Below are 72,089 nucleotides of genomic sequence, written 5' to 3'. Positions count from 1 at the left end.
ATCTTGTTACACCTACAGTCAATAACATTTACATGATTAATATATTCAAAACAATTCAAATAATATTACTGAACTGAAATAGAAGACTTACCATGACTTTCAAACAATCACCAAACAATTCATCATCCTCAAACAGACATGGTCACATGGTGCAGGCACCATAGTACTAGTCTCTCCAAAAGGGGGTACTTTTCACAGCACTTCCATAGAAAGTGATTTTTTTTAGCAGGTTAGTTTTTGCTAGCTCTGACCCAAATCCTTTTTCTTAACCTTAACCTCAGTCTCCTAACGTGCTACGTTCATTTTCCTAATCTGCTGCGAAAAAGTAATTTTGCGTGCAGTGAAAAGCGGTTCCCCTCTCCGAAATTGCTGACTGCTGTTGCCTTTTAAAAGGATAGCAGGTCATTGATTTTAGCCCTTCATTACCTCACCATAGTGGTGGACATTCAAAAGGCCCCACCTGTTACAGTTCATGTTGATCATGCTGGTCTGTATGTATATCTTATGTACAGTATCTTCTCATTCACACTGAGCATGACATCAGAGATACACGTACTAACATTCATTTTGCATGACTGTGGAGCTATCAAGGAGAAGAGGCAAACAGTATATCTAACCTCATATTTGATTTATTAAGTTATATGAGTAGCAACATTTAAATAAACATGATTTTAACAGTACAGTAAAAACATCATTAAGAGATGGAAGACATAGAGGGCATCTCAGAAGGCAGGGATACATTGAATCATTAGAGATGGTGATGAAAATGTGTTGGCAATGTACATAGCTTTAAAAGCTGTTTAAATACATCATGTCACCAAAAACGTTCAACTAAAGTTTAAATGTACTTCTACACCTCAACACTAACTATTTGGTTAAATAGTTTAAATCTTTATCCCAAACAAAGAAAACGATCATATTGGGGACTCAAAGGGTACTCCTGCACTGTAAAAATAGAGCAAAACCATTTTTGGTTTTTCAGAGGACTAGAGACAAAATATTCACTTTGAACTAAAAGTAAACTACTGTCCTCTTTACATATGCACCAGATATATTAAAATACAATTTTCTCTGAAAAGAAAATGGGAAGAAAATGTACAACATACAAGGCCACAGAATGAGGATTGGTCAAAGTAATTTCATGAAAAATCCTTTCCTCATCCTCATTCAATGAAAAGCTCTATTGGCCATTTTGTGTGGAGGTTATAATTAGACATACATCATGTTGATTAAGTGCAGATCTTAGAGGTCCTTTCAATAGATCAGCATTCTACCAGAATTCAGGACACAGTGTTCCGTGCCAGTGCATATCCATATAGGAAGTGTATGTGATCTAATGGAGTGGGTGGTGGCTGGTGGGGGGAGGGGTGAAGGCACGTGCAGTATCTAATGGCTTCAAATTTAGGTAATGACCTTAACATAAGATGCAAGAAAGCATGTTATAATGTGCCTTGTATAGGTGCCTTCATTTAGGGGGAGTGCGGTTGTCTGTTGGATTTCCGTGGTAATTCCATGGTCCAGCAGGACATGTTTGGGTGGTGGTGTCCTCACACCTCTGTATTTAGCTTTCACAGTGTTCCACAGAGAAGTTGGACTCAGATCTGTTAGGAGCAAAATATGACAGAAAGTGAAACACACATTTTTTCCTACACTATTCTATCCTGTGGAATGATTAGTCATTACAATCAACAGAGAACATAATGGTTTGAAAAAAGATTGGATTATCTATAAACAAGTACTGTATTCAAAACGGATCCTTGATTATAACTTCAACAAATCACAAACTAGTTTTGTGATATGGTCAAACAGAGCATGCTGAATGGACTTACAGGTCTTGCTGCTTGTGGATCATGTGGTTGTTGTACTCCAGAATGGGAGGGATGCTCTCCTGATGCTCCTCCTCTTCATCAGGGAGCTGTGAAGAAATCATAGGTGATTTAGGTTTTATTTTCATACTTGTGTGAAATGTCTTCAGTGTGGTCAATGTAATGCAATAGTTTTATTGACTACTATAGTTTTTTTTTCTCCATTTAGTCATAAAAATTCAGATGAAGATCTCAAACGTGGTCTGTAGTTCATCACGTGAGACTAAATCAAAGACAATGGCACCACCCAGTGGTTGTATTGTGAACAGCACTTACCTCCCAGTACACCTCATCATCGAAACAGTTCTCATCAGCAGGATCTCCCCAGATGGGTAACCTCAGGATGGAACCTGTGAACAGAGGAGATAGTGTCAACTTCAGTCCCTCTCCTTCAGGCACGTCACCCTCTATACGACCCATGTCACCTCTAGGTCACCCTATAAAATGCCCATGGCTGGCCAAACTCACCGACTATAGCTCCGCCTACAACCCCAAAGACGATGGACACACACATTCCAGCGGCCTGGTATCCACCCTGAGTTAACACGGTTCTGTCCTTAAAGTCTCCAGTGAAGTCAAACGTGTTGATCAACCTGGGCGGAAAATAACAATGCACAGAATCAGATTGTGTCCCATATTTAGGCTTTATGTTGAGTCTTCTAATGACTCTGTATATTTCCAACTAACTGTCAGATTACAGGCTAAACTGTGACTGTGACATAATTTGTTTGGTGTAAAATGACATTAATCGTTTAAGATATGACCTGTGACATACAGTAACTGTGTGATATGATTGGTTGATGAGAGGTTGTGGGGGAATATGTGTTCTGATTGTCTGGTAAAAAGGATGCATGTTCAGGTTGATGTGGTTTGGCTGTGTAGCCTTAGACCCTCGGGTCTCCTGACTCACCCCTGCTTTCCGTAGACTGACTCGCTGGCAGCTGCAGCAGTGATGGCTCCAACTATCCCGCCAATCACCCCAGGCATGGCGTGCAGGTTGTGTATTCCACACGTGTCCTGAATCTTCAGTGTCTTCTCCAAGAAGGGCTGGGAGGAGACGGGGAAAGGTTTAAAAACACACCCGCAACACAGCCAAATAGTGTATTACTGTTTATGGCAAAGGAATCTGCCCAATAAAGATTAGGCAGCCATTTAGAGTGCTATACCTTTTTTTGTGTGTGGCTCAACATCATTCATAAGAAGAAAATAAGAGTTGTAAGAGTTGTCATGACTTTCTTTGGACAGAACCTACTAAGCCTACAAAACAAGCTGTGAGTGACCAGGGGTGAGACTCACAGAAATGAAGATGTAGCCCATGGTAGAGATGATGCCGCAGAAGAAGCCCACGATCAGAGCGCCGTAGGGAGAGATCATAAACTCAGCCGCTGTCCCCAAGGCAACACCCCCCGCCAGGGTGGAATTCTGGATATGCACCTGTTAAGCAAGAGAGAGCACCAGTCATGACACTCGAAAACTTGTCAGTCAACAAGATGAGCGCAGAGGAAGATTGTGCAGACTGAGAGGTTGTCAGTTAGTGTCACAAATACACAGTTACAGAGAATGTACGTCCAAACACACACACACACACACACACACACGCACGCACACGCACGCACGCACACATACACACACACACGGTTCCTTGCCATGTCAAGCTTGCCAGTCTTCTGGGAGAGGCTGGAGATGGCCACTGTGGTGAGGACAGTGGAGGCCAGGCACAGGTAGGTGTTGATGGCTGCCCTGTGCTGACCGTCTCCATGGTCAGTAATGGCCGAGTTGAAACTGGGCCAGAACATCCACAGGAACAGTGTGCCTGAGGAGAGAGAAGGGACGACACAGTTAAAACACACCGATCATCACACACACTTCAGAACAGGAACAGTGCCATGGCAGAAAACTTCTACAAACTAAAGATAGGTCACCATCACCAGAGGGAGTGAAACCCACACAGAGCCAATCAGAACCATTCATATGTTTATGCAATGAACAACTAGCTCACCGATCATGGCGAAGATATCGGAGTGGTACACAGAGCCCTGCATACGCTTGCTCTGGTTTAAATTAGGTCGGTAAAGGACCCAGGATATGGTCAGACCATAATAACCTCCAAAGGTGTGAATAACCATGGAGCCACCGGCATCCCTAGCCTGTGGGGACAGAAACAGTCATTTGTTACCAGGTGTACCAAACCATGTGATTACGTGGCTGCAGGCCATTGAGGTTAGATAAATAAGTTACTATATCAGGGTTATAGGGTGAATTAAATGAATCCAACCATGGCTAATACAGTGTGTTTAATTTAATAGTTGTACACCCAGAGAGTGCTTGATGGGACTCACATGAAGTAAGTTCAGAATGATGTACTCTTCCACAGCAAACAGAGTGACACCAAACAGGGTCATAACCAACAGCTGAACCGGGCTGACTTTGCCCAGCACTGCCCCGTAGGCTATGAGACAGCCCGCCACACAGAAGTCAGCATTGATCAGACTGCAGATAGAAGACACAGGTGGGTCGGGTGGAGACAGATTATTACTGGAGAGTCATGTGAGAGAGTCAGTCATGTATACAGTTGTAAAACCTGAATGACTAGATCAGTAAGTAATCCTCCTTCAGGTAATCCTCCTTCAGGTCTTTCAGGGAAGCCTAGTGGTTAGAGCGTTGGACTAGTAACCGAAACGTTGCAAGATCAAATCCCCGAGCTGACAAGGTACAAATCTGTCATTCTGCTCCTGAACAAGGCAGTTAACCCACTGTTCCTAGGCCATCATTAAAAATATTAATTTGTTCTTAACTGACTTGCCTAGTTAAATAAAGGTAAAATAAAAAATAACCATTCTGACATTGTTTCAGTATGAGTAGCAAGTCACTGATTAAGCCTCCCCTCTCCTATGTGTGTGCACACCTCATCAGTTCTCACTCTAATTACTGAACAAATTGCAGCCTCATAGATGCACATCAGTGCGGTTGCATACCTTTCAACACCGATGAAGATCTTTCCTGTCTGGGGATCGAGAGAGTGGAACCAGCCTTGCATGAGCAGAGCCCACTGCAGGCCGAAGGAGGCAACGAGGAAGTTGAAGCCGACTGCACCGAAGCTGTACCTCTTCAAGAAAGTCATGAGGAACCCGAAACCCACAAAGATCATCACATGGACATCCTGGAAGCCTGGAAAGAGGAGGGTTAGAAGGAGAATGAGAGAGAGAATTATTCAAAGTGTGAAATAAATCCTAATAGTTAATGCAACATGTTATTGCATCCAATGCAAAGGGGCCTCAGTAGTTGCATAGTTTTTTAAATAAAAAATCAGTCCTGATGTACCATTTGGTCAAAGTTTTATAGCTGTTAACTCGACATGTTCAACTGGATATGTCATCATCAGATTAGCACGTTTATGATACACACCCTATCAGTTTTACACGCCAGAGCTACAGGTAGGATATAATCCCTGACAAATCAAAACACATCATATTACAAGAGGAAACAGATGCCACATAACATCACAAGTAAACTTAACTTGTCACTCATTCAGCCTGGCTATCAGCAAAGATGCACCATCAGAAGCTGGCATAAACCAAGCTTGAATCAGACAAATTGGAAATAACCACTGACCTACATTTGGTAAAAAGGGTAGGTAGTTTTAACCCACGTTAGAGAGGCAAATTTGGACTGCCACTGCATTTGTCCACTAATGAATAGATGCTTTCAAAATAACTCAGACTGAGATCGTTGTCCAGGGGATTTCACAGGGGAAATCAAACATCCTAGAGATCAAAGGTTGTCATCTGATCAAACAGCAAGCATGCTTCTTATTAATAACCTGATTCTTTATCATTTCAATGAAGATGAAACCATGAATCATACATTTACTGTATATTGTCAACCTAAAGGATGCACCAGGCAGACCGGTGATTATGAATGTACTTACTGGGGTATCTGAAGTAGAAGTCATTCTCTATGTCGCTGGTGATGTTGTCATGGGCCTTGGTCTCTACCCAGTGTGTGTCCGACTCCTCGTCGTAGCGGATGAAGACTCCGAAGAGGATGATCATGGCAATCTGCCAGACGAAGCAGACTACCGGCAGTGTAAGACGGATGTTGGTGTTCTTTTGCCGAGAGAAGTAGTCTTTGCATCCCTGGATGCAATTCCCCATGGTGGTGGCTGAGTAAGTACTGAGACAGTGATGCTCTTTGACCTGCCCTGAGTGTGGCTGTGACCCTGAAACTACAGGCTGTATCAGCACAGGTATATATGGACCAAAGAGAGGTGTGTCCTCAGTGTGAGCCAGCTGTTGCCCTACCCAGCGCCAAACCCTCCCTCCCCCTTCCTGCCCTTTGGCACCTTGATAGATGACATCTGGCACGAGGCAGCAGAGAGTCCCGTGCATTTGATTGTTTGTCCCAAACAACATGTTGCATAAGAGGGGTTAGAGGAAAACCTGAAAAAAATTAATTTGGTTGCCATTTTTTGTTGTTAGAGGAGATCTCCTTTGTTGTTACTGGGCAACAAGCAACCTGGTCTCAGAGAAAGAAGTATAATACTATACATCCTCCAAGATGTATGATAAGTTAAGTCATCCAATTTGTATGCTATTGTACTGTACAACCGGGTAAGACATATGATTGTACACAGTACCAGTCAAAAGTTTGGACACACCTACTCATTCCAGGGTTTTTCTTTATTTTTACTATTTTCTGCATTGTAGTATAATAGTGAAGACATCAAAACTATGAAATAACACATATGGTCTAGTAACCAAAAAAGTGTTAAACAAATCCAAATATATTTTATATTTGAGATTCTTCAAAGTAGCCACCATTTGCCTTGATGACAGCTTGCATACTCAAGTGGAATGCATTTCAATTAACAGGTGTGCTTTGTTAAAATGTAATTTGTGGAGTTTTTTTCATTTTTGAACAAATCAGTTGTGTTGTGACAAGGTAGGGGTGGTAGAAGACCAAGTCTATATTATGGTGTTAGTTTCTCAAAGAACCGAGTAAAACACAGAGACGATTAGTAAAGCTTAAACCAAGTTTATTCACCCATTGGGTCATACAGCTGCATAAGACAAAAACATATGTCCACCAGTGGTAGTATATATACCCCAATTTGGGAGGAGTCTCCTCCTTCCCTCTATATATTACACCTTTATTACTATTCAGGATGTTAAGTGATGTGGGCAATAAACTCTTCCTTCTCCCTTAATGTGACCTGACCTCAACCCCCTTCCTCACTAATCCACGGCTCTCCATTTTCAGTGACCACAATTATGTGATTGCCTCTCCTCTACTCAGCACCTCCCAAAGCCCCCTAGCTCCTCCTGACCCAACCATATACATTCCTCCAACAGATACCCATTAACTTCTGGTGTATAAACAAGACTAAGGCACTCCTCATGTCTCTAGTGTAAGTGATTATTAACAATATTTAAGTTTAGAAATCCGAACCTATCAATAGCAAGAACAGCTCAAATAGGCAAAGAGAAACGGCAGTCCTTCATTACTTTAAGACATGAAGGTCAGTCAATCTGGAACATTTCTATAACTATGAAAATTGTGCAGTTGCAAAAACCATCAAGAACTATGATGAAACTGTCTCTCATGAGGACCGCCACAGGAAAGGAAGACCCAGAGTTACCTCTGCTGCAGAGGATAAGTTCATTAGAGTTACCAGCCTCAGAAATTGCAGCCCAAATAAATGCTTCACAGAGTTCAAGTAACAGACACATCTCAACGTCAACTGTTCAGAGGAGACTGTGTGAATCAGGCCTTCACGGTTGAATTGCTGCAAAGAAACCAGTACTAAAGGACATCAATAAGAAGAAGAGACTTGCTTGGGCCAAGAAACACGAGCAAATTCAACCGGTGGAAATCTGTCCATTGGTCTGATTCCAAATTTGTTGGTTCCAACCACCATGTCTTTGTGAGACGCAGAGTAGGTGAACAAATGATCTTCGGAAGTGTGGTTCCCACCGTTAAGCATGGAGGGGGATGTGAAATGGTGTGGAGGTGCTTTGATGGTGACACTGTCAGTGATTTATTTAGAATTCAAGGCACACAACCAGCATGGCTACCACAGCATTCTACAGCGATACGCCATCCCATCTGGCTTGCGCTTAGTGGAACTATCATTTGTTTTTCAACAGGACAATGACCCAACACACCTACAGGCTGTGCAAGGGTTATTTGACCAAGAAAGAGAGTGATGGAGTGCTGCATCAGATCACCTAGCCTCCACAATCACCCAACCTCAACCCAATTGAGATGGTTTGGGATGAGTTGGACTGCAGAGTGAAGGAAAAGCAGCCAACAAGTCTTCAGCACATGTGGGAACTCCTTCAAGACTGTTGGAAAATCCAAGTGAAGATGGCCGAGAGAATGCCAAGAGTGTGCAAAGCTGTCATCAAGGCAATGGGTGGCTACTTTGAAGAATCTCAAATATAAAATATATTTAGATTTGTTTAACACGTTGTTGTTACTACATGGTTCCATATGTGCAATTCCATCGTTTTGATGTCTTCACTATTATTCTACAATGTAGAAAATAGTCAAACTAAAGAAAACCCCTGAAATGAGTAGATGTGTCCAAAACGTTTGACTAGTACAGTACTTCCTATAATTTTAATTTCACCTTTATTAACTAGGTAGGCCAGCTGAGAACAAGTTCTCATTTACAACTGCGACCTGGCCAAGATAAAGCAAAGCAGTGCGACAAAAACATCAACACAGAGTTACACATGGGATAAGGCTTTTACTGTTACAGAAGTCAACTAAATCTAAGCCTGGAGAGTATGTGTGATGCTGGGGGCCAGAGGGCCTGGGTTAACCTCTACATCACCAGAGGAACAGAGGAGGAGTAGGATAAGGGTACTGCTAAAGGCTATAAGAACTGGCCGTCTAGTGTGTTGGGAACAGAGAATAAAAGGGGCAGATTTCTGGGCGTGGTAGAATAGATTCAGGGCTTAATGTACAGACAAGGGTATGGTAGGATGTGAGTACAGTGGGGGTAAACCTAGGCATTGGGTGACGATGAGAGGGCTTGCATCTCTGGAGACACCAGCTAAGCCAGGTGAGGTCTCCCCATGTGTGGGGTGTGTGACAAAAGAGCTATTTAAGGCACGTTGAGCTGTACTAGGGGCTACAGTGAAATAAATGGCTAGCAGATGGGTCTTCCGTGACATCGCAACGGAAAAGCCTGTTGAAACCACAATATTGTTGTTTATGAAAAATAGACTTTACAGCAGTTTAGATGGTACGTGAGAGTCATTTAAGATATTCTTCAAAGAGGTAGGGTTTCAGAGGTTTTTGGAAGAGGGGCAAGGAACCCTGTCCTGAGTGTAGGGGGAAGCTTGTTCCACCATTGGGGTGCCAGGACAGAGAAGAGCTTTGACTGGGCTGTGCGGGAGCTGCCCTCCCTTTGTGGTGGGCTAAGAGACCAGGGGTGGCTGAACAGAGTGCTTGGGTTGGGACGTAGGGTTTGAGCATAGCCTGAAGGAAAGGAGGGGCAGCTGCTCCGTAGGCAAGCACCAGGAGCGCCAAGCCATTGGAGTGTGGAGCATGATGACATGGGAGAACTTAGGAAGGTTGAACACCAGACATAAACAACACATTTGGTATGTTATCCCGCAGCACTGTGTTGTATCCCCTTCTACCTGCAGTGTTTATTTAAGAAAGCAGCTGATGGGTCAGCAACCTCAACTTTGGCTGCTTTGAGTTAACATGAACTGTATTTGCATCTTGGGGGGGATATTTCCCTATCCGCTGTCTGTTATGTATGAATTAACATGTATTTAAATATTTATGTTTGGACAAACAAATTATCATTTTTGTTTAACATGTGAGGACCTATTTGACAATGTCTGTCTTCCTTAATCCATTTGAGCAGACATAATTCATGTAGCCTAATAATATTGAGATGATTACCAAGGCTATGCAAATTACAGTACCAAATCTTCTATGCATCGCTTGCTGTTTAGTTGGTGCATTATTGATATAATTTAAGGTCAGTGCAATATAAAATATACTAATATATATATACTAATATACTAATTTACAGCCTACATAGCGGCTTGGTTGTCCTGTTGATGGTGATGTTTGGGTTGATAGTGTACTACTTGGTGCCCTGACTTCTGTTGATGCTGATGTGTGGATTGATCTTAAATTAACACTGCAGGCAACAGGGGGATTTCTGGCAGACAACACAGGCCTGCAGGATAACATACCAAATGTTTTGTTTATGTCTATATCAATTTAAATAGACACACACAGAGCAATATCTGTCCAGTCATCTGCCCAAAGTGGTAATGAGGTGTATCTGAGGCTATAAGGGCATCCGGTAACTCCAAGTGCCACACTGACTTCCCTGAACAGCAGGCCTGTATCAGACTGGGATATATGTGCATAGCCAGAGCACTAAGAGGTAACTGGAAGTATAATGTGGGATAACATAAGCTTACTACTAAATATGTATTCTGAACAAAGCATATTGAATGAAATGGCTTTTCAATTAAATGGAATCGTAACATTTTGTTCAGGATAGGGAGAGAATAGAGGAGTGTGAGAATTAGAAATTCAAGTAATCTAATCCTGAAACAAATGTTCAGTAAAGAAAATTACTCTCACCTGGACCTTGATATGGATCAATGTTGATTTGTTTACCTTGGAGACTCCCTGATGTGGTTTTCAGTAGAGCCCCAACTTTAGCTGTGATTTTGAGTTATAATTTGCCTTGACTGAGCCCCTACCAAACTCTACTTTCATTGATCAGTCATTGAAAAGACATACAAAATGAATTTCAACATCTTCTAAAGGTACCGGTTGCTAACCACATAGGCCAACTACTATATATATGATGAAATACAGTATTATTGAATATTCCTCTTCTGAAACAACCCTTAGTGAACTCAGTATGCTGTATCAATAAGGGCCTGAGCACCTGTACTAGAAGAGAACATCCTCCTAAATGCATGTGTTTTCTAGGTATGAAGGCGACGCGTGCACATGGGGCCTGATAAGAACACACATGACAGACGCAAACACAGCATGATGTCGGTTGCTGTCTTAGTTGGTGTCTTGCTGACGACTCTTATCTTAACTATGATCAAGGCCCTGGAGTGTTTCTTTGCTATTCTAACATCTACTGTAGTTTTTGAGAGTTGATAATCAGAGGGAATTTATGGACAAACTCGTGGTATTGGTACTGTACAAGATCATAGTGACATAAGCATAAAAAACTTAGGTAAAACCTCATTTGATGTTGTACTGTATGTAATCAACATGAAATACAATGATAAGAATGCTGTAATGATTGTCAATTGTGCTGTAATAGCTATTTTGCATTTTAGATTAGGTTTGAGGTGTCTCTTTACGATGTTATCTCCAGTGTTCAACTATGGTAGCCTGGTTCCATCTCTGTTCGTGCTCTTGCCAACAAAAAAATAAATAAATGTAACCTATATTTAACTAGGCAAGTCAGTTAAGAACAAATTATTATTTACAATGATAGCCTACCAGAGAACAGTGAGTTAACTGCCTTGTTCAGGAACAGAACAACAGATTTTTACCTTATCAGCTCAGGGATTCGATCCAGCAACCTTTGAATTACCTACCCAACGCTCTAACCACTAGTCTTCCTGCCACCTCTTAATTGCTGTCATTGTCAAGCCAACCATGACATTGGCATGATAATAAGTGACAGTGTAACTCAACTGGCATTGAGGCTTCAACTACGGGATAAAACTTAAACAAAATATGTTGTATGAGTAGGCCTAATTTGTCTGTAAAAAAAGAAGAAGTAATTGAACGAGGACAATAGTGCCTTCCGTATCTAATAGGTTGTCTAATAAGGAGTTCTCTGATGGTTCGGAATAGTACAACAACCTTATTCAAAAAGTAATGTATGACTGGGTCTCACCTCCTCATTGTTATGAACCCGAACAGCCTTCGAATAACTAACCATTAGAGACAAAACTAATGAGTGAAAGAATGTGACCGAGGGATATGGAGGCACTCAGATCGTTATCTTCAAAGCTACATTCCTACAACGCTCTCTATCACATGGTGTGGTGTCCTCAACTGTCATTGTCGCAGCGCTGATACATTCCACTAGTGATGTAGCATAAGATATCATGGAGAGCTGCCAATCAATTGGCATGTGAGTCACAGAACAGCTTACCACAGATACTTCAGGCAATTTCTGAGTTTTGCTTTCTTACCCCTCTCTGCCTAAAACAGTGAATGTGGTTTGCCTGCCAGTGCTGCAATACAATAACACTATTAACCATCTCTGACACCACTGAGGGTTGTAAAACCACTTGAGCTTTGAGGATAAGAGAAGATGTACAATGTAAAGCAACAGGGCCCTCTCTCCTTAAACTTAGCTGTGATTGCCTTGGTGCCAGTCTGTTTTTTTCTCTCTTGCCAACTACTTATTGAATTATCATGTCTTTGACAAGGACTTGGAATGATAGCACCAATCTGGGACCAGGATATGGCTGTGAAGGAGAGAGACAGTAAATATGAATGACACAACATCGGAGATGGGAAGGGAAAGGGGATACCTAGTCAGTTGTACAACTGAATGCATTCATCCGAAATGTGTCTTCCGCATTTAACCCAACCCTCTGAATCAGAGAGGTGCGGGGGGCTGCCTTAATTGACATCATCATCATCGGCATCCGGGAAGCAGATGTTGTTTGAGGTTAACTACGTTGCTCAAGGGTAGAACGGCAGATTTTTCCACCTTGCAGGCTTACAGAAAAATAAACTATGCGTTTTGCATCATGATGATGTGGTAAATGACACTTTGTCGAATATCTTGAAAACTTGAATGCTAATATGCAAAACATTTGGGGATTGTATCAACAGTAGACTAATGAAAAGTTTTGGAGTGGGTTTGTCCTTCAAATCAGGGATTTACAACTCAAGACGATTTATAATCCACCCATTCTGCATAATAGCATTGCTATAACACAGTAATAGAAACCAAGCCAAAGAAAACAGGAACAACAGTAAAAGTTCCATTAAGGCCCAAGCCCAGTGATTGTTTACCTTTGTCTCAGAACGCTCCTTGTACGATCTCTACTGTGAAAACGAATCAAATGTGATTTATGTGATACATTTCCAGTTTGCTCCTTTGTTCGTGTACATTGGTTGATGCTTATGGAGTTAGCAACTGTAAAAAATTTTCCTCAGACTGTTACAGAGACATACAGTATGCATTCATGAGATAGGTGATAGCGTAGAGGAATGAGAGACAGACAACTCTCTCTGGGTGACACCGACCCACGCTCACTCATAGTAGAGAGCAGAGATCACTGATCTACAACAGAGATACACTTCATCATACCTCACTCACGTGAAACCCTTCACAATGGCTAATCATGTGATAACTCACTTTTAAGATGTCACAGACTGATGCAAAACCGCTGCCAGTGTCATAAGGTTTCCTGCATCGTGATGTGTGGACAAAAAAAAAAACAGGTAACGCTGAGGGATGGGGAGATAGGCTTCTGAGAAGTTTGGAGATTATTGGAGTTTTTGCACATAGAAGAAGCACGCTTTTGTGAATTGGAATGTTTATGCAGCAGCATTTTGTGTTATTTTGACCCCTACCCTGGTCATCCTGTGACATTCAGGCCCTGAAGTCATTGTGGTTCAAAGCTCAACCAGTAGGGTAGTAAGTAAAGTGGACAGGCTCGTAGAGAGGAGGAGCCAACAAAAACTAGCTATAAATCAGGCCCTGACTCAATTAAATGTTAAAGTACCATTACAGCTAATGTTTAAAAATGGACTATTCCCAACACTTTGCTGTACTAGCTGCTTTTGAAATTGCTGTACTAGCTTTGAAAATCTTTATTAGCAATGAAATGTCATCTGTACTAAATGTACTAGCTCTGTAACTGCAACTGTACAAACTACACTAGCTTTGAAATTGTATCTGTTCAAAGAACATGCAGTGATGTAAAGCAGGGTATCCCAAACTCGGTCCTGGGGACCCCCCTGGGTGCACGTTTGAATTTTTGCCCTAGCACTGCACAGCTGATTGAAATAATTGAAGCTTGATGATGAGTTGACTATTTGAATCAGCTTTCTAGTGCTTGGGCAAAACCCACAATGTGTGCCCAGGGGGGGCCCCAGGACTGAGTTTGGGAAACCCTCGTGTAAAGCACTTAAGTAAAAATACTTTAAAGTACTACTTAAGTCGTTTTTTGGGGTATGCACTTTACTTTAATATTTATATTTTTTGCCAACTTTTACTTTTACTTTTCTACATTTCTAAAGAGAACAATGTACTTTTTACTGCATATATTTTCCCTGACACCCAAAAGTACTCATTACATTTTGAACAGGAAAATGTCCAATTCACACACTTATCAAGACAACATTTCTGGTCATCCCTACTGCCTCTGATCTGGCGGACTCACTCAACACAAATGCTTTGTTTGTAAATTATGTCTGGTGTTGGAGTGTGCCCCTGGCTATCTGTAAATAAATAAACATTTAAACAAGAAAATGGTGCCGTCTGGTTTTCTTAAATATAAGGAATTTTAAATGATTTATACTTTTACTTTTGATACTTTTAAGTATATTTAAAACCAAATATACGCATATAAGGCCCTGCCCCGCCCCCCTTTTCGGAAAAGCTGACCACGACTCCATTTTGTTGATCCCTGCCTACAGACAGAAACTAAAACAAGAAGCTCCCACGCTGAGGTCTGTCCAACGCTGGTCTGACCAAGCTGACTCCACACTCCAAGACTGCTTCCATCACGTGGACTGGGAGATGTTTCGTATTGCGTCAGACAACAACATTGACGAATACGCTGATTCGGTGTGCGAGTTCATTAGAACGTGCGTTGAAGATGTCGTTCCCATAGCAACGATTAAAACATTCCCTAACCAGAAACCTTGGATTGATGGCAGCATTCGTGTGAAACTGAAGGCACGAACCACTGCTTTTAATCAGGGCAAGGTGTCTGGTAACATGGCTGAATACAAACAGTGCAGCTATTCCCTCTGCAAGGCTATCAAACAAGCTAAGCGCCAGTACAGAGACAAAGTAGAATTCAACGGCTCAATTCAACGGCTCAGACACAAGAGGCATGTGGCAGGGTCTACAGTCAATCACGGACTACAGGAAGAAACCCAGCCCAGTCACGGACCAGGATGTCTTGCTCCCAGGCAGACTAAATAACTTTTTTGCCCGCTTTGAGGACAATACAGTGCCACTGACACGGCCTGCAACGAAAACATGCGGTCTCTCCTTCACTGCAGCCGAAGTGAGTAAGACATTTAAACGTGTTAACCCTCGCAAGGCTGCAGGCCCAGACGGCATCCCCAGCCGCGCCCTCAGAGCATGCGCAGACCAGCTGGCCGGTGTGTTTACGGACATATTCAATCAATCCCTATACCAGTCTGCTGTTCCCACATGCTTCAAGAGGGCCACCATTGTTCCTGTTCCCAAGAAAGCTAAGGTAACTGAGCTAAACGACTACCGCCCGTAGCACTCACATCCGTCATCATGAAGTGCTTTGAGAGACTAGTCAAGGACCATATCACCTCCACCCTACCTGACACCCTAGACCCACTCCAATTTGCTTACCGCCCAAATAGGTCCACAGACGATGCAATCTCAACCACACTGCACACTGCCCTAACCCATCTGGACAAGAGGAATACCTATGTGAGAATGCTGTTCATCGACTACAGCTCGGCATTCAACACCATAGTACCCTCCAAGCTCGTCATCAAGCTCGAGACCCTGGGTCTCGACCCCGCCCTGTGCAACTGGGTTCTGGACTTCCTGACGGGCCGCCCCCAGGTGGTGAGGGTAGGCAACAACATCTCCTCCCCGCTGATCCTCAACACTGGGGCCCCACAAGGGTGCGTTCTGAGCCCTGTCCTGTACTCCCTGTTCACCCACGACTGCGTGGCCATGCACGCCTCCAACTCAATCATCAAGTTTGCGGACGACACAACAGTGGTAGGCTTGATTACCAACAACGACGAGACGGCCTACAGGGAGGAGGTGAGGGCCCTCGGAGTGTGGTGTCAGGAAAATAACCTCACACTCAACGTCAACAAAACTAAGGAGATGATTGTGGACTTCAGGAAACAGCAGAGGGAACACCCCCCCATCCACATCGATGGAACAGTAGTGGAGAGGGTAGCAAGTTTTAAGTTCCTCGGCATACACATCACAGACAAACTGAATTGGTCCACTCACACAGACAGCATCGTGAGGAAGGAGGCTGAAGAAATTCGGCTTGTCACGAAAAGCACTCACAAACTTCTACAGATGCACAATCGAGAGCATCCTGGCGGGCTGTATCACCGCCTGGTATGGCAACTGCACCGCCCTCAACCGTAAGGCTCTCCAGAGGGTAGTGAGGTCTGCACAACGCATCACTGGGGGCAAACTACCTGCCCTCCAGGACACCTACACCACCCGATGCTACAGGAAGGCCATAAAGATCATCAAGGACATCAACCACCCGAGCCACTGCCTGTTCACCCCGCTGTCATCCAGAAGGCGAGGTCAGTACAGGTGCATCAAAGCTGGGACCGAGAGACTGAAAAACAGCTTCTATCTCAAGGCCATCAGACTGTTAAACAGCCACCACTAACATTGAGTGGCTACTGCCAACATACTGTCAATGACACTGACTCTACTCCAGCCACTTTAATAATGGGAATTGATGGGAAATGATGTAAATATATCACTAGCCACTTTAAACAATGCTACCTTATATAATGTTACTTACCCTACATTATTCATCTCATATGCATACGTATCTATATCATCGACTGCATCCTTATGTAATACATGTATCACTAGCCACTTTAACTATGCCACTTGGTTTACATACTCATCTCATATGTATATACTGTACTCGATATCATCTATCGTATCTTGCCTATGCTGCTCTGTACCATCACTCATTCATATATCCTTATGTACATATTCTTTATCCCCTTACACTGTGTATAAGACAGTAGTTTAGTTTTTTTTTTTTTTTTTTGGAATTGTTAGTTAGATTACTTGTTCGTTATTACTGCATTGTCGGAACTAGAAGCACAAGCATTTCGCTACACTCGCATTAACATCTGCTAACCATGTGTATGTGACAAATAAAATTTGATTTGATTTGAAATACCTTTAGACTTTTACTCAAGTAGTATTTTACTGGTAGTTGAGTCACGTTGCTTAACCCACACTGTGAATGGAAAGAGGGAGGAAGGCGTTTCTGTATTATTGATGTAAAATTAAGAATTTCTCCTGACCCATGTAAAGCTGGGATATATGAGATATGCGGTGCGAGTTTATGTACAAAAGCTTCAATGTCATAAATGTTAAAAAGTTGGACTACGTGTCAAGTGTTTGCAAACGGAATATCATTGTTGAAGAGTCTGAGGATACAAGGTGTTCTAATTGTGATGGCAATCACATTCCAGAGTTCCCCGAGTGCCCTTTTAGGATGAAGGAGGTCAAAGTAAGAAGGATCAGGGCTGTCGAGAAGGTCTCCTATGCAGAGGCAGTGAAAATTGTCAAAGCAGCGAGTTGAAATGATGGAGCTATGACAGTGGATGCCCAACAGTCTGTGGACGTCAGTCAGTTGAGAGATCCTGAAACATTATCCGTGAAGAATGCTGATTTTGTTTATTGCGCAGTTCATTAATTGTACAGGACAAACTAACACATTTTTTTTTTGTGAAAGCGGCTAAAATAGGGTGACCAGGCGTCCCCGTTTGCCGGGGACAGTCCCCGTTTTTGGTGGCCTGTCCCCGGCTGAAGCTGTCCCCGGAAATGTCACCGTTTTTAACTGTGCGTTAAAAACAGACTGCAAAGTGAAATAATGTTATACGTGGCAAGAAAAACCGGGCAGCAGAGCCTACTGGTTGACGTCTCAATCGTGTTGTGCTTGTTTAGTCCAGCAGAGGGTGCTGCTCGCTATATCAGCTTCATTCACTCTTCTTCTTCTAACTACTTGCTCGCGATAGTTTTAGAGAAAAAAAAACTGCTGTGGAAAACTCGGCCAGAAGCTAGCAAGTGTCAAGTGAATCCACAACATCACCACAAACAAACAAAGTTACACTTGTTTGAGATACTAGCTAATGATGTTATAATGTCACAATTTATTATATAGATAGATGCTCTGCTTTATAAGGTTTTAAATATGTTATGCTATCTAACATTAGCTATAACGACTAAGTTATCTAGCTAGGTTAGCCAGCTACTGTCATGGTAGCTAGGTTAAAAAACGTTCACATGTAAACATGCAGTGGACGGACTATTTTGAAAATGTGATTATATTAAATGAATGCACAATTAATTATGAGAATATTTATTTGTAGATTACAATTTCAATATATTTTGACATTTTCATGGATAACATTAGCATACTGTTTTCTGTTAAGAGAGTGGAGAGGAGGAAGACTGGATAGGAAGAGTGAAAGAGGAGGAAAGGTAAAGATATGATTACAGAGCCTGCCAATTATTGCAAACCATTTTTTTTAAAGATAAAATACAAAAATGAGGCAAGCAATGGGAATCTGTTAACCAAAGTATTGGATCTAATAGTGTACTATTTATTATTAAAGCTTGGAGAAGGAAAAATGAATGGAGTAAAAAGAGTGAAGCGAGGAGAGTGTGGAAGAGTGAGGTGGAAAGGTAAAGAGAAGGAAAGGAAGATAGAGCAGGAAGACGAGTGAAGAAAAGAGGAGAAAGATTGGAGGAGAAGAAAAAGTTAAGAGAGTAAGAAAAGTGACACAAAGAGAGTGAAGAAGAGCAGACAGAGGAGGTACAATGGCTCTTTCCAAGAAACGGAAATGCCATTTTAATGACAACATGAGAGAATTTCCATTTATACGCTCAGGTCAAGACGATAGAATGGTTAACTGCACCCTTTGTAATTCATCTTTTTCAATTGGCAGCGGGGGAAGAGCGGCAATGGTAGAACATCAAACAGACCAAAAAGCCTCTCTGATTGCCCGTGTTGGTATGCCCTGTGTCACCACATTCTTCAAGAAGGTAGATCCTTCCCAAGAAGAATATGATTTGGGTGTGCAGGAGGGTGTCTTTGCATACCACACTATGCGACACAATCATAGTTACAGATCTATGGACTGCACAGCACAACTGACACGAAAGCTTTATGAGCCGAAGTTTACCTTTATTTAACTAGGCAAGTCAATTAAGAACAAATTCTTATTTTCAATGACGGCCTAGGAACAGTGGTTTAACTGCCTGTTCAGGGGCAGAACGACAGATTTGTACCTTGTCAGCTAGGGGGTTTGAACTTGCAACCTTTCAGTTACTAGCCCAACGCTCTAACCTCTAGGCTACCCTGCTAGGACAAAATGTGAAGCCATAGTGAGTAACGTGTTACCACCATGGGCAACTACTTTGGTAAAACAGGACCTAGACCAGGTTGAATTTGTGTCCCTGTCGATGCGTCCAATCATGGACATGTAATGCTGCTGCCAGTAGTAGTCAGATATTGTAAGATATATGGTGGCAACACATCTGTGGAAACAAAACTGCATAGTTTTGTTGAATTGAAAGGAGAAACAGCAGAGGAGAAAATGTAACCTGCAAAACAAAGTCGTGGCATTCTCTGCCAACAACACAAATACCAACTTTGGAGGACTGAATAGGCTGGGGAGGGTCAATGTCATACCAAAGTTAAAAATGCTCTGCAGCGGGAGGTGATTGGCTTAGGTTGTCCTGCCCACATCATTCATAACATGGCCAGAACAGCTTTGGATATGATTCCCCTTGATGTTGAGAACCTGCTCACAAAGATATTTGGATATTTCATATTTTCACTGTCAGAATAGAAGACTGAAGAGCTTTTGTGAGTTTGTTGGCCAGGAGTACCATAACATTTTAGGACACAGCAATGTTTGCTGGCTGTCCATGCTCCCTGCTCTAGAAAGAGTGCTGAAAAGGTATGTGCCATTGAAATCCTTTTTTCTTTATGAAGACAAATGCCCTGTTGTCCTGCGAGCAATGTTCAAAGATCCACTGACTGAACTTTGGCTGGCCTTTGTCCATGGAAACGTGGCCATATTCAGTGACATGATCAAGATGCTTGAATGCCAGGACCGCTGTGCTGTGGAGTCAGCTGCAATTCTGAGAAACATTGAGGCAAAATTGACTGCAAGACATGATGAGAACTTCATTCCAGTTTTAGTCAGAGGACTTCTGAGAGCTAGAGGGAAATGGAGCCATGTCTAAAGAGAGCTTTCTCAAAACATCCCAATCATTCTTCACTACGGCTGTGAACTACTTGCAAGCATGGGGAAAGCACACAGATAATCTAAAATATTTACATGGTCTCCTTTTAAAAAGGCAACCTCAGCGTGAAGAGATCCAGAAGGCAGCAGGCACACTGCAGGAAAAATGCCCCAATGTGACCATCAATGAGGATGCATTGTTTGACGAGGTTACTGGCCTGCAAGAGTTCCTAAAGGGGGGATCGCTTGAAGAATGGAAAACATCTGAGATACCGCTTAGTCAGAGATGGAGCACGGTGGTTACCCACTTCAAAGAGAACGACATCCCACACACTAACCTGGCTAGATTAGCGTCTGTTGTCATGTGCTTACCTGGAAGTAATGCACCAGTCGAGAGAGTGTTCTCCCAAATGAATGATATATGGACAGCAGCAAGAAATAGGTTCACTGTTCCTACCATCAAGGCCATGCTTATTGTGAAGACAAACTTCAACCTCCCCTGCCAGGAGTTCATGGAGAAGCTGGCCAATGACAGAGTAATCCTGAAGAAGATACATTCTTCTGAGAAATATACAGATTAGGTTGGAATAAGTATATTATGTAGTTAGCAATCTCATCATCATCTTATTTCTATATTAAGTTGTTACATATTTCACATATACTATTGTCTGTTTTTTTCAATTTTGCTCATGTTCTCTTCTGCTCTTATTCTACCCAGACTACAGGACCACTGAATGGCTGTTCAGATCTGACAGTTCTGTCTTGTCTGTAGTGTTTCTGTAGCAGTTGTTTTCTCTATCACAGTGTGCCTGTTAGACTAAATACATGAAATTGTCCAATCTGGAGCTACGGCCATTATACATCTGTAAAGCATATAATTAGGATTTCCACAAGTTACTACAGCCACAAAGTTAAAATTGTCTATCGAAAAACTTGTTGTGTAACCAGCCTGATCACTGTGTTTACCATTCTATTTCACTTCACATATCATTATATCTGAAGTGAAATAGAAAGGTGAATACAGCAGTCAGGTTGGTTCCACCATGCTAATCTTAACCACCATTGATAATGTAATCAGTGCTTTGTGTGTGTGTTTGTGTATAGCCCACCAGTATCTTTGATGAGGGGCCAGGAGCTGATCTACGCTGCCATGCCCGTCAATGGGGCGCTGACAAAAACCTTACCTCCAGCCTCACCTCTTGCCCTCTCACCAATGGTTGTCGATGGGGAGACCATAATTGGTAGGTTTAGTCTGACCTGTTCAAACTTTAACATAGTATACTGTACACTCAGTGGCCAATTTACCTTGTTCACAAAAATGGATTGCTCCTACAGACAGTGAGTCACGGGGCAGTGGCTTGCTATATAAAGCAGGCCGACTGGCATCGAGGCATTCAGTTACTGTTCGATTGAATGTTAGAATAGGCAAAATGAATGGCCTAAGCGACTTCAAGCATGGTATGATAGTTCGTTCCAGAAGTGCCAGATCCAGTATCTCAGAAACGGCCTCCCTCCTGGGCTTTTCACACACAACAGTGTCTAGGGTTTACTGAGAATGTTGTGACAAACAAAAAACATCCAGTCAACGGCAGTCCTGTGGGCGGCCAAAGGTGATTGGCAAGAGAGGTCAAAGGAGAATGGCTTGCAATCTTTTAAAAGAATCTTGCAATCTAACCGGTGGGCCACAAACAGACAAATAACGGCGTAGTACAACAGTGGTGTGCAGAATGGCATCTTGGAACACACAACTCGTCAATCCTTGTTACAGATGGGCTATTGCAGCAGAGGACCACACAGGGTTCCACTCCTATCTTCTAAAAATAAGAAGAAGCGACTACGGTGGGCACGCAATCACCAACACTGGACAATTGAGGAGTGGGAACACATTGCCTGGAACATGACAGTGTGTTCAGTTTACTTGAGTGTCCTGCGCAGTCCCCAGACCTTAATCCAATAGAGCATCTTTGGGATGAGATGGAACGGGCTGTTCGCAGTATGAACGTACCCCCGTCCAATCTGCAGAAACTGTGTGATGCCATCGCGTTAGTATGGACCAACATCCCTTTGGAATATTTCCGACACCCTGTAGAATTTCCCGAAGAATTCAGGCCGTTCTGGAGTCAAAGAGGGGTCCGACCCGGTACTACATAGATGGGTGAACCTAATAAATTGTCAGATATCAAGAGGATCTATGGACCCAGCACTTGGAGACTTGCAAGATGATGTGATAGAGTCCTGACCAACACAGGCTTGATACTGACGTCGTTGAATGGATGGAGACCTGGCACTCAGCATTAACATTTTTCTAGACAACTTTTACTTGTATTGTCTTTTTATTTTTTATTTAATGAATGGTATGAGTCATTATGGGGAGGGAGAACTTGTGTGTATTCGACACCAGGATCAGGAAATTCCTGTTGTGTACGGGACACATCACAGGAAGTTATGACCGCTCTGACATGTTTGCCAAGGTAGCCCCATTACCACCAGACTTAATCCCTGAGAAACACAATGAAAGGTGCACATTGTTATATTAGCAGAACACTGCTTCTATTATATAAACGGTTGTTTATTGTACATTGTTACATTTGAAAGTTATCAAAACACTTAGTTTCAAATATCTACATAAATTCAGCAATTGCATTCGTCTCATATTACACTGTAGGCTACTGACCTATTCACCACTTCATCTGGCATCTCACCATACATCTATCTGCCTGTAGTTATTGAACTCAACCTGCAGGCGGTTTGTTTGTTGTGATTGAGTGGGGGAAACAGCTGCAGGCAAGGTGTTACAGATACAGGTATTCTGTGTGCGTATTCTGTGTGTGTGTATTTCTTTTCTCTCCTTCTCCCCTCCTCACAGGTGGCAATCATCATTCCCCAATCAGTCAACATGCAGTCATCAATCAGAAGACACACCTCCTCTTCCCTTACCCTATCACATTTCCTTTCCCTTGGTTTAAAAACCCAATCAGTTGTTTTTTCAGGAGCTCAATCTCTCGGTAGTTCTCTTGTTTGTTTTAGCACCTCCAGATCACTTTGTCCCCACCTGTGAGTATTATTTGTGTTATGATCTTTGATGGTGGGAAAACAAGGTTTTGACAGATGGGTGTGGCAAGGACACACTCAAGAAACACCCACATCAAATCACACCCCCAAGCCAACTTGCATTTGGCTTCTGTCATGGCCTCCAGCATTTCTTGAGGAGCAAGCCAAAAAACAAGGCCAAATCATCAGGTGCAGTTCCCCTTGAACTATTTAATGAATATAATTAAACACAAAGCTAATTTCAATCAAAGATGTTGCAACTGCAGCTTCCTATTGTATGTTCACTCTTTGTTTTATGTGAGAAGTTGGTGTGTTGATTCCTGGAACAGAATGCATTTGGTCCTACATTCAAAAGCAGTCCCATTCCTTATTTTGCTTATATCAAATAGTGAATTTGTCCCTACTTTTATATACATAAATGGGAAGCTGCAGTTGCAACATCTTTGACTCAAACTAACTTTTCATTCATGCATTTTCATTTCGTAGTCAATATTCAACTATTAAAGACACACCACAGTGTTTACACTGCAATAATACATAATTATCAATACAACTTTAAGTTACATGTTTAGTAGTTAGATTTTAACTACAAAAATGAACATGCATAAACACTGAGTCATATGTTGCAACTGCAGCAATCTATTTCATGTCTACAAAATTAGGGCCAAATTAAGATCGGTACTCAATCCCATCACGAGTTATAGGCATTGCGGCTTTTAAAGGCAATGTTCCAAATTCACTTACAGGAATCGAGGCAAACTCCTGGAACAGAGTGAATTTGGTCCTACTTTTCAAACCAGCCCATTCCTTACATCTCACTTAGAACAAAGAGTGAATTCTGCCCTACTTTTGTACACGTTAAATGGGTAGTTGCAACCTCTGACTCTAACTCAAAGTTTGTTTTTGCATATACATTTTTGTGGTTAATGACTGTCTGTGACTACCTGCTATTGATCACATGTGTTTGAGGAAAAATGGGTGCTATAATTGAAAAGAGAAACATCTCCAATCCAAAATTAAATCTAGAATTGGCTTCCTATTTTGAAACAAAGCATCCTTCACTCATGCTGCCAAACATACCCTCGTAAACTGACCATCCTACCGATCCTCGATTTCAGCGATGTCATTTACAAAATAGCTTCCAACACTCTACTCAACAAATTGGATGCAGTCTATCACCGTGCCATCCGTTTTGTCACCAAAGCCCCATATGCTACCCACCACTGCGACCTGTATGCTCTCGTTGGCTGGCCCTCGCTTCATACTCGTCGCCAAACCCACTGGCTCCAGGTCATCTACAAGTCTCTGCTAGGTAAAGCCCCGCCTTATCTCAGCTCGCTGGTCACCATAGCCGCACCCACCCGTAGCACGCGCTCCAGTAGGTATATCTCACTGGTCACCCCCAAAGCCAATTCTTCCTTTGTTTGCCTCTCCTTCCAGTTCTCTGCTGTCAATGACTGGAACGAACTGCAAAAATCTCTGAAGCTGGAGACTCTTACCTCCCTCACTAGCTTTAAGCACCACCTGTCTGAGCAGCTCACAGATCATTGCACCTGTAAATAGCCCATCCAATCTACCTCATCCCCATACTGTATTTATCTTTCTCCTTTGCACCCCAGTATCAAACATACAATGTTGCACATTCATCTTCTGCACACCCTACCATTCCAGTATTTAATTGCTATATTGTAATTACTTTGCCACCATGGCCTATTTATTGCCTTTCTTATCCTACCTCATTTGCACATGCTGTATATAGATTTTTATACTGTATTATTGATTGTATGTTTATTTATTCCATGTTTAACTCTGTATGTGTCGAACTGCTTTGCTTTATCTTGGCCAGGTCGCAGTTGCAAATGCGAACTTGTTCTCAACTAGCCTACCTGGTTAAATAGAAATCATGAAACAATCAGGTGATGCAGAAAGTGACCGAACATGATTAACTTGCGAGGTGCTTTTCACGTCAGGCTTGTTGCACAATCGCAGAGAATGTGACATCTTTATCACCTGGCTGTCTGCCTGTCATGCTATTTGCTGAAGATGGGGGATGAGTGAATTGCTGCCACTCCAGGACTGTGTATGTATTGCTCCTGTTAGCCATATTACACATCTGCATTCTTCTACAACAGACAGGATCCAAATCACTTGGGCTACTCTCCTGTAGGTTCATCTGTATTTGGTGGATGGGCTAACCAAATCAAATTTATTTATATAGCCCTTCGTACATCAGCTGATATCTCAAAGTGCTGTACAGAAACCCTGCCTAAAACACCAAACAGCAAGCAATGCAGGTGTAGAAGCACAGTGGCTAGGAAAAACCTTTTTAGACCTCTGTTTTGCTAGGCTGGTCTCAGATCTATATGTTCTTTAGCCAACCCTTCTATCATGTCAGTTGGCTAATGTACAAACAGATCTAGGAACAAGCTACTGTTTCCCCTCTGTCATTTAGTATTGTTGTGAAAGATTTTGACATGAAAGATCTGAATAAAAACATATTGCTGCCCATAGACGTCACTACAGTCCCTGGTTCGAATACAGGCTGTATCACATCTGGCCATGATTGGGAGTCCCATCAGGGGGTGCACAATTGGCCCAGCATCGTCCAGGTTTGGCTGGGGTAGGCCGTCATTGGAAATAATTTGTTCTTTATTTAACTAGGCAAGTCAGTTAAGGTTAAATACATATTTTTTTTTAAAGATAAAGGCCAGTCTAAGAATCTGGATTTAAATGAGCGGCACAATGAACTAGAAATAAAGTTCCAGAATATGAGTGCCAGTAATGTTTAGGTCACGTGCAGAGGGTGTGTCACATACCATACTGGACAGTAGTTATCTACATGTGAGCAGTCTCATCACTAGCCTCACTGTAAGTGAATCACCCTTTCACACACACAGCGCTGCTCTCTCGTGGCTACATTTTAAAACGTAGTAGAAAACACAGGCATGATCAGAGGATTTGAATTAATTCAAATACACTGAACAAAAATATAAAAGCAACATTTTCAAAGATTTTACTGAGTTACAGTTCATATAAGGAAATCAGTCAATTTAAATTAATTAAGCCCTAATCTATGGATTTCACATGACTGGGAATACAGAACCATCTGTTGGTCATGGATGCCTTAAAAAAGGTAGGGGTCATGGATCAGAAAACCAGTCAGTATCTGGTGTGAACATTATTTGCCTCATACAGCGCGACACAACTCCTTCGTATTGAGTTGGTAAGGCTGTTGATTGTGGCCTGTGGAATGTTGTCCCACTCCTCTTCAATGGCTGTCAGAAGTTGCTGGACATTGGCTGGAACTGGAACACGTTGTCGTACACTTTGCTCCAGAGCATCCCAAACATGATCAATGGGTGACATGTCTGGTAAGTATGCAGGCCAGGGAAGAAATAGGACATTTTTAGCTTCCAGGAATTGTGTACAGATCCTTGCATTATCATGCTGAAACATGAGGGCCTCAGGGTCTTGTCGCAGTATTACTGTGCATTAAAATTTCCAGCGATAAAATGCAATTGTGTTCGTTGTCCATAGCTTATGCCTGCCCATACCATAAACCCACCACCATAGGGCAGTGTTCAGAACATTGACATCAGAAAATCACCTCGTCTTCCATCTGCCCAGTACAGTTGAAACCGGGATTCATCTGTGAAGAGCACACTTCTCCAGGGTGTCAGTGGCTATCGAAGGTGAGCATTTGCCCACTGAAGTGAGTTACAACATCAAACTGCAGTAGGTCAATACACTGGTGAGGATGACAAGCATGCAGATGAGCTTCCCTGTGATAGTTTCTGGCGGTTTGCGCAGCAATTCTTCAGTGCAAACCCAGTTTCATCAGCTGTCTGGGTGGCTGGTCTCATATGATCCTGCAGGTAAAGAAGACAGACTTGGAGGTCCTGGGCTGGAGCTGTTACACGGTCTGCAGTTGTGAGGCCGGTTGGACATACTGCCAAATTCTCGAAAACGACATTGGAGACAGCTTATTGTAGAGAAATGGCAACAGCTCTGGTCCATTCATGCAGTCAGCATGCCAATTGCACACTCCCTCAAAACTTGAGACATCTGTGGCTTTGTGTTGTGTGAACAAAACTGCACATTTTAGTGGCCTTGCAGTCTTGCACATGTGTAATGATCATGCTGTTTATTCAGCTTCATGATATGCCACACCTGTCAGGTGGATGGATTATCTTGGCAAAGGAGAAAGGCTCACTAAAAGGGATGTAAACTAATTTGTGCACAACATTTGAGAGAAATAAGCTTTTTTTGCCTATGGACAAATTCTGGGATCTTTTATTTCAGCTCATGAAAAATGAGACCAACAATTTACATAGTGTTCAAATTTTTGTTCAGTGTATATTAAAAAAGACAAGAAAGAAAAAGATTGCATCAACTCTTTAAAGCTGATATAATAGAAACATTCAATTTGTACATTTACAGTAACGTAATACAGTAACCAATAGCAACATTCAACAGATATAGAATATTCTACTTTGTAGAATATGGTACCAATGTTTTCAATACACACATGTCATGTGTACTTACATTACCTGTGGTCTCACAGCCTGGCACATTATCACTATTTAAATATGGTAAAATCAAGATCACATAGCAACTGGTTCTCTATAGTCAATGTATATTAAATAAAGGCAACATCTGCTCCATATAAAAAGGTAAAACAGAATCAAACAAGTCACTTGAGTAAGGACACTTTGTGGTATAAAGCACTGAGTTCGGTCCTGAGTTTGCTAAAGGACGGCCGGTTTCTGGGGTCGTACTGCCAGCAGCGACACATAATAGCATACACATCTGGAGGACAGGAGTTTGTGGCTAGCATCCGGTATCCTAGGAGACGGGACAAGAGAGCATGATTGGACATCAGGTTGGCTTCACCTGGGGTTAATCCAGAGGGGTGTAATGTTTTGGACTCCTGTATAGAGCTGACCTAACTCCATATTCTACCCAGAGTCATGTCTGTTCTATACACTTCCATAATGTTGCATCTCCACTCCTAAACTAGTTACACGGACTGTCTGAGTTAACCTTGTATCCTTATTGACTTTTATTTTTGCACTGTCTATGCACACTCAGAGTCCTACACACTCACCGCTCACTCACACATAATATGCACATATATTTATACTGACTCTACACACACGTACACCCCCTCACATACAGGCTGCTGCTACTCTGTTTATCATATATCCTGATGCCTTGTCACCTTACCTCTATCACTCCAGCAGCCCTGCACATTGTAAATATGGTACTGGAACTGACCCTGTATATAATATGCTTACTTACTTATTGTGTTCTTCATATTTCTTTTTTTTCTCTTTTTTTTTTCTTTCTAGTAATACATTGTTATTGATTATTGCATTGTCGGGTTTTGAGTTTGCAAGAAAGGCATTTCACTGCACTTGTGCATGTGACATTAAAACTTGACACTCCTACAGAGCATGAACTACAGTCAACTCCAAATTCTGACTAATGTGTTAGAAATCTCATTGACTCACTGTACCTTTCTCCACCTCGTCCCGTGTCTGCTGGTTGGACATGCTGGTGTAGGGGGTGACTCCCCTGGAGAATATCTCCCATAGGAGAACTCCAAAACTCCACACGTCACTCTCCGTGGTGTACCTCCCTGAAACACAGGCAGGGGGCAGTATTGAGACAGCTATTACATTTGACAGTGATCCTGTAGAGATGCCATTCCCATTCAACTGTACACTATTCCACAATCACAGCGTGAGAAAAGTAGTGATAGAGTTTTGAAATTAAGCTTCCTCTAAGCCCCAAAAGGTATGTTCTGACTTTTATTCTGACAGAACTCTTCTATGTTTCGCCAGCACTCCAACCCCAGAGAGCACAGTTCAGCGTGTGTCTGTTAGAGATGACATTTCAGAGAAATACAAAAGCAGTACACTAATCACAGGGTGAGGAATGATGGCTGGGTTGACAGGTTGTTGCCATGTTTAGTGGGTTCTCTCTAGCCTTGGGATATGCAGAGATTGATGAATAAAGAGAGGAGGGGGGAGAGGGACGGTTGTGAGTGTTGTGGCCGCGGGGCAGAGCCAGATGGAACGTACCATAGTTGAGGGCTTCGGGGGCCGTCCATTTGACAGGGATCTGTTTGAGGCCCCCCGCGGCAGAGTAGACCCCGTCCTGCTGCTCGCGAGACATCCCAAAGTCACTGATCTTCACCCTGCTCTGTTCTCCCACCAGACAGTTACGGGCTGCCAGGTCCCTGCACACACAGAGACAGAGGGAGACAGAGACAGGAGGAATTACATCCAGACCACAGCACACCCAGACACATCCACACCCCCACCCCAACCAATCAACACCCCCCCACATCAACCATGCCCACACCCCATTTAGGCCCCCTCAGATCAGACCTATGCCACTCCTGCCCACCCCATGCACCCCACCCCCGCAAAGAGGGCCTCAACATGGAAGCCACACATACGCCCAGGTAGTGAGCGGGCAAACAGTCCCAACCCCCACTCTTACACTCGCCCAAGCCAATGGCATGTACCAGATGCTCAGCAGGCTCTGCTCACACTTACTGGCCTGAGGCCAAACCACGACCAACAACATTGGACACTCTATGGAACAAAAAGCCTTCACTATATCATCCTGGAATATCCAAGGCCTGAGGTCATCTGCCTTTGGCCTAAAGAGCAGAAACCCGGACTTCACCAAAGAAATCGGTAATACAGACATTGTTATCCTGCAAGAAACCTGGTATAGAGGAGACGGACCCACTGGTTGCCCTCTAGGTTACAGAGAGCTGGTAGTCCCATCCACCAAACTACCAGGTGTGAAACAGGGAAGGGACTCAGATGGTATGCTAATTTGGTATAGAGCAGACCTAACTCACTCCATTAAATTAATCAAAACAGGAACATTCTACATTTGGCTAGAAATTCAAAAGGAAATTATCCTAACAGAGAAAAATGTCCTCCTGTGTGCTACCTATATCCCCCCAGTAGAATCCCCATATTTTAATGAAGACAGCTTCTCAATCCTGGAGGGGGAAATCAATCATTTCCAGGCCCAGGGACATGTACTAGTCTGTGGCGACCTAAATGCCAGAACCGGACAAGAACCTGACACCCTCAGCACACAGGGGGACAAAAACCTGCCTGCAGGTGACAGCATTCCCTCCCACATATGCCCCCCTAGGCACAACTATGACAACATAACCAACAAAAACGGGTCACAATTCCTGCAGCTGTCGCACGCTGGGTATGTACATAGTCAATGGTAGGCTTCGAGGGGACTCCTATGGTAGGTACACATATAGCTCATCTCTTGGCAGTAATAGTGTAGACTACTTTATCACTGACCTCAACCCAGTCTCTCTCAGAGCGTTCACAGTCAGCCCACTGACACCCCTATCAGACCACAGAAAAATCACAGTCTACTTAAACAGAGCAATACTCAATCATGAAGCATCAAAGCCAAAGGAACTGAGTAACATTAAGAAATGCTATAGATGGAAGGAATGCAGTTTGGAAACCTACCAAAACACAATTAGGCAACAACAAATTCAATCCCTTTTAGACAATTTCCTGGGTAAAACGTTCCACTGTAAAGGTGAAGGTGTAAACTTGGCAGTAGAAAATCTTAACAGTATATTTGACCTCTCAGCTTCCCTATCAAATCTAAAAATCTCAAATAGAAAACCGAAGAAAATTAACAATAATGACAAATGGTTTGATGAAGAATGCAAAAATCTAAGAAAGAAATTGAGAAACCTGTCCAACCAAAAACATAGAGACCCGGAAAACCTGGGTCTACGCCTTCACTATGGTGAATCACTAAAACAATACAGAAATACACTACGGAAAAAGAAGGAACAGCATGTCAGAAATCAGCTCAATGTAATTGAAGAATCCATAGACTCTAACCACTTCTGGGAAAATTGGAAAACACTAAACAAACAACAACACGAAGAATTATCTATCCAAAATGGAGATGTATGGGTAAACCACTTCTCCAATTTAAAGAGCAAAAACATATACATGATCAAATACAAATCTTAGAATCAACTATTAAAGACTACTAGAACCCACTGGATTCTCCAATTACATTGAATGAGTTACAGGACAAAATTAAAACCCTCCAACCCAAAAAGGCCTGTGGTGTTGATGGTATCCTCAATGAAATGATCAAATATACAGACAACAAATTCCAATTGGCTATACTAAAACTCTTTAACATCATCCTTAGCTCTGGCATCTTCCCCAATATTTGGAACCAAGGACTGATCACCCCAATCCACAAAAGTGGAGACAAATTTGACCCCAATAACTACCGTGGAATATGCGTCAACAGTAACCTTGGGAAAATCCTCTGCATTATCATTAACAGCAGACTCGTACATTTCCTCAATGAAAACATTGTACTGAGCAAATATCAAATTGGCTTTTTACCAAATTACCGTACAAAAGACCATGTATTCACCCTGCACACCCTAATTGACAACCAAACAAACCAAAACAAAGGCAAAGTCTTCTCATGCTTTGTTGACTTCAAAAAAGCCTTTGACTCAATTTGGCATGAGGGTCTGCTATACAAACTGATGGAAAGTGGTGTTGGGGGTAAAACATACGACATTATAAAATCCATGTACACAAACAACAAGTGTGCGGTTAAAATTGGCAAAAAACACACACATTTCTTCACACAGTGTCGTGGGGTTAGACAGGGATGCAGCTTAGGCCCCACCCTCTTCAACATATATATCAACGAATTGGCGCGGGCACTAGAAAAGTCTGCACCACCCGGCCTCACCCTACTTGAATCCGAAGTCAAATGTCTGCTGTTTGCTGATGATCTGGTGCTTCTGTCACCAACCAAGGAGGGCCTACAGCAGCACCTAGATCTTATGCACAGATTCTGTCAGACCTGGGCCCTGACAGTAAATCTCAGTAAGACCAAAATAATGGTGTTCCAAAAAAGGTCCAGTCACCAGGACCACAAATACAAATTCCATCTAGACACTGTTGCCCTAGAGCACACAAAAAACTATACATAACTTGGCCTAAACATCAGTGCCACAGGTAACTTCAACAAAGCTGTGAATGATCTGAGAGACAAGGCAAAAAGGGCATTCTATGCCATCAAAAGGAACATAAATTTCAACATACCAATTAGGATTTGGCTAAAAATACTTGAATCAGTCATAGAGCCCATTGCCCTTTATGGTTGTGAGGTCTGGGGTCCGCTCACCAACCAAGACTTCACAAAATGGGACAAACACCAAATTGAGACTCTGCACGCAGAATTCTGCAAAAATATCCTCCGTGTATAGCGTAGAACACCAAATAATGCATGCAGAGCAGAATTAGGCCCACTAATTATCAAAATCCAGAAAAGAGCCGTTCAATTCTATAACCACCTAAAAGGAAGCGATTCCCAAACCTTCCACAACAAAGCCATCACCTACAGAGAGATGAACCTGGAGAAGAGTCCCCTAAGCAAGCTGGTCCTGGGGCTCTGTTCACAAACACAAACACACCCTACAGAGCCCCAGGACAGCAGCACAATTAGACCCAACCAAATCATGAGAAAACAAAAAGATAATTATTTCCAATGTGTCAAGTAATTAACAAAAAAACAGAGCAAACTAGAATGCTATTTGGCCCTACACAGAGAGTACACAGCGGCAGAATACCTGACCACTGTGACTGACCCAAAATTAAGGAAAGCTTTGACTATGTACAGACTCAGTGAGCATAGCCTTGCTATTGAGAAAGGCCGCTGTAGGCAGACATGGCTCTCAAGAGAAGACAGGCTATGTGCTCACTGCCCACAAAATGAGGTGGAAACTGAGCTGCACTTCCTAACCTCCTGCCCAATGTATGACCACATTAGAGAGACATATTTCCCTCAGATTACACAGATCCAAAGAATTCGAAAACAAATCCAATTTTGAAAAACTCCCATATCTACTGGGTGAAATTACACAGTGTGCCATCACAGCAGCAAGATTTGTGACCTGTTGCCACGAGAAAAGGGCAACCAGTGAAGAACACACACCATTGTAAATACAACCCATATTTATGCTTATTTATTTTATCTTGTGTCCTTTACCATTTGTACATTGTTAAAACAGTGTATATATATATATATATAATATGACATTTGTAATGTCTTTAATGTTTTGAAACTTCTGTATGTGTAATGTTTACTGTTAATTTTTATTGTTTATTTCACTTTATATATTCACTTTATATATTATCTACCTCACATGCTTTGGCAATGTTAACACATGTTTCCCATGCCAATAAAGCCCTTGAATAGAATTGACAGACACAGAGACACAGAGAGAGAGGGGGGGGTAAGGAAAGGAGGAGCAAGACAGAGGGGTTGAGGGAAACAATTAGAAGGCAATATAATCGAAGTTGAAAAAACAGGTAGAAGATGAGCCAGAGTGGGAGAGCGAGAAAGAGGGAGGGCAAGCGAGCGAGAGAGTGAGAACGAGACAGTGAGAAAGAGCACCAGAGAGAGAACCAGAGAGCGAGAGCCAGAGAAGGAAGCAAATGAAAATCAGCCCCTCTTGTCATCTGTGGGATCCCTGATGCAGAGTTTAGTAGTGAGCAGAGGCAGTTTGACATGCAGTGTTAGGAGGAGTATTAGAGGGTAACGGAGGCTGGAGCATCCAGCCTGGATGTGTTCCTGCTTGGTTAATTATCCAGCACTCCTCTGATGAGCCAGGAGCCAGGGCTCTGAGCCCTCTGTCCTCTGCAACCTCCTCAGAGACACGGCAGCTTAACACTCCTAGGGTCATTCCTACGCTACAGGCTCCAGTAACCCCTACACACTGGGTTAACTTCACTGTCCCAAAAACCTCAATCTGTTTCATCATCTAGAATTAATTGTGCAATCAAAGGCAATGTAATCTTGTCACATTGTATGGCAGCCTTCATTCAGCTCAATGTCTGAGAAGACTAGATCCATTTCCCTAGCCTCTCACCGGTGGATGCATTTCTTGCTCTCCAAATACTCCATGCCAGATGCCACATTCTCTGCCATTTTCACCAGCATATTTGACTTCAGGTTGTGACCTTCACAGCGCAGGAAGGACAGGAAGTCTCCCCCTGGCAGAACACACACAGTCACACACACACTTTATTAGTCCATTGTAATGATAGAATGTACTGTAGCTGTGGTTAGTGTAAAGGCCCGCGACAGATTGGCTCACCTTGTACCAGCTCCATAATGATATAGATGGGTTGTTTCTGTGTGCAGACACCAATCAGCTTCACTATGTTAGGATGGTCATACTGCTTTAGGATCCTGCACAGCAGAGAGAGAGACAGCAAGGTCAATGTGAACGAGAGAGACTGAGAAAGAGAACGAGAGAGAAAGAAAGACTGACCTGGCCTCCATAAGGAACCTGTTCTTGTGTTCTGGGGCCAGGTTCTCTCTGCAGGCTTTCACAGCTACAGGGGTGTTATCAGAAAGCAGACGACCACTGTACACCTCCCCAAAGTTACCCTGGACAACAGACACACATCAAGCTTAATTCTGGATCTCAGTTGAAACAAAAACAGAAGGCCAACCTGACAATCAGAGCTTCTCATAACTCCAAACAGACATTCCACAGGTGGTGAGCTCACCTGGCCAATGCTCTGCCCCAGGATGACATCATCGTGTTCCAGAACCCACTTGTCCTGGAGGGAGAGAGATAGAGAGGAACCAGTGCTGCTGTTCCTTCTGAATCGGTAGACTGACTTTGCAGCCTGGTAGAAGCATTTCGGACCAACTTCTAAAACTGCGTTGTACGAGTGTAAAATAGTGTTTGTGTACAGTATGTGTGTGTGTGTGTAGAATGGAGACCTTGTAGTGTGTGCCAAACACTGGAGCCCATTTGATGGGCAGCATAGTGGTAGTACAGTATGCATGCAGCTCTAGAGAACATGTGAGTGTGTTATGTATAGCACTCTGCAGGAGGGTGGAGAGCAAGTATGAGTATGTGGATCTTGGGAGCTCATTAAAATCTGATGGATCCTAACGCTGAGACAGCTGCTACGCAGAGCTGGTGTGTTCCAAGCCCATTCACTCCCAACATGCTCAGGAGAGGTGTAAAAGAAGCTTGCGCGCATGCAGGCACACACACAGTGTTTTGCACACACTACAAGGTCGCTATTCCACACACACACAAAACATAGACCTACATATATACAAGAGCACCCCCTGACTCTCACATCTCCCTCCTCCCACATAAATACAGTTAAACCCACAGGTCCACCCAACACCAGCACACAGGACCAGGGACACGGGGCCCATTAACTACACTTTGCTAGGCCCCAGACTTAATTGATGGCCGCCTCATTATTCTTAACCTGTTAGAAGCATTAACCAACAGCCACTTGTCCCACAGCACAGAATGAGAAAGAGGGTATTTACTGTAATCCTGCCAAGGACAGATTTAGAACACCATCTGAGATAAAAAATTTAAAAAATTGTATGTAATTCATCTGTAAAAGAGACATGGTCTCAGTATAAGTCCCAGATAAATTAAAGGTAAAATGGTCATTACAGAACTACTGGAGAAAGATAACTAAACATGTGGGAATGTAATTTAATCCTTATTTAGGTAAATTAAATTAATAACATTAATATTTAAGAAATACTTAGACAAATAAAGCATTGAGGAACCTTGAATTAAACACGATAAAACAAAACAAGGGACTTTTCAACAAAGGTAAAACAGGATCTACAATATATTACAGTTGACCAGTGAGTGAGAGAGTGAGTGAGAGTTTATTTTATTTATTTTTATTTTACCTTTATTTAACTAGGCAAGTCAGTTCAGAACAAATTCTTATTTTCAATGACGGCCTAGGAACAGTAGGTTAACTGCCTGTTCAGGGGCAGAACGACAGATTTGTACCTTGTCAGCTCGGGGGTTTGAACTTGCAACCTTCCGGTTACTAGTCCAACGCTCTAACCACTAGGCTACCCTGTCGAGAGAGAAGCGTTACCTTTAGGACAGGTCTCTTCAGGACAATGTCGGATCTCTTGGTGACGTGTTGGTGTGACGAGACCAGGTGGTTCATCAGCATGGGAACGGTGTGGAATCCCTCTCCATCCAGGCGGTACATATTCTAAACACACACACTTTATAACCATACAAACTGTACAGACATGATCATATTGTAAATACACACTCACTCACATCTGTGCTCTGGATAAGGAAGTGCCTGCAAGAGCCAGCCCAGTGGACAGAGAGGACATACTCCTGTTTGCCCTGACTCTGTCTGACCAGGAAGTCTCCATCACACCTCAGCAGCTCCTGGACTTCCAGCCTGGGGATGACTCCGTGGTACCAGTTCTGCTGCTCCAGTGGGCGCTCTACCTCTGGGAATGGGGACAGGGCAGGGGGCACCTGGAGGGGGTTCACACAGCAAGGTCAATGAGGGGCCAGGTAAGGAGGGACCTGGGCATGGAGCGCCCACTGTGAGACTCATTCATAAGCCATAAATTGATTTCAATGGGAGATTAGTGCGGTTTGAGATGCATGAGTCTCACACTTGTATCTCTAGATGAGATTCAGCACAGGGGAACACACATACATCCAGTGGTGTAGTGGAGGGTAAACAAGTCAACACAGTTTACATATTTGTTTGCCCAACAGTTTACACACCTTTTGCAGAAAAATGCAAAAATGAAAGAATATAGGAAGGGCTACTTTTTTCACCACAAACGCGATCAGAGTTTACCCACCAACTTTGTTACCACTACATCACAGAAGAATACATCGACAGGTTTACAATACACTGTTAAGGAGACTAGATACATGGAAGATACAGCTACAAACTACATTGATCAGGAGATACAAAATACACTGCTCAAAAACAATACAATATATCTCTACAGCCCACACACATGGATACTAGTGATGTAACGGACCGTAGTTGATCCGTGATCCGGATCACCCCCACGGTTCGGCATGCATGTGAACCGCAGATTAATTGCATCGTTTAACCATCATAGTGTGAAATACAGTTTTACTGCCGCTGTTACTTTATAAAGTAATAAATCCCTAAATGTCGATGCAGAGTTGCAGTGAAAAGATAAAGACAAGACAGATGGATGTATTTTACTCTAAAGCCTGAAGGTTGATTTTTTTTTTTTTAAGCGGTTGTGTTTACTGTTCACGTGAAATGTTGAATCCCAACGAATCAATCTTGGATGATCACGTTACAAAAAGCAAAGAAGAAAAAAGAGCAGTGACAGCCATGGCTAGTGGGAGGAGCTGAAGAACTGGAAAAGCCTCCCGCTTCATTTAAGTCTCATGTATGGGAGCATTTTGGTTTCCCTGTGAAGGGTGGTGGACAACACCATTACGGTGTGTAGGCATTGTGCCACAAGAAAGCCGTATGATCATGGAAATACATCGGTCATGGCCACACATTTAAAGCGTCATCACCCTGGTGTGTCAGTGACGGGAGCCAACATTTAAACAGCCCTTTACTGCAGAATCAGACCGGGCTAAAGCCATCACCAAATCTATTGGGATGTTTATCGCTTTAGACCTGAGGCCATACTCAGTTGTGGACAACAAAGGGTTTCAAAATATTGTAATGGAGCAGGTCGCTAACCCTCGACCTTCTAGCCCGAAGTCCAGCGCGCTATTGACTGTGCCCCAAAAGCATGCTCGAGCAGCAGAGTCGATATCCGCGCTTATAAACCCAGGGTCGTTACAATATGGTGAAAGTGCTTGAGCCAAAATCCCCTCGCGCACCCACTTCAGTATGAAGATCGTGCCAGATCTTTATGAACAGGAAAATAACAAAATTGTCGATGAATTATCCAAGGCATCCCCTGTTGCCTTCACCACAGACGGGTGGACCTCCTGGGCAACGGAAAGCTACGTGACTGACTGCTCACTACACACAGGCGGGTTGAAGACGCAAAGTCTGGTGCTACAGACACGCCCCCTCTGCGAGAGTCACACAGGCACAAATCTGGCGCAGGTACTGCTAGGAGCAGTAGCAGAGTGGAAGCTAGAGAGGCCCAATAGCAATATCCCAACCACCACAGATAATGCCAAAAACCAAGTAAATGCAGTGATAGAAGCTGGACTGGGGCCACAGATAGCTTGCTTTACACATGTGATCAATTTAGCATCCCAAAGGGGAATCTCAGTGAACCAGATGGACCGCCTCCTTGGGAGGATCAGGAAGGTGGTTTCCTTTTTCCAGCCGCTCATGTGCTTAAGACCAAGCAACAAACGCTACAGCTACCGACCCACAAGCTCATACACGATGTCACAACAAGATGGAATTCCACTTATGACATGTTGGGAGCTATCTTGAGCAGCAGGCAGCTGTATACTCTGCACTGACGGACAAGACCCTGAAAAAAATAAAGACATCGTCACCTTATCTGATGACCTGAAAGTGGCCGTCTGTGTCCATGATCCTACCTCTGAAAACAAGGATTCTACAATCCATGGCCCCAAGTGAGGAAGACAGCACCATCACTAGGCACCATCACTAGAGATGTCAAGGCTGCCATTAGAGAGGACCTGAACCCCAGATACCCCTCTAATGTACAGGCCTACCTTCATAGATCTACAGCACTGGATACAAGGTTCAAGTCCCTGTCTCACCTAGACCCTGCCCTACACCGGAGGACATACAGTGATCTCACCACTGAGATTGTAGCCACTGAAGAGGTTAAAAAAAGAAGAAGAGTGAATTACTTCAATAATAAATATACTGCAGTCAAATCAAAGATTTGGAATTAGAATCATCCAGTTTTTATTTGGAATAATAATGACTTTTATTAAATGTTATTGCCACAATTATAGTTCTAGAGCTGACAGGAGCAGACTCCGAGGCATCTCCTCCACAAAATAATTTGGCCATGAAGGAGCTTTTCGGGGAGACCTTTGCGAGCAAGGACACAGGCAAGATGTTTGACAACACCATCAACAGGAGGTGGCATCCTACAAGGCAGCAAGTGTCATTCCAGTGGATGGTGATCCACTGGCATGGTGGAAAATCAGTGAGTGTAAATACCCTCACATTGCCATGACGGCAAGAGGCTACCTGGCTGTGCCTGGCACTTCAGTTCCTAGTGAGAGGGTGTTCTCCACAGCAGGGGACATAGTGACTGCAAAGGAGGTCTATCCTCTCCCCAGACAATGTAGACAACCTCATCTTTTTGAGAAATAATTTGAAGTTATAAACTCAGGTCTGCTTTGCTTTCTTTTCTTTACTTTTTTTTGATGATGTGGACACAGGCTAGTTTTTCATTCACTACTGTTCAAAGGAAGACAGTATCATGCCTCATATTGCACTTTTTGTGCAATATTTTATTTGAAGATTTTATTTAAACATTGAAAAGTTCTTTAAGTGTTCTTTAAGTAATAAATGGAAAGAAAAGTTATATTTGTCCCCCCCTTTTTTTTTGCTGATCCAGAAAATGATCAGATCCGTGACTCAAAACCGTGATCCGGACCGAACCATGAGTTTTGTGATCCGTTGCACCACTAATGGATACCTAGTCATTTTTTTTACTACAGACAACATGGCGCCAATTCAAAAAGACCCTACTGTTCAGATGACAAGATAAGGCATACTACAACATTGTAAACAAACATCTCTAGAGAGAAGATAGATAAAAAAGAGGAAAGCCAGATGAGAAACAAGGCGTTTCACAACTGGAGTCCTACTCTGAACAGTTTGGCTTACAGAGAAAACACAGCCATTTGCTGTTTGACAAGGGAACTGTTTGACTGTCTGACTTGAGTTGTTTGAATAGACAGAGACAGATAAATCAAAGGTGCAGGTGGGTGAAAACAGAACAGGTCCATCTGTGACAGGGGTGATCACAATGATGCCTCACAGACAATGAATGACTATAGTTGACCGTGTATGAATATAACAGATTGTCTATTGTCATAGCTGAATCATAATTAGTTAGGTAACATAGATGAATAAGATGTTTTATTTATTTTATACTTGTCATTAGAATGTCTTGTTTTGGACTATACTGTTGGCAGTTGCATTTTCCTCTCTCTTCTCTAGGGAAAAGTCACTTGGGGCCCAGAGAGGGCAGAGGTCAGGCTTGTCTTTTACATGTCTGGTAATAGGCAGAATATCAGAAAGGGAGAAGTCAGGTTTGAACATTGTCTTCATAATGAATATATCTGTGAAACCATGTGAAGGGCTCCACTATGTCTGTACTCCAGTCACTCCCTCCTTTTCCCATTTGGGGGAGGAGTATGGCAGTGTCTGGAACCATTGTATGTCCCCTCTGATGTTGAAACTTATCTTTCATAGTATATGACCTAGAGGCTCACTCCTCTCAGGGAGCTTGTCCAGGGGTGGGTTGTATTTGAGATGGGAGTATCTAGAATGGACAATTGATATATGCCATTGGATGAGGTAATGTTTTGGTAATAGGAAGTACCAAGAACGAGAAGTAGAACCTTGTCTTAGAGAGCAAATTGAACGATAATTTATAGCTAATGCTGTCTGGCTATGGGATACTCTTCTCTCAAGTAAAAGTCTTTCTTTGTGAACAGTTCCTAAGATCTGTGGTTTGCCATGTCGACTAGGGGGTGGATCTTTGCTATAAAAGATCTCAGTTGCCATTATGTTGACACTCTCAGAGAATTCATTTATAGACACTGAATTGATCTGAGAGTCACAGGGCTATGGTGAAGCTCATATATTATTAAAAGATGAAGTTTAAAATATAACTCTGACTTGTGTGTGGTTTGTAAACTCTCCATTCACTTAGTAATACAGGAAATTACCACGACACTATGCTGCATCACTGGTATGACCAGAACTGTGTACTATGTATGACCATAGCTGACTATTTCTGAACACTGACTGTGTATGTTACATCACTGACCGTGTATTTGGGTTTGAACAGGCCGCTAAAATGGCTAATGATGCCGTCCACACTGAGGTTTCTGAGGCCGTCCCTCTCCTGAAACAACACAGAGCACAACCATCATCAACCTCTCTTTTAGGAATGCTCATCACCACCAGTACCTGTGTTTATAATAACAACATGTAACAGCACTCAGAAACACAACATAATCCACAGATGAGAGAATGTCACAAAAAATTACAAACATGATGAGTAGAGAATGTCAAAGAAGAAAATACTTGTTTGCTTTAGGGTGGATCTGGATAAAACAGCGCTATGAAAATGGGTGAAGGAATGCACTTGAGTCAACACCATCACAGACAGCAACGTATGCAAAGCACCAAGATCCTCAATCATGCCTCTGTTTCAATAGAGATGGTTGTGTCTGAACGAGACACGAGTATAGGTTGTCCTCAGTACAGAACAGACTGGTTGAGTCCGTCTGTAGTTCAGATGCCTTCTAGTTGAACTGTAAGGTAACATAAGGGCAATTCCAAGGTAGCAGAATGATGCTGAGATTTTTTACTTTAAAAGTATGCCAAACAAAAACCACTGATTGCAAAGTTAAACAAGTCATACAACTCTATGCACAAGCAGTACTATTAAACATTTACACAGAATTTTACAAAAACACATTTACTCGAAGAACCGTACAGATGTAAAGTTTAACAGAATGATGGTAAAATCTCCTTCAGTTTTTTTATGTGACCACGTTTTCCAAAAACTCTTAAATATCTACTCCGAATTGAGATTCAAAGAAGTTTGCAGAAAGATAGGGGTGTCAGCTATAACATGATACATTGAGTTTGATTTAAAAATATATATATTTTGGATATTGAACCACAGTAAGTGAAGTGGATTACCACCTGGTAAGAGTGATGGTAACATAATGGCATTCTCTTCATGGTGATGTATCCTGAATAGGTACAAAAAGGTAGAAACATTTTATATCCTCCTTTGTATGTTTGGGTTATATTCTACATACTGGCTATTCTAATGAGCGCCGCCCCAAAACAAGATGAAATTTCTTTGGTCCGGACCGCACCAAATCTGTACCAATCATACCAATCTGATCTGTACCAATCAAACTATGTTTCACAAGTTTGTAAATCACAGTTTAGCACAGAGTACAGTACAGCAGAGTAGAGTTCAGTACAGTGCAGTATAGTACTGTACAGTCCAGTACTGACCTATACTCTACTTTCCTTTACTGTACTCAATCAAATCAACTTGTATTTGTCACTTGTAGACTTTATCGTGAAACTATCTCAGGAGCTCTTCCCAACAATGCACAGTTAAAAATAAGAAAATAAGAAAAATACAAATAGTAACACAAGAATGAAGCTGTATAAAAAGGAGTACCACTACCATGTCACTGAGCAGGGGTACAAGGTATTTGAGGTAGATGTGTACATGAAGGCAGGGTAAAGTGAATAGGCATCAGAATAGATAATAATAAGAGTAAAATTAAAAACAGTAGCAGCATATGATGATTGTGAAATGATGTGTGTATGCCGTCGGTGTGTGTGTGCGCGCGTATGTATGTAGTGTATGTGAATGTGTGTGGGTTTGAGTGAGACTGTCAGTGTAATGTTTGTGGGTGAGTCTATACATAGTGTGTATACAGTTGAAGTCGGAAGATTACATACACTTTAGCCAAATATTTTTCAACTGTTTTTCACAATTCCTGAAATTTAATCCTAGTAAAAATTCCCTGTCTTAGGTCAGTTAATAAGATCAGCACTTTATTTTAAGAATGTGAAATGTCAGAATAATAGTAGAGAGAATGATTTATTTCAGCTTTTATTTCTTTCATCACATTCCCAGTGGGTCAGAAGTTTACATACACTCAATTAGTATTTGGTAGCATTGCCTTTAAATGGTTTAACTTGGGTCAAACGTTTCGGGTAGCCTTCCACAAGCTTCCCACAATAAGTTGGGTGGATTTTGGCCCATTCGTCCTGACAGAGCTGGTGTAATTGAGTCAGGTTTGTAGGCCTCCTTGCTTGCACACACTTTTTCAGTTCTGCCCACACATTTTCTATAGGTTTGAGGTCAGGGCTTTGTTATGGTCACTCCAGTACCTTGACTTTGTTGTCCTTAAGCCATTTTGACACAACTTTGGAAGTATGCTTGGGGTCATTGTCCGTTTAGAAGACACATTTGCGACCAAGCTTTACTTCCTGACTGATGTCTTGAGATGTTGCTTCAATATATCCACATAATTTTCTTTCCTCATGATGCCATCTATTTTGTGAAGTGCACCAGTCCCTCTTGCAGCAAGCACCCCCACAACATGATGCTGCCACCTCCGTGCTTCATGGTTGGGATGGTGTTCTTTGGCTTGCAAGCCTCCCCCTTTTTCCTCCAAACATAACGATGGCCATTATGGCCAAACAATTCTATTTTTGTTTCATCAGATCAGAGGACATTTCTCCAAAAAGTACAATCTTTGTCCCCATGTGCAGTCTGGCTTTTTAATGGTGGTTTTGGAGCAGTGTTTTTTTCCTTGCCAAGCGGCCTTTCAGGATATGTCGATATAGGACTCGTTTTACTGTGGATATAGATACTTTTGTGCCTGTTTCCTCCAGGATCTTCACAAGGTCATTATTTGCACCAAAGTACGTTCGCGTCTCCTTCCTGAGCGGTATGACGGCTGCGTGGTCCCACGGTGTTTATACTTGCATACTATTGTTTGTACAGATGAACGTGGTACCTTCAGGCCTTTGGAAATTGCTCCCAAGGATGAACCAGACTTGTGGAGGTCCACCATTTTTTTCTGAGGTCTTGGCTGATTTCTTTTGATTTTCACATGATGTCAAGCAAAGAGGCACTGAGTTGGAAGGTAGGCCTTGAAATATATCCACAGGTACACCTCCAATTGATTCAAAGTATGTCAATTAGCCTATCAGAAGCTTCTAAAGCCATGACATCATTTTCTGGAATTTTCCAAATTGTTTAAATGCACAGTCAACTTAGTGTATGTGAACTTGTGACCCACTGGAATTGTGATACAGTGAATTATAAGTGAAATAATCTGTCTGTAAACAATTGCTGGAAAGATTACTTGTGTCATGCACAAAGTAGATGTCCTAAACAACTTGCCAAAACTATAGTTTGTTAACAAGAAATTTGTGGAGTGATTGAAAAATGAGTTTTAATGACTCCAACCTAAGTGTATGTAAACTTCCGACTTCAACTGTATATAGTGTTGTGAGTGTGCATAGAGTCAGTGCAAGATAGGGCCAATGCAGATAGTCCAGGTAACCATTTAGCAGTATTATGGCTATTTAGCCATCTTTAGCAGTCTTTGCTTATATCTAATATTTAGGATGGAAAAAGGTTAAACACGTTATACATGCCTTTGTAAAAATAGACTCAGCTTTCATTTGATGCGCTCCAATGAGTCACATTTTAGTGCTCGTGTGACTTTTTACATGGTGGCATTTTACAAATGCCCATAACACCAGGGTTTCAACACAACCTGCGTGGGAACATTGATGCAATTCACTTTAGTCATCTGGTACTACTGTGTGAGTATAGAGTGGACAACAAACCAATTAACCTTTTGTTTAATTTCTTTCATTTTCAAAACAATGGTATTTCAAAAGCTTTAATATATAGCTCAGTGATTTTCATAAGCCCACAGTACATTAGTGTTTTAGTGATGATGTATTTGTAGAACTTATAAAGCAGCAAACTACCAAGCTAACAAACTAAAGTACACAACAATCACATATGATAATGGATGAGAAGAACCTGAACTCAGAACACACAATGGAGAACTAGAAACAAACAAGAGTCAATAACAACATGATTTACAACATCTTACACAGTGAGTGCAATCACAGGTCAGGTTCCCATACGAGACAAGACAATGAAACAGACGCAAGGGACAGAGATCATCTCAACCACAGGAAGCATGGTATCTCTTTCAGATGAGTGGCAGGGATCAGATATGCAGAGGGTGTGTGTGTGTTTGAGAGAGAGAGGGAGAGAGGAGACCTACACTAGAGGTGATAGAGGAGAGGGAGATACGATCCTCTTCCAGCCCCAGGGCAGGTGGGGGTTCACTGGATCCCAGCCATTCCAGCTTCCCCTTCAGCAGCAACCTCTGTGCCTCCAGCCTGGTTCTAGCTCCCAGGGACAGCATCACCTGCTGTCGGCTCTCCTCCAGCGCATGCCTCTTACTGAACTGGTAAACCCTGCAGAGAGAGGAGCAGCCTGTCAGCTCATCAATTAAATCATTGTGATGATACTGTGGAACAATGTGTTTCCATTTCAACATATAGCAACAATTCCATTGACTTTTGCCTCACGGTCAATATATTTAAAGCATAACTGACATGCCCGATGGCTTTACACAAGAATACTGGTCAACTGGCCCATCTCCTACACCTTAGCCATATTGCTTCCGCAGGGCACTCACCAACAGTATAGTTGAAATTAGATATTCTATACGGGAGAAGTACGGTTAAGAATGCAGTAAGTCATGTCAGAAGGTAGCAGATGTATTACTTAACAACAGCTGCAAATTCCAATAAAACTACATCACGTTTTAAAGCTCACTTTCCTTGCTTTGTCTAACAACACTATCACAAATCTAGTGAAGAGGTTTTCTGGGTCAGAGTGCATATTTATTTAGTTCATAGCACAAATGTTTGTTAGCACGTTTCTCACACTGGCTTTAGCCATGGCGGGAACAGACCAGCCCAGGCAAGTGCTGGGAGATTGCCTTACAGGGAGACGTCTTCATAGTGTGACAAATTCCCATGAATTGTGAATCTGTTCAAACCGAACAGCTAGCGCGACAGCTAAAATGGCTTTGTAAAAATATATATTTCAGCTAATAGGGAGTACCTAACAAAATAACTACATTATGGCATTCGCTAATCATAATATTTTTTACATATAATAGAAATGTCGGTATATTTGTGGACAAAATTCTTCCTTACTTACTTTTCAAATATTGCACTGCTACATTAACTAACATCACCACTTGGGTAAAAGAGTTCTTTGCTAATCAAGAAAGCATTCAGTCGTTCCCGTCTGTCTCTGTTGATTTCCAAAGTGTTTCATCAAACCCATGACTCCTTAAGGAGAGGCATGTTTCCCTCGGCACCAGTGAACATTAGGCTAGTGTCAGTCAACACAGCTGCTCCATCTATGCACTAAGAGCTTATTAGTAACGTCTAATAACAGCGGACAGGCATCTAAACCAAGACAAATGAGAGAAGCTTGAAAAGTCTCCTCATATCACCATGTTATATTCATAAGGCATAGTGAGTCTGTCCCCCAGAGAGCAGCCAGCTTAGCCAGCCATAGCAGAGAGGAGAGCAGCCTAAACTACTCTGATAGGAGACTGCCTGCAGATGGAACACCACCATTGAGAGGATATACACCAACACACCTCAAAAATATGATGCAGATCAATGGCAAAATGCATTACTCTTTTTTTCCCAGTCAGTGTTGGTGAAGACGGTGGTTTGGTACTGCCAGAGCCAACTTTATCCTGGTTCAGACCATAAAAATGTAATTCTATTCTGTTTACCCAGGATAAATGACCATATTATCAGGTATAACAGCTGTAAGTACTATCTAATGACACTATATCTGCCTAAGTGATTACCAAGTATGCTTGCCCATGTAAAGTTGGACCTTCCAGTACATGTGGATATCGCCTCACCTCTGACCCCGTTTGATGCACTCTTCCTCTGCCTCTAGCTCCAACTCCAGCTGGTTGACTGAGGCCTGTTGGGAAACCACTTTACCAGCTAGAGACAGCAGCTCCTCTTCCACTGCAGTCAACCTGGTAGAGGGGTAGAGACATGGGGAGAGAAGGGGGACGAAGAGGTGAAATGTGTTGGTGTTGAGATTGTGTGCGTGCGTGCCTTTTAAAATGATAAACTTGGATTAGCTAACACAACGTGGCATTGGAACACAGGAGTGATGGCTGCTGATAAATAGGTCTTTGTATGCCTATACAGAGATTCCATAAAAATCTGCCGTTTCCAGCTACAATAGTTACTTACAACATTAACAATGTCTACACTGTATTTCTGATCAATTTGATGCTATTTTAATGGACAGAAATGTGCTTTCCTTTCAAAACAAGGGCATTTCTAAGTGACACCAAACTTTTGAACAGTAGTATATATAGTACACGTCAAAAGTTGACACACCTACTCATTACAGGTCTTTAAAAAAAAAATATATATATATATCTACATTGTAGAATAATAGTGAAGAAATCAAAACTAGGAAATAACACATATGGAATCATGTAGTAACCAAAAAAAAGTGTTAAACAAATCAAAATATATTTTATATTTGAGATTCTTCAAAGTAGCCACCCATTTCCTTGATGACAGCATTGCACACACTTGCCATTATCTCAACCAGCTTCATGAGGTAATCACTTGGAATGCATTTTAGTTAACAGGTGTCCCTTGTTAAAAGTTCATTTGTGGAATTTCTTTCCTTATTGCATTTGAGCCAAGAAGGTGTTCCTTCTTAAAAGTTCATTTGTGTTGAATTTATTTCCTTCTTGATGTGTTTGAGCTAACCAGTTGTGTTATGACAAGGTATGTGGTATTCTGTATAAGGCCTTCATGGTCGAATTGCTGAAAAGAAACCACTATGAAAGGACACCAATAAGAAGAGAATTTCTTGGAGATTTCTGGTTCCAACCACTGTGTGGGTGAACGGATGATCTCCGCATGTGTGGTTCCCACAGTGAAGCATGGAGGAGGAGGTGTTATGGTGTCGGGATGCTTTGCTGGTGACACTGTCTGTGATTTATTTAGAATTCAAGGCTCACTTAACCAGCATGACTACCACAGCATTCTGCAGAGATACGACATCCCATCTGGTTTAGGCTTAATGGGACTATCATTTGTTTTTCAACAGGACATTGACCCAACACACCTCCAGGTTGTGTAAGGGCTATTTGACCAAGAAGGAGTGATGGCGTGCTGCATCAGATGACCTGGCCTGCACAATCCCCCGACTTCAACCCAAATTAGATGGTTTGGGATAAGTTGGGCCACAGAGTGAAGGAAATGCAACCAACAAGTGCTCAGCATATGTGGGAACTCCTTCAAGACTGTTGGCAAGAGTGTTGGAAAAGCATTCCATGTGAACCTGGTTGAGACAATGTCAAGAGTGTGCAAAGCTGTCATCAAGGCATTAAGGTGATAATTTGAAGAATCTCAAATACAAAATATATTTTGATTTGTTTAACACTTTTACGGTAACTACATGATTTCATATGTGTTATTTCATAGTTTTGATGTTTCACTATCATTCTTAAATGTAGAAAATAGTAAAAAATAAATAAAAACACTTGAATGAGAAGGTGTTCTAAAACCTTTGAGTGAGAATGTGTGTGTATATACAGTGGGGAGAACAGGTATTTGATACACTGCCGATTTTGCAGGTTTTCCTACTTACAAAGCATGTAGAGGTCTGTAATTTTTACAAGACATTTTTCCAACAATTGTTTACAGACCGATTTATTTATCTTATAATTCCCTGTATCACAATTCCAGTGGGTCAGAAGTTTACATACACTAAGTTGACTGTGCATTTAAACAGTTTGGAAAATTACAGAAAATGGCATGGCTTTAGAAGCTTCTGATAGGCTAATTGACATCATTTGAATCAATTGGAGGTGTACCTGTGGACATATTTCAAGGCCTATCTTCCAACTCAGTGCCTCTTTGCTTGACATCATGGGAAAATCAAAAGAAATCAGCCAAAACCTCAGAAAAGTTTTTGTAGACCTCCAGAAGTCTGCTACATACTTAGGAACAATTTCCAAACGCCTGAAGGTACCACATTCATCTGTACAAACAATAGTACGCAAGTATAAACACCGTGGGACCACGCAGCCGTCATACCGCTCAGGAAGGAGACGCGTTCTGTCTCCTAGAGATGAACGTACTTTGGTGCGAAAAGTGCAAATCAATTCCAGAACAACAGCAAAGGACCTTGTGAAAATGCTGGAGGAAACCAGTACAAAAGTATCTATATCCACAGTAAAACGAGTCCTATATCGACATAACCTGAAAGGCCGCTCAGCAAGAAAGAAGCCACTGCTCCAAAACAGCCATAAAAAAGCCAGACTACGGTTTGCAACTGCACATGGAGACAAAAATCTTACTTTTTGGAGAAATGTCCTCTGGTATGATGAAACAAAAAAAGAACTGTTTGGCCATAATGACCATCGTTATGTTTGGAGGAAAAAGGGGGAGGCTTGTTTTTATTGTTACATTACAGACTTTAAAAAAATAAATAATTATCCTCATCAATCTACACAAATTACCCCATAATGACAAAGCAAAAACAGTTTTTTATACATTTTTGCTAATTTTATTTTTTTAAATAACGGAAATATCACATTTACTTACGTATTCAGACCCTTATCAGTACTCTGTTGAAGCACCTTTGGCAGCAATGACAGCCAAGTCTTTTTTGGGTATGACGCTACAAGCTTGGCACACCTGTATTTGGGGAGTTTCTCCCATTCTTCTCTGCAGATCCTCTCAAGCTCTGTCAAGTTGGATGGGGAGTGTCGCTGCACAACTATTTTCAGGTCTCTCCACAGGTGTTCGATCAGGTTCAAGTCCGGGCTCTGGCTGGGCCACTCAAAGACATTCAGAGAGACTGGTCCCAAAGCCACTGCTGCGTTGTCTTGGCTGTGTGCTTAGGGTAGTTGTCCTGTTGGAAGGTGAACCTTTGCCTCAGTCAGAGGTCCTGAGCACTCTGGAGCAGGATTTCATCAAGGATCTCTCTGTACTTTGCTCCGTTCATCGTTCCCTCCATCCTAACTAGAGGTTGATCGATTATGATTCTTCAACAGCGATACCGATTATTGGAGGACCAAATAAGCCGATACCGATTAAAATCACCCGATATATATATATATATATATAATATATATATAGATTTTATTTATGTATTATGTTAAGTTAAAATAAGTGTTCATCCAGTATTGTTGTAATTGTCATTATTATAAATATATATGTGTGTGTGTGTGTGTGTGTGTGTGTATGTGTATACTGTGTGTGTGTGTGTGTATGTATATATATATACATACATACATACATACATACACACACACACACACACACACAGTATACACACATATATATATATAATAATGACAATTACAACAATACTGGATGAACACTTATTTTAACTTAACATAATACTTAAATAAAATCTATTTAGTCTCAAATAAATAGACATGCTCAATTTGGTTTAAATAATGAAAAAAAATAGTGTTGGAGAAGAAAGTAAAAGTGCAATATGTGCCATGTAAAAAAGCTAACGTTTAAGTTCCTTGCTCAGAACATATGAAAGCTGGTGGTTCAATATTCCCAGTTCTTCAATATTCCCTGTTAAGAAGTTTTAGGTTGTAGCTATTATAGGAATTATGACACGTCGACTATTTCTCTCTATACCATTTGTATTTCATATACCTTTGACTATTGGATATTCTAATAGGTACTTTAGTATTGCCAGCCTAATTTCAGGAGTTGATAGGCTTGAAGTCATAAACAGTTTTGTGGTCAAGCCTTGCTTAGAGCCTCTGGCAAACAGAGTAAAGTTTGAATGAGTCCTTACGAGCCTGCTGGTGCCTACCACTGCTCAGTCAGACTGCTCTATCAAATCATAGACTTAATTATAATACAATAAACACAGAAATACGAGCTTTTGGTCATTAATATGGTCAAATCCGTAAACTATCATTTCGAAAACAAAACCTTTATTCTTTCAGTGAAATACGGAACCGTTCCGTATTTTATCGAACGGGTGGCAACCCTAAGTCTAAATATTAATGTTACATTGTACAACCTTCAATGTTATGTCATAATTATGTAAAATTCTGGCAAATTAGTTTGCAACGAGCCAGGCAGCCCAAACTGTTGCATATACACTGACTCGGTGTGCAATGAACGCAAGAGAAGTGACACAATTTCCCTAGTTAACATGAATTTCTTTTAACAGGTTTAAAAAATATATACTTCTGTGTATTGATTTTAAGAAAGGCATTGATGTTTGTGGTTAGGTACATTCGTGCAACGATTGTGCTTTTGTTAAATCACTCGTTTGGCGAAGTAGTCTGTAATTCAATAATAAATTAACAGGCACCGCATTGATTATATGCAACGCAGCTAGTTAACCTACTAATAGCATCAACCATGTGTAGTTAACTAGTGATTATGTTTAGATTGATTGTTTTTTAAAAGATAAGTTTAATTCTAGCTTGCAACTTACCTTGGCTCCTCGCTGCACTCAGGTAACAGGTGGTCTAGCCTGCCACGCAGTTACCTTGTGGAATGCAATGTAATCGGCCATAATCGGCATTCAAAAATGCTGATAACCGATTGTTATGAAAACCTGAAATCGTCCCTAATTAAATCGGCAATGCCGACCTCTAATCCTAACTAGTCTCCTAGTCCCTGCCGCTGAAAAACATCCCCGCAGCTTGATGCTGCCACCACGCTTCACCGTAGGGATGGTGACAGATTTAGTCCAGACGTGACGCTTAGCATTCAGGCCAAAGAGTTCAATCTTGGTTTCATCAGACCAGAGAATATTGTTTCTCATGATCTGAGAGTCTTCAGGTGCCTTTTGGCAAAGTCCAAGTGTGTTGTCATGTGCCTTTTACTGAAGAGTGGTCTCCGGCTGGCCACTCTACCATAAAGTTCTGATTGGCGGAGTGCTGCAGAGATGGTTCTCCTTCTGGAAGTTCTCCAATTTCCACAGAGGAACTCTAGAGCTCTGTCAGAGTGACCATCGGGTTCTTGGTCAACTCCCTGACCAAGGCCCTTCTCCCCCAATTGCTCAGTTTGGCCAGGCGGCCAGTTCTAGGTTGTCTTGGCGGTTCCGAACTTCTTCCATTTAAGAATGATGGAGGCAACTGTTCTTGGGGACCTTCAATGCTGCAGAAATGTTTTGGTACCCTTCCCCAGATCTGTGCCTCGACACAATCCTGTCTCAGAGCTCTACGGACAATTCCTTCGACCTCATGACTTGGTTTTTCTCTGAGATGCACTGTCAACTGTGGGAACCTTACTGTATAGACAGACGTGTGCCTTTCCAAATCATGTCCAATCAATTGAATTTACCACAGGTGGAATCCAATCAAGTTGTAGAAACATCTCAAGGATGATCAATGGAAACAGGATGCACCTGATTTCAATTTCAAGTCTCATTGCAAAGGGTCTGAATACTTAAGTAAATAAGGTATCTGTTTTTTGTTTTTATAAATGTGAAAAAAATTATAAAAACCTGTTTTCGCTGTGTCATTATGTGGTATTGTATGTAGATTGATGAGGAAAAAAAACATTTAGTACATTTTAGAATAAGGCTGTATCTAAAAAGTTTTGGGGGAAAAGTCAAGGGGTCTGAATACTTTTTGATTGCACTGTGTCTGTGTGTGCGTATAAACTAACCTGTGCTGGATCCCCTCCACTGTAAGCTCATTTAGTTCCAGCTCTCCAGTCTTGAGTCGATCTGTGTTCTCCAGAAGACCAGAGTCAAACTCCACACACACCGGAACCTCCCCTACAGACCTGAACACACATGGTGAAACTTTTCAGCCTCTTGACTGCACTAAGATCTGAATATTTACATTTGAGTAATTTAGCAGATTCTCTTATCCAGAGTGACTTGCAGCTGAATACCTGTTCTGTTGGATGAAGCTCTCGTACTCTCTGTGTGGCTCTATGGCCATCAAAGCAGCAGACATCTCCTCGTGGACAGATACGACCTCATGTTGGAGCATACTGGACATGTCATAGTACTCCTGCAGGATCTCCTTCCTGGGTTACAGGGCAAAAGTCAGAGGTCAGGGCCGTATTATTCAATACTGGTCTGGGGACCCACTGGGTGTGCAGGCTTTTTTCTAGCCCAGCACTAATGCACCATCTAATCAAAGGCTTGATGATCAGTTATTAAATAGGTACAGTGACTTCGGAAAGTATTCAGACCCCTTAACTTTTTCCACATTTTGTTAGGTTATAGCCTTATTCTAAAATTAAATCTACACACAATACCCCATAATGACAAAGCAAAAACTGTTTAGAAATGTTTGCTGATTCATAAAAAATAAAAATAAACAGAACTATGACATTTACATAAGTATTCAGACCCTCTACTCACTACTTTGTTGAAGCACCGTTGGCAGCGATTACAGCGTCAATTCATCTTGAGTATGACACTACAAGCTTGGCACACCTGTACTTGGGTAGTTCCTCCCATTCTTCTCAGCAGATCTTCTCAAGCTCTGTCAGGCTGAATGGGGAGGGTTGCTGCACAGCTATTTTCAGGTCTCTCCAGAGATGTTTGATTGAGTTCAAGTCTGGGCTCTGGCTGAGCCACTCAAGGACATGCATGCTCTTCAACCGATTGCTGCCCGCACCGCCCGCCTGACTAGCATCACTAACTCTGGAAGGTTCTGACGTAGAATATGTGGACAACTACAAATACCTAGGTGTCTGGTTAGACTGTAAACTCCCCTTCCAGACTCACTTTAAGCATCTCCAATTCAAAATTAAATCTAGAATCGGCTTCCTATTTTGCAACAAAGCCTCCTTCACTCATGCTGCCAAACATACAAGAGGTCGACCGTTAATCGGAATGGCCGATTAATTAGGGCCGATTTTAAGTATTCATAACAATCAGTAATCTGCATTTTTGGACACCGATTATGGCTGATTACATTGCACTCCACGAGGAGACTCTGTTATGCGAGTGCATCACGGAGCCAAGGTAAGGTGCTAGCTAGCATTAAATTTATCTTATAAAAAAAACAATCAATCCTAACATAATCCCTAGTTAACTACACATGGTTGATGATATTACTAGTTTATCTAGCTTGTCCTCCGTTGTATATAATCGATGCGGTGGCTGTTAATTTATCATTGAATCACAGCCTACTTCGCCAAACGGGTGATTTAACAAGCGCATTCGCAAAAAAGCACTGTCATTGCACCAATGTGTACCTAACCATAAACATCAACGCCTTTCTTAAAATCAATACACAAGTATATATTTTTAAACCTGCATATTTAGTAAACATTGCCTGCTAACATGAATTTCTTTTATCTAGGGAAATTGTGTTAATTCTCTTGCGTTCTGTGCAACAGAGTCAGGGTATATGCATCAGTTTGGAGCGCCTGGTTCGTTGCGAACTGTGTGAAGACTATTTCTTCTTAACAAAGACAGCCAACTGCGCCAAACGGGGGATGATTTAACAAAAGCGCATTTGCAAAAAAAAGCACAATCGTTGCACAAGTGTACCTAACCATAAACATCAATGCCTTTCTTAAAATCGATACACAAGTATATATTTTTTAAACCTGCCGATTTAGTTAAAATAAATTCATGTTAGCAGGCAATATTATCTAGGGACATTGTGTCACTTCTCTTGCGTTCATTGCACGCAGAGTCAGGGTATATGCAACAGTTTGGGCCGCCTGGCTCATTGAGAACTAATTTGCCAGAATTGTACATAATTATGACATAACATTGAAGGTTGTGAATTGTAACAGCAAAATGTAGGCTTATGGATGCCACCCGTTAGATGAAATACGGAACGGTTCCGTATTTCACTGAAAGAATAAACGTTTTGTTTCGAAATGATAGTTTTACGGATTTGACCATATTAATGACCTAAGGCTCGTAATTTCTGCGTGTTATTATATTATAATTAAGTCTATGATTTGATAGAGCAGTCTGACTGAGCAGTGGTAGGCAGCAGCAGGCTCATAAGCATTCATTCAAACAGCACTTTCCTGCATTTGCCAGCACCTCTTAGCAATGCTTCAAGCATTGCACTGTTTATGACTTCAAGCCCAAGATTAGGCTGGCAATACTAAAGTACCTATTAGAACAATAGTCAAAGGTATATGAAATACAAATGGTAGAGAGAGAAATAGTCCTATAATTACAACCTAAAACTTCTTACCTGGGAATATTGAAAACTCTACTCAGACTCTATACCAACACTCTACTCAGCAAATTGGATGTAGTCTATCACAGTGCAATCCGTTTTGTCACCAAAGCCCCATATACTACCCACCACTGCGACCTGTATGCTCTTGTTGGCTGGCCCTCGCTACATATTCGTCGCCAAACCCACTGGCTCCAGGTCAATTATAAGTCTTTGCTACGTAAAGCCCCGCCTTATCTCAGCTCACTGGTCACCATAGCAACACACGCTCCAGCAGGTATATTTCACTGGTCATCTCCAAAGCCAACACCCCGTTTGACCGCCTTTCCTTCCAGTTCTCTGCTGCCAATGACTGGAACAAATTGCAAAAATCACTGAAGCTGCAGACATATCTCCCTCACTAACTTTAAGCATTAACAATCAGAGCAGCTTACCAACCACTCTACCTGTACACAGCCAATCTGTAGATTGCACACCCACCCCATATTGTTATTTATTGTTTTGCTCTTTTGCACCCCAGTATCTCTACTTGCACATCATCATCTGCACATCTATCACTCCAGTGTTAATGCTAAATTGTCATTATTTCGCCACCATGGCCTATTTATTGCCTTAACTCCCTAATCTTACTACATTTGCACACACTGTACATAGACTTTTTCTATTGTGTTATTGACTGTATGTTTTGTTTATCCCATGTGTAACTCTGTGTTGTTGTTTTTGGTCGCACTGCTTTGCTTTATCTTGGCCAGGTCACAAGTTGAAAATGAGATCTTGTTCTCAACTGGCCTACCTGGTTGAATAAAGTTTAAATTATTATTATTATTTTAATTCAGAGACTTGTCCCGAAGCCACTCCTGTGTTGTCTTGGCTGTGTGCTTAGGGTCATTGTCCTGTTGGATGGTGAACCTTCACCCCAGTCTGAGGTCATGAGAGGTCTATAGCAGTTTTACGCTTCACCGTAGGGATGGTGCCAGGTTTCTTCCAGACGTGACGCTTGGCATTCAGGCCAAAGAGTTCAATCTTGGTTTCATCAGACCAGAGAATATTGTTTCTCATGATCTGAGAGTCTTCAGGTGCCTTTTGGCAAAGTCCAAGTGTGTTGTCATGTGCCTTTTACTGAAGAGTGGTCTCCGGCTGGCCACTCTACCATAAAGGCCTGATTGGCGGAGTGCTGCAGAGATGGTTCTCCTTCTGGAAGGTTCTCCAATTTCCACAGAGGAACTCTAGAGCTCTGTCAGAGTGACCATCGGGTTCTTGATCAACTCCCTGACCAAGGCTCTTCTCCCCCGATTGCTCAGTTTGGCCGGGCGGCCAGTTATAGGTTGTCTTGGCGGTTCCGAACTTCTTCCAATTAAGAATGATGGAGGCCACTGTGTTCTTAGGAACCTTCAATGTGGCAGATGTTTGGTACCCTTCCCCAGATCTGTGGCTCGACACAATCCTGTCTCAGAGCTCTACAGACAATTCTTTTGACCTCATGGCTTGGTTTTTGCTCTGACATGCACTGTCAACTGTGGGACCTTATATAGACAGGTGTGTGCCTTTCCAAATTTTTTATTTCACCTTTATTTAACCAGGTAGGCAAGTTGAGAACAAGTTCTCATTTACAATTGCGACCTGGCCAAGATAAAGCAAAGCAGTTCGACACATACAACGACACAGAGTTACACATGGAGTAAAACAAACATACAGTCAATAATACAAATCATCATGTCCAATCAATTGAATTTACCACAGGTGGATTCCAATCAAGTTGTAGAAACATCTCAAGGATGATCAATGGAAACAGGATGCACCTGAGCTCAATTTCGAGTCTCATAGCAAAGGGTCTGAATATTTATCTAAATAAGGTATTTCAGTTTTTTGTTTTTAATGTGCAAAATGTATAAAAAAACGTTTTCGCTTTGTCATTATGGGGTATTGTATGTAGATTGCTGAGGAAATTGTTTTATTTAAACGATTTTAGAATAAGGCTGTAACGTAACAAAATGTTTGAAAAGTCAAGGGGTCTGAATACTTTCCAAAGGCACTGTATGTATAGTACAGAGCTGCAACAAAAGCCTGCACACCCTGTGGGTCTCCAGGGCCAGTACTGATTACATTATGTGTGTTTGGACAACAGCCCAAAACTATTATATCAAACTTCCCATGAGAGTGCTTGAAATCTTACCATCAAAAGGGAAGTACATTAGGTGAGATACAAAACCATGCAGTGTAACGATGGGATAACCATAGAGTCACAGTACTTCCCTACCGCGCTGTACACACACAATATGATCATCACTGACTGGGAATTCACTGACAGAGTTGTGCTTTCCCCTCACTCACTCACCCACAGACACACACACACTTACAGTACGAGTACCATCTCCTGCTGTAGGCTCTGTAGTGCCATGAGCAGGGCAGGTTGGGCCTGGCTGTAGTGGTGCTGATGGTACACCTGGGCTGCTCTGACTGACAGAACATACTCATTATGAAGCTCATGGAGCCTCAGAGTAGCCTTCACATAGCGCTCCCTCGCACGCTCACGTTCTTTATCTAAACAAACACAAGATATATGTATATATATGTATATATATATATATATATATATATATATCAGTAGAACACACACAAATGTAGCATAGAAGTGGAAAAACAATACACATGACAAATAGTCACTACTAATATGATCAACTGTGTTAATTTGGTGAATCAATAGGACATCAGTTGTCTAAACAGAACTATCAGGAGGTAATGATCATCTGTTGTCCAGAATGTAATCCTTTCAGCCAGTCAAAGTGAGAGTGTGTCTGTGCTGTTTGGAGAAATGATATGGAGCAAGAGTGAGCTTCCCCACCTTTACTGGCCTCCTGGTACTTCCTCTTCGCCTGCGCTGCATCCCTCACCAGCTGTCTATAGCTGGTCTTCAGCCTCTCCAGCTCTGTCTGGGTCACCTGACAAATGGAAAGGGTATATTAGTGTTACCTCATCTAAACAAGGTGCATAAATTGAAGAACAAATTGGATGAAGAGAGCTATTCAGCCACTCTCTAAGAACAATGAGAGTCCTCAAATACATTTCTACTGTCTAACCACACAGCACCATCATCAGAGGGAAAGGAGGGGATCATAAATGTACTTAAAAAGGAGTGGAGGTGATACTGTACAAACAAGTGATACGGGTGTGGTTTGTTAAAAGTGGGAGTGCCTTCACAATGCAGGCTTTTGTTTGACCCCAGCTTTGCCACCTCTGAGACAACACAGACAGACGAGAGAGAGTAGAAAGACCAGACAGGAAAGACCGGGACCCAGACCCTACAGGTCTGTATCCCAACACCTCTCAACTCAGAGGTAGAGGCACACAGGAAGTGGTCAGTGACATCAGAGAGGCCCTAGTAACAGAAACTGGTTTGACTGCAATTCTTTACCCTTAACATTTCCATTAAGCCACCATCTAAGGCAGTGGTCACCAACCTATCTGAGTCATGATCACTTTCTGAGTCAAAATGCCTATGTAACATTAACCAATTAAAAACAGTTCTGTAGCAATGATGTTTGTGCAGTAGGCTATAGGCCCAATACATTATCACTGTATATTGGCTATGCTTGAATTGCCCTGCCAATTATGTTCTTCTCAGACAATTTTGAAATTATATTTTAAAAAATGTAGGTATATGATCACACTGGGAATAGATAATTTGTTGTAGTACTTGTGAGGCAGAGCTGAGTGAGCATAATATTATTATTATTATTATTAAACTGGACTGATGGCCTGCATCTGATGTTCAGTCTGAGGGGAGGCAGGGAGCAGCGGTCCCTCCGCTGAGAAAAGAGAACAGTCTTCTAGCTGATGGCAAAACTCAAGTCGCACAGCATTATTTCTGCCTTATGTACAGATATGATGATCAGAGAAAGAGAAATATTCCTCGATATTAAAAAAGATAAGCCACTAATAATAACAACAACAACAATGCAAGCTTATCAAAAATTTGATACAATCATTCATTGCGGCTGCAGTACTGGTTGTAGCATGAGTGGAAGTAGTGAGAAAGTGTATTTTATGGCTTATAAAAGTGTTGAACAAGGTGCTGACAGTGTTGAACAACAACTTAAACATGAACTTACTCATAAAAACAGTAGCTCTTTGCTGTATTAGTTTTAAAATTTCACAGTATCAACTTTGCTATGACGGAGCACTTGATTTGTTCTCTAGGTTCGCCGGGTAGGCGGAGTTCTACCTTCTGACACATGAAATGGTTAAAAATGGGCACACTTTGCCTTCCCGGGACTGGGACTGCTGAATGAAGTGCACCTACCGCCAACAGCATGAAACAAAAAACTAAACTAAATAAAAAATAGGAACAAGGCTTTATCGTAGTTTTATTTACAGAAATGTTTGGTGATCGACTAGGAATGCCTTGAGATTGACCAGTCGACCGGTTGGTGACCACTGATCTAACGTTAAAAATAACTATTTTTTAGGGGGTACATCAGATTTATTATTGCAGATAGATTGTGGCTTCCATCAATGTAATTGTCTGCATCATTTCCAATCCCCCATTTGTATATATACAGTTGAAGTCAGAAGTTTACATACACTTAGGTTGGAGTCATTAAAACTCATTTTTCAACCACTCCACAAATTTCTTGTTAACAAACTATAGTTTTGGCAAGTCGGTTAGGACATCTACTTGTGCATGACACAAGTAACTTTTCCAACAATTGTTTACAGACAGATTATTTCACTGTATCACAATTCCAGTGGGTCAGAAGTTTACAGAACCTAAGTTGACTGTGCCTTTAAACAGCTTGGAAAATTCCAGAAAATAATATCATGGCTTTAGAAGCTTCTGATAGGCTAATTGACATAATTTGAGTCAATTGGAGGTGTACCTGTGAATGTATTTCAAGGCCTACCTTCAAACTCAGTGTCTCTTTTTCAAAAGAAATCAGCCAAGACCTCAGAAAATAAATTGTAGACCTCCACAAGTCTGGTTCATCCTTGGGAACAATTTCCAAAGGCCTGAAGGTACCACGTTCATCTGTACTAACAATAGTACGCAAGTATAAACACCATGGGACCACACAGCTGTCATACTGCTCAGGAATGAGACACCTTCTGGTTCCTAGAGTTGAACGTACTTTGGTGCGAAAAGTGCAAAGCAATCCCAGAACAGCAAAGGACCTTGTGAAGATGCTGGAGGAAACAGGTACAAAATAATCTATATCCACAGTAAAACAGTTCCTATATTGACATAACCTGAAAGGCCGCTCAGCAAGGAAGAAGCCACTGCTCCAAAACCGACATTAAAAAGCCAGACTACGGTTTGCAACTGCACATGGGGACAAAGATCGTACTTATTGGAGGAATGTCCTCTGGTCTGATGAAACAAAAATAGAACTGTTTGGCCATTATTACCATCGATATTTTCGGAGGAAAAACGGGGAGGCTTGCAGGCCAAAGAACACCACCCCCAACCGTGAAGCACAGGGGTGGCAGCATCATGTTGTGGGGGTGCTTTGCTGCAGGTGGGCCTGTTGCACTTCACAAAATAGATGGTATCATGAGGAAAGAAAACACTTATTTTCCACCATAATTTGCAAATAAATTCATTAAAAATCCTACAATGTGATTTTCTGGATTTTTCCCCCTCATTTTGTCTGTCATAGTTGAAGTGTACCTATGATGAAAATTACAGGCCTCTCATCTTTTTAAGTGGGAGAACTTGCACAATTGGTGGCTGACTAAATACTTTTTTGCCGACTGTATGTAAACTTCCGACTTCAACTGTATATATACCCACACACACATTCCCCCCCATATATTTTCCTTAATTATTTCCCCTAACCCTACCATCCCTCCCTTAATTGGAGTAAAATAATTAACAACACTTAGGCTTCTACATACTACCCCTCCTGTCTCAGCCTCCAGTAATTATGCTGCAATAGTTTATGTGTCGGGGGTTAGGGTCAGTCTGTTATATCTGGAGTATTTCTCCTGTCTTGTCCGGTGTCCTGTGTGAATTTAAGTATTCTCCCACCCCCCCCCAGACTCACCCGCACCTGCTGTCTAACTATGAACGATAGACTATGAAAAGCCAACTGACATTTATTCCTGAGGTGTTGACCGGTTGCACCCACTGTGATTATTATTATTACTTGACCCTGCTGGTCATCTATGAACGTTTGAACATCTTGGCCACATACTGTTATAATCTCCACCCGGCACAACCAGAAGAGGACAGGCCACCCCTCAGAGCCTGGTTCCTCTCTAAGTTTCTTCCTAGATTCCTGACTTTCTAGGGAGTTTTTCCTAGCCACCGTGCTTCTACATCTGCATTGCTTGCTGTTTAGAATTTTAGGCTGGGTTTCTGTATAACACTTTGTGACATAGGCTGATGTAAAAAGGGCTTTATAAATACATTTGATTGATTGATTGATTGATTTACAGACACAGCATACTTTACAATAGTAATCTTTTGTTTGTTTTTAATCCCATCCTTCAACCACTCAACCCCTCCCATCCATTTCTGAAAACCATCCCGTTTTGATTTATATTTGCCATATATTTTTCAACTGTGTTTGTGGTGTTTCACAAAAGTTCACAAAAAAGGTTAATTATACATTGCACTACAAAAGTGCAGAGGATGTCTGCATGACGCCTGTGACTTGTTTGTAGTGTACTGTACAGGGGTACTAAGGCAAAACCTGACCCAGGCAATGTACAAACTGCAACCCATAAACCTAACAATTCATTAAAGATTAACACATCATTTGCTCGCCATAATAGGGTAATGATAGAAACCATGGAAAGGGCAAAAACTATTGTCATATTAAAGTCCCCGATGGCTTTTGCTCATCAAAATGCATTTGCTATGCAAGAGCAGTTCTCAATTAGACAACAATGGCCAAACTCAGTTACAGCCCATTGGCTTTCATTTCAACTGAGTGCTGTCTGTTAATGAAGTTGCAATAACTGTGCAGCTCTGCATCTCAATGAGGAGCGCCTGCTGCATATCCACACTGGTGAAAAGGGAATGCATTATATTCACACATGTGGTTCTCTTAACTATTTCAAGCCCAAAGTTTAAAACAGCTTTCTTTGTGCAGATGCTGATGTGCAAGTAGAAATACTGGGGTGCAAAAGAGCAAGAGGATAAATAACAATATGGGGATGAGGTAGCTGGGTGTGCTATTTACAGATTGGCTGTGTACAGGTACAGTGATCGGTAAGCTGCTCTGACAGCTGATGCTTAAAGAAAGAGAGGGAGATATTAGACTCCAGCTTCAGTGATTTTTGCAATTCGTTCTAGTCAATGGCAGCATAAAACTGAAAGGAAATGCGGCCAAAGGAGGTGTTGGATTTGGGGATGACCAGTGAAATATACCTGCTGGAGCCAGAGATACGGGTGGGTGTTGCTATGGTGACCAGTGAGCTGAGATAAGGCGGGGCTTTACCTAGCAACGACTTATAGATGACCTGGAGCCAGTGGGTTTGGCGATGAATATGTAGTGCGGGCCAGCCAACGAGAGCATACAAAACGGATGGCACTGTGATAGACTACATCCAGTTTGCTGAGTAGAGTGTTGGAGGCTATTTTGTAAATGACATCGCCGAAGTCAAGGATCGGTAGGATAGTCAGTTATACGAGGGTATGTTTGACAGCATGAGTAAAGGAGGCTTTGTTGCGAAATAGTAAGCCAATTCTAGATTTCATTTTGGATTGGAGATGCTTAATGTGAGTCTGGAAGGAGAGTTTACAGTCTTAACCAGACACCTAGGTATTTGTAGTTGTCCACATATTCTAAGTCAGAACCATCCAGAGTAGTGATGCTAGTCGGGCGGGCGGGTGTGGGCAACGATCGGTTGAAGAGCATGCATTTAGTTTTACTAGCATTTAAAAGCAGTTGGAGGTCACAGAAGGAGTGTTGTATGGTATTGATGCTAATTTGGAGGTTTGTTAACACAGTGTCCAAAGAAGGGCCAGAAGTATACAGAATGGTGTCGTCTGCGTAGAGGCGGATCAGAGAATCACCAGCAGCAAGAGCGACATCATTGATATATAAAGAGAAGAGAGTTGGCCCGAGAATTGGACCCTGTGGCACCCCCATAGAGACTGCCATAGGTCCGGACAACATGCCCTCCGATTTGACACACTGAACTCTATCTGAGAAGTAGTTGGTGAACCAGGCGAGGTAGTCATTTGAGAAACCAAGGCTATTGAGTCTGCCGATAAGAATGCAGTGATTGACAAAGTCGAAAGCCTTGGCCAGGTCGATGAAGACAGCTGCACAGTACTGTCTCTTATCGATGGCGGTTATGATATCGTTTAGGATCTTGAGCGTGGCTGAGGTGCACCCATGACCAGCTCAGAAACCAGATTGCATAGTGGAGAAGGTACAGTGGGATTCAAAATGGTCGGTGATCTGTTTGTTAACTTGGCTTTTGGAGATTTTAGAAAGGCAGGGCAGGATGGATATAGGTCTGAACAATTTGGGTGTAGAGTGTCTCCCCCTTTGAAGAGGGGGATGACCACGGCAGCTTTCCAATCTTTGGGGATCTCAGACGATACGAAAGAGAGGTTGAACAGGTTAGTGATAGGGGTTGCAACAATTTCAGGTGATCATTTTAGAAAGAGAGGGACCAGATTGTCAAGGCCAGCTGATTGTTAAAGATCCAGATTTTGCAACTCTTTCAGAACATCAGCTGTCTGGATTTGAGTGAAGGAGAAGCGGGGGGGTGGCTTGGGCAAGTTGCTGCAGGGGGTGCAGAGCTGTTGGCCGGGGTAGCCAGGTGGAAAGTATGGCCAGCCGTAGAAAAATGCTTTTTGAAATTCTCGATTATCATAGATTTAATCGGAGGTGACGGTATTTCCAAGCCTCAGTGCAGTGGGCAGCTCGGAGGAAGTGCTCTTATTCTCCATGGACTTTACGGTGTCCCAAACCTTTTTGGAATTTGTGCTACCGGAAGCAAATGTCTGTTTGAAAAAGCTAGCCTTAGCTTTCCTAACTGACTGAGTATATTGGTTCCTGACTTCCCTGATGTTTTTTATCTCGCGGGAGCTATTCAATGCTAATGCAGAACGCCACAGGATGTTTTTGTGCTGGTCAAGGGCAGTCAAGTCTGGGGTGAACCAATCTGTTCTTATTTCTACATTTTTTGAATGGGGCATGCTTATTTAAGATGGAGAGGAAAGCACTTTGAAGAGCAACCAGGCATCCTCTACTGACGGGATGAGGTCAATATCCTTCCAGGATACCCGGGCCAGGTCGATTAGAAAGGCCTGCTCGCTGAAGTGTTTTTTGCCACTGACATGATCAGTGACAAAAGGCTCTACATAGAGATGTATACTGTCTCTAAAATAGAGTGGTAACCAAAGAAACTATCAGAACTCATAAATGATATGTTCATCTGTTTGTGTGTGTGCGTGCAGTCATGTGTGTGTGTGTGTGTGTGTGTGTGTGTGTGTGTGTGTGTGTGTGTGTGTGTGTGTGTGTGTGTGTGTGTGTGTGTGTCTGACCCTGCTGAGCTCCTGGCTGAGCTGGCTCCACTGCTCTGTGTAGGTTTTCCTGAGCTGCTGCTTGTCTCTGATCAGCAGGGTCAGTTTGCTGAGAGGCCCAACCTGCAGGTCTTCAGACTGCCGCCGCATCACACGACTCAAACTCTCCGTCTGAGCCACCAGCACACCCCACGACTGAAAGAGGAAGGAGGCCAGAGAGAGAAAAAGAGACAGGGAGAGACAGAATTAATAAAGTGAATGCTCTGCATATCGCCATCTACTGATCAAACGTAATGCTCAATCATCAATAATGTTTGAAAGGTCAAGTCCACATTGCAGCTGGGGGTGGATGTGGTCTCATGTCTAAACCAGTGAGCTTGCTAAAACCCACTGATATAGTGTAAGGGTCATTCCACTTGATTTCAATCACTTTTTGACCGCACTCCTTTTGATTTGAATGAAACGTCCCATTCATATTTGCCCATGGTTGAAGTAAGTGGTCAGAAAGGGACTTAATGGACCGGAATGCAAAGACATTTAGGAGTTAGAGGTGCTCAAAGTTGACCCATTTCGCCTACCCCACCATGAGACATACTGTAGACATACTGTACATGTCTTAATCATTGGAAAAGATAAATGGTTGAGTTTGACATAATTTAAAAACTTTAACAGGGTTGTCAAACAAAAAATAATGTCATTTTTTATCCTTCAACGTCAATTACCTACAAATGAGTAAAGTATGTTTTTTTGTTTCGCCTTATGTTGTAGCTTAGACCCTATTTTACATAATCTGAGATGTTTATATTGTTCCCTCCATCGGTTGAGACACAGTATACTTTTGAAAAGAGGGTGGGTGTCATGAAAATATATGGACATATCCCAGACCACTGCAATTTAGCTGGTACATCATTGAAATGTAATATACATTTTTACTTCCAATTACTACCACAAAGATGGCAACTGACCCACCCACCGTCGAATGTCAACTTAAATAGGAATGGCTAGAGGCGTCACTGCAGTCCCTGGTTCGAATAATAAAAAATGCAATAGGTTTCCTATGGAAGATTGACAGTATAATTTCAAACAACTGTCACCCACTCTGTACTCAAGAGCATGATGTGTATCAACTGATGGCAGGCACTACACAAACACATCAGATGATGTAAAATAGGGTCTAAGCTACAACATATGAGAAAATTGTTAAATAAATTCACGTGTTAAATCATTTATATTAAAGGTTAAAAAATAATGTTTTATTATTATAGATTTTTTTTCAAGAAATAATAAAATAATGACAACCCTGTTTGTAAGCTTTTAAATTATATCAAACCCAACCGTTTATCTTTTCCAGTGACGAAGACATGGATGGATGTCTCATTGCGGGGTATGCAAAATGGTTCAACATTGAGCACTTCTATCTTCTAAATGTTTTGGCATTCAGGTCCAAAAAGTTACTTTCTGACCACTTCTATGATGGGCAAATATGTATTGATAGTTTCATTCAAATCAAAAGAGGTGGAGTCAACAAGAAAAAATGTCAATCAAATAGACCCATAGAGTACCTGATTGAGCTGGCTGATGTAGTCCGGTCCTCCCCCAGGCTGGGGCCCCTCCAGTTTCTCAACCATGGCAGCCATCTGGTGCAGCTGAACAGAGAACTCCCGGTCGCTCTTGGACCGCTGGCTCATCCACTTCTTCATCACCTCCATCAGACGCAGCTCCGAGTCCTGCAGCCGCATCAGGGACGCGTGGGCCTGGGGACACCACAGGTCCTCCCCAAACCCCATCAGATCTGCACCCAGAGGAGTGGGAACCCAGTCAAACTGTAGACAGTAGACACTGGAGTGGATGTGAGAATAAACCACACACACATGTGACCTGGCTAATAAGGTGCAGAAAGATGAAAATAAAAACTGAATGAGAATGCATGGGATTTATCCTCAGTCTAGACTCTGAACTTTGGGTGTACTTTCTTTACTGGACTGTAGAGGCAGGTGAATTAGTTAAACTTGTGAGGCAAGGTGTATAAATAATACCAAGACTACACAACTGATTATTTAAACAAGTTGTGGCATGTGGAGGGTTTCACTTCTGGGTGACTTATTTTCAAGGGAGAAAACAGTTAGGAGGCACTTCCTCTTGAAATACAGAACTGATGAGAAGGGTGACACGACTCTAAACTGTTTATTGGTTTTAGTATAATTTTACTAAGTGAGTTATTATACTATTACAGAGTAGAATGGTAAAGTAAGTTGAATTTGAGGCTCAATATAATGCAGCCTACTGTGGAACTCTGGCATCATCCACAACCACTCTCCTTTGCCAAGATAATAACATCCACCTGACAGGTGTGGTATATCAAGGAAGCTGATTAAAGCGCATGATGTTTACACACATGCACTTTGTGCCAGGGACAAAAAAGGGCACTCTTAAATGTGCTGTTTTGTCACACAACACAATGCCACAGACCTCTTAAATTGAGAGAGCGTGCAACTGGCATGCTGACTGCAGGAATGTCCAGCAGAGCTGTAGCCAGAGAACTGAATGTTAATTTATCTATCATAACCCGCCTCCAACATAATTTTAGAGAATTTGACAGTAAGTCCGACTGGCCTCACAACCGCAGACCACGTGTATGGCGTCGTGTGGGTGAGCAGTTTGCTGATGTCAACGTTGTTTACAGAGTGCCCCATGGTTGCAGTGGGGTTATGGTATGAGCAGGCATAAGCTATGAACAACAAACATAAATGCATTTTATCAATGGCAAATTTGAATGCACAGAGGTACCGTGACGAGATCCTGAGGCCCATTGTCATGGAATTCATCCCCTACCATCACCTCATGTTTCAGCATGATAATGTACGTCACCATGTCACAAGGATCTGTACGCAATTACTGGAAGCTGAAAATGTCCCAGTTCTTCCATGGCCTGCATACTCACCAGACATGTCACCGAAATGAGCATGTTTGGGATGCTCTGGAGCGACGTATATGACAGCGTGTTCCAGTTCCACCCAATACCCAGCAACTTTGAACAGCCATTGAAGAGGAGTGGGACAACATTCCACAGGCCACAATCAACAGCCTGATCAACTCTATGAGAATGAGATGTATCCCAATGCATGAAGCAAATTATGGTCATACCAGATACTGACTGGTTTTCTGATCCACACCCCTTTTTTTAAGGTATCTGTGACCAAGAGATGCATGTCATGTGAAATCCATAGATTAGTGCCTAATTTATTTATTTCAGTTGTCTGATTTCCTTATATAAACTGTAACTCAGTAAAATGTTTGAAATTATTTGTTCTGTGTACATAAAGCAGGGATGAGTAATGTGTTTACGAAACCTTCAACTGAACATGTAAACACGCCCTGCTGAGTTTACCTTGATCGAAATTCATTCACATAAAATCCTTTATCTAACTTCATAGGGAGATGTGCATGTGTAGCTGTTGAATCCGACACAAATGGTATCATTATCAATAGCCCATGTCGGCTATCATTAAGAGTTAAATAATAGTATACTGTAGTGTAGTTTACGTCGACAAAAAAATATTCTCACCTCAGTTATTGCAAGCAGTTCACTCCGACGTTTCAAGTATTTATAGAATATGTAGGCTATGACGATTCTTACCGAGGAGGCATTAATTGTGCCGACAGATACTGTTACAGTGAGGTAGTATTGATATCACTGGTCTGGCACGGCGACCATACTCGCATCAGAAACATAAAAAGCAGGAAGCCAGCGCTGTCCTATCAAAGCGGGACTGACTGGGGAGGTGAGTGACTGCGTCCTCTTCGGGACGGAAGGCTTGGTACAGCCCTGGTTTTAATGTCTATGTGTACAGCACGGTTCAAGAACATAACAGCTCATTAACTGCGTGGATTAACGGGGACAATAATTACGCTAAGCAGGTGACTAAATTGGAACACAACATTAGCCCTGAGCAGCGGTTGGCCTAGAGTACTTGCCCGAGTGACATTCATGATCCAAAATTATACCTGCCACATACATAACACCAACCTACAGCACAATGAAATGTATAAGTATGAAATGTACATGCATAGGAATGCACCATCACAGTATGAGTCATAATACCCATAAAACCTAGCGGGCAAACAGGGAAATTGTTCCAATCGTTTTCCTACATACATTTTCCCCATCGGAAATATTAGAAACACAAACAAATAAGGGCTGTGGCTCGTGTAGGCTTACCCTGGCGTGACGTTTTGATAACAGTGTAAATCCCTCTAGGAAAAGGTGACTTCTTTGTTGCATTTCAGGCGAAGTGACATTGCTGACAGGCCAGAGCCCATATTCACAAAGAGTACTGATTTTAGGATACGTTTACATTCACAAGGGGGAGGTTATCCTAGATCACTGTGAAAATTGTGGCCTTCAATTGTACTGGAAGCAAGGGCCTTATATGAGAGTACAGCAACAATCTCTCTCCCTCTCCATTCTGTTAAAGTGTATTCTATGTAAATTCATACAAACTGCTATGGATGCAATCACTGACTTCTATTCACTTTGTCTACTTGTCCCATTCTTCAATCTTTTGTGGGATATACTGTATATTATTTAGTTGACACCTGTGTGATGTATATGATATACATTAATACAAATGTATTCAGCCTGGAAATGAGACTTGCATTTACTTTAGAACTGATGTCTCTGTTAAGTTTACCACATAAGTTAGTAGAAGTGAGTGTTGAAGACCAATTTGACAAACATGCTATGAAAAACTTGTTTAGTAATCTAACAAAATAAACATTTGTTTATACAAAACTTTATTGCATTTGGTCATTCCCAAGATGTGGCCTTTTGAAAGCCTTGATAGTTGCATCCTTGCACAGGGAACTTTATGCAGATAGCTGACAACAAGGTGGCAGGTTTTTTGATGTGCTGCGATGGAGTTCCATAGCCCAGCAGACTCACCTGGGGATAGGGGGATGGATACATGTTAGCTTTGATAAATGTCTGGGAGACTTTTACAGGGAAGGAGAGCGCATGAGCTTTGGCATGGGTACAGTAAATCCAATCAGTGGCCTTGGGATAATATGCTATGTCACACAGGCAGACTGCCATAGTGAAGTAGGTTGACATAGTGCATCAGTTATACTATTATGAGTATAGGTTACTTCTCTGTGCTCTGGAGAGGTCACAGGTAGTTACTTGGTCAGAAGGCTCTGGAGTCTCTCACTTCTCTCTCTTCTCTCTACATGAGAACATATGAAAGCTGGTGGTTCCTTTTAACATGAGTCTTCAATATTCCCAGGTAAGAAGTTTTAGGTTGTAGGAATTATAGGACTATTTCTCTCTATAACATTTGTATTTCATATACCTTTGACTATTGGATGTTCTTATAGGCACTTTAGTATTGCCAGTGTAACAGTATAGCTTCCGTCCCTCTCCTCGGCCCCTCCCTGGGCTCGAACCCTGAACACATCGACAACAGCCACCCTCGAAGCAGCGTTACCCATGCAGAACAAGGGGAACAACCACTCCAAGTCTCAGAGCGAGTGACGTTTGAAACGCTATTAGCGTGCACCCCGCTAACCAGCTAGCCATTTCACATCGGTTACACCAGCCTAATCTTGGGAGTTCATAGGCTTGAAGTCATAAACAGCGCAATGCTTGAAGCACAACGAAGAGCTGCTGGCAAAATCCACAAAAGTGCTGTTTGAATGAATTCTTATGAGCCTGCTGCTGCCTACCAACGCTCAGTCAGACTGCACTATCAAATCATAGACTTAGTTATAACATAATAACACACAGAAATATGAGCCTTAGGTTATTAATATGGTCGAATCCGGAAACGATCACCTCGAAAACAAGACGTTTATTCTTTCAGTGAAATACAGAACCGTTCCGTATTTTATCTAACGTGTGGCATTCATAAGTCTAAATATTCCTGTTACATTGCACAACCTTCAACGTTATGTCATCATTACGTAAAATTCTGGCAAATTAGGCGGCCCAAACTGTCGCATATACACTGAGTGCAATGAACGCAAGAGAATTGACACAATTTCACCTGGTTAATATTGCCTGCTAACCTGGATTTCTTTGCGCTAAATATGCAGGTTTAAAAGATATACTTCTGTGATATACTTCTGTGTATTGATTTTAAGAAAGGCATTGATGTTTATGGTTAGGTACACATTGGAGCAACGATACTCACCACATCGATTATATGCAACGCAGGACACGCTAGATAAACTAGTAATATCAACCATGTGTAGTTAACTAGTGATTATGATTGATTGATTGATTGTTATAAGATAAGTTTAATGCTAGCTAGCAACTTACCTTGGCTTACTGCATTCGCGTAACAGGCAGGCTCCTTGTTGAGTGCAATGTAATCAGGTGGTTAGAGCGTTGGACTAGTTAACTGTAAGGTTGTAAGATTGAATCCCCCGAGCTGACAAGGTAAAAATCTGTCGTTCTGTCCCTGAACGAGGAAATTAACCCACTGTTCCTAGGCCGTCATTGAAAATAAGAATGTGTTCTTAACTGACTTGCCTAGTTAAATAAAGATTAAATAAAAGGTGATTGTTACAAAAACTTGAAAATCGGCCCTAATTAAATCGGCCATTCTGATTAATCGGCCGACCTCTAGTCCAGAGTTAGTGGTGCTGGACGGACGGGCAGGTGCGGGCAGCGATCAGTTGAAGAGCATGCATTTAGTTTTGCTTGCATTTAAGAGCAGTTGGAGGCCACGGAAGGAGAGTTGTATGGCATTGAAGCTCGTCTGGAGGTTAGTTAACACAGTGTCCAAAGAAGGGCCAGAAGTATACAGAATGGTGTCGTCTGCGTAGAGGTGGATCAGAGAATCACCAGCAGCAAGAGCGACATCATTGATATATAAAGAGAAGAGAGTTGGCCCGAGAATTGGACCCTGTGGCACCCCCATAGAGACTGCCATAGGTCCGGACAACAGGCCCTCCGATTTGACAAACTTAACTCTATCTGAGAAGTAGTTGGTGAACCAGCCGAGGCAGTCATTTGAGAAACCAAGGCTGTTGAGTCTGACGATAATTATGTGGTGATTGACAGAGTTGAAAGCCTTGGCCAGGTCGATGAATACAGCTGCACAGTATTGTCTCTTATCGATTGCGGTTATGATATCGTTTAGGACCTTGAGCGTGGCTGAGGTGCACCCATGACCAGCTCGGAAACCAGATTGCATAGCGGAGAAGGTACGGTCGGATTCAAAATGGTCGGTGATCTGTTTGTTAACTTGGCTTTCGTAGACCTTAGAAAGGCAGGGTAGAATAGATATACAGTGGGGCAAAAAAGTATTTAGTCAGCCACCAATTTGTGCAAGTTCTCCCACTTAAAAAGATGAGGCCTGTAATTTTCATCATAGGTACACTTCAACTATGACAGATAAAATGAGGGGAAAAAATCCAGAAAATCACATTGTAGGAATTTTAATGAATTTATTTGCAAATTATGGTGGAAAATAAGTATTTGGTCACCTACAAACAAGCAAGATTTCTGGCTCTCACAGACCTGTAACTTCTTCTTTAAGAGGCTCCTCTGTCCTCTACTTGTTACCTGTAT

General features: G+C 42.0%; 2 protein-coding genes across 5 annotated transcripts; both read right to left on the bottom strand.

The window, feature by feature from the left end:
- Positions 1 to 611: 611 nt before the first annotated feature.
- Positions 612 to 6,104, bottom strand: LOC112249239 (ammonium transporter Rh type C). Its single transcript, XM_024419031.2, has 11 exons — positions 5,794 to 6,104; positions 4,841 to 5,033; positions 4,205 to 4,355; positions 3,865 to 4,012; positions 3,512 to 3,678; positions 3,162 to 3,299; positions 2,776 to 2,912; positions 2,334 to 2,458; positions 2,142 to 2,215; positions 1,830 to 1,915; positions 612 to 1,601 (listed from the first exon to the last, which is right to left on the bottom strand). Exons 1-11 carry the CDS (start codon positions 6,017 to 6,019, stop codon positions 1,562 to 1,564), a joined length of 1,485 nt encoding a protein of 494 aa, XP_024274799.1. The 5' UTR covers positions 6,020 to 6,104; the 3' UTR covers positions 612 to 1,561.
- Positions 6,105 to 27,424: 21,320 nt separating this feature from the next.
- On the bottom strand, positions 27,425 to 68,313 carry LOC112249238 (tyrosine-protein kinase Fes/Fps). Of its 4 annotated transcripts, none has more exons than XM_042319624.1 (19): positions 68,082 to 68,312; positions 66,079 to 66,355; positions 64,538 to 64,711; positions 57,875 to 57,971; positions 57,390 to 57,573; positions 52,763 to 52,900; positions 52,532 to 52,651; positions 46,753 to 46,875; positions 45,076 to 45,271; positions 41,046 to 41,123; positions 36,349 to 36,558; positions 36,155 to 36,277; positions 34,787 to 34,840; positions 34,546 to 34,664; positions 34,369 to 34,463; positions 34,141 to 34,264; positions 29,243 to 29,400; positions 28,675 to 28,797; positions 27,425 to 28,001 (listed from the first exon to the last, which is right to left on the bottom strand). In XM_042319624.1, exons 2-19 carry the CDS (start codon positions 66,301 to 66,303, stop codon positions 27,850 to 27,852), a joined length of 2,493 nt encoding a protein of 830 aa, XP_042175558.1. In that variant the 5' UTR covers positions 66,304 to 66,355; positions 68,082 to 68,312; the 3' UTR covers positions 27,425 to 27,849. The 4 variants fall into 4 exon arrangements, with proteins under 4 accessions (XP_042175558.1, XP_042175560.1, XP_042175559.1 ...); XM_042319626.1 differs by having other exon boundaries at positions 66,079 to 66,339; XM_042319625.1 differs by having other exon boundaries at positions 66,079 to 66,308.
- Between the last annotated feature and the right edge of the window lie 3,776 nt (positions 68,314 to 72,089).

The sequence above is a fragment of the Oncorhynchus tshawytscha genome, unplaced genomic scaffold (assembly GCF_018296145.1).
Source record: "Oncorhynchus tshawytscha isolate Ot180627B unplaced genomic scaffold, Otsh_v2.0 Un_scaffold_4_pilon_pilon, whole genome shotgun sequence".
In the NCBI taxonomy this organism is placed as follows: domain Eukaryota; kingdom Metazoa; phylum Chordata; class Actinopteri; order Salmoniformes; family Salmonidae; genus Oncorhynchus; species Oncorhynchus tshawytscha.
This window is presented reverse-complemented; position numbering and strand designations above follow the sequence as displayed.

What these genes read in the sequence shown, in the direction of transcription:
- LOC112249239 (XM_024419031.2), bottom strand. Translation starts at nt 6,019, where the DNA reads ATGGGGAATTGCATCCAGGGATGCAAAGACTACTTCTCTCGGCAAAAG. An exon ending in ATCTTCATCGGTGTTGAAAG is followed by an intron (nt 4,356 to 4,840) that starts GTATGCAACCGC and finishes TTCTATCTGCAG; the next exon opens with TCTGATCAATGCTGACTTCT. An exon ending in ATGATGAGGTGTACTGGGAG is followed by an intron (nt 1,916 to 2,141) that starts GTAAGTGCTGTT and finishes ATTTCTTCACAG; the next exon opens with CTCCCTGATGAAGAGGAGGA.
- LOC112249238 (XM_042319624.1), bottom strand. Translation starts at nt 66,303, where the DNA reads ATGGGGTTTGGGGAGGACCTGTGGTGTCCCCAGGCCCACGCGTCCCTG. An exon ending in TCAGCCAGGAGCTCAGCAGG is followed by an intron (nt 57,972 to 64,537) that starts GTCAGACACACA and finishes TCCATTTGTCAG; the next exon opens with GTGACCCAGACAGAGCTGGA. An exon ending in TCTCCTCTATCACCTCTAGT is followed by an intron (nt 41,124 to 45,075) that starts GTAGGTCTCCTC and finishes GTGTTGTTTCAG; the next exon opens with GAGAGGGACGGCCTCAGAAA.